Genomic DNA, 72,089 nt, shown 5'->3' on the forward strand with positions numbered 1-72,089 from the left:
ACAACAAAATTGGATAAGGATACTGGTACATCAGTAGATATTACTGATTACAGAGGTATGATTGGCTCATTACTCTATCTAACTGCAAGTAGACCTGATATCATGTATGCTACCTGTCTTTGTGCAAGATTTCAAGCAGATCCAAGAGAACCTCACTTAACAGCTGTGAAAAGAATTTTCAAGTACCTTAAGGGTACAGCTGATCTAGGATTGTGGTATCCTAGGGAATCAGACTTTAAGCTAATAGGTTACTCAGATGCAGATTTTGCAGGGTGCAAAATTGACAGGGAAAGCACAAGTGGAAGCTGCCAATTTCTTGAAGGCAGATTAGTTTCTTGGTTTAGCAAGAAACAAAAGTCAATTTCCACATCAATTGCAGAGGCAGAGTACATTGCTGCAGGAAGCTGTTGTGCACAGATTCTTTGGATGAAGAATCAGTTACTGGATTGTGGGTTAGAATTTTCTAAAATCCCTATTTACTGTGATAATCAAAGTGTTATTGATATGACCGGTAATCCAGTTCAGCACTTTATGACAAAGCACATCAGCATTAGGTACCACTTCATAAGGGAGCATGTGATGGAAGGTACAGTGGAATTGCATTTTGTTCCAACAGATCAACAACTAGCAGATATCTTCACAAAACCACTATGTGAAGCTACTTTTACAAGATTGGTAAATGAACTTGGAATGGTTTCAGGTTCTTTCTCTAAATCTGCTTAGTTTATGTTCTGATACATCAGACTTTATGATCAGTATTTACAGATATTACTATCTTTCTGTAATTTGTACTTAAATTGAAATTTACTTATGTGCTGATTGTTGTCTGATGTGAATTTCTAAACTCTGATAGTGATATGAATGTTTCTGTGACTATTCAATCCAATGAGGATAACTGTGCTAGATGCTGACCTAGTAGTCTCTAATATACTAAAGATCCCATATTTGAAGTAATTGTTTATGTGGAAATCTTTTAACACAAGCAAATTCTGATATTGAGCTTGGTTAGGTTTACTTTGTATATCTTATTAATAAGTCAAAAACTAGAATAGTGCTTCTTATCTGTTAAGTTCTGATGTTGGTAAATCTTATAGATGTACTAAGTGCTGATAAGCCTCACTTATTAAAAGAAAAAGAAAAGAAATAAATATCAGGTACTCCTTTGAGTCTAGAGAAAAATATATGTGGAAGGGAAGACCCAAGTGCATTGCTGGTATTAAGTAATATGCATTAGAAAAGCAAAATAAAATTTTCTTTGTGACTTTTCACATTCTCTGATTACTGGAGAAATACTCTGATAACAGCATAAATTCTGATAAGCAGTCGTGACTCACTTACACTGAGAAGCCACTGTAAAAAGGAATTTCAAAAGATGTATAAAATGAGCACAAGACAGTTGAGGTGGACTCATGCATGAACTCATTCTATAGTAGACTTCAGACTAATGACAGATTTTAATCAAAGTTCTTAGTTATGCCTTATTTCTAAGATGTACTGAAGTGAATCAGACTTTACTCTTTGTCTGATATTTAGCTTAAACCACACACTTACACTCCATATGAATGATGAAAATTACTGTGGTGATCAATGTTGTTTTAGATGAACAGTTTAAGTGTCAGTTGCATAAATTCTGAGGACAAGTTCTGATGAAAGTTCTGATGATTAAGTTCTGTTGAAACCATATCAGTATTTGTGTGAAGAATTACAGCAATAAACATTCACTTTTTGAGTTAAGGAGCCATATTCTGATGACTTTTAAATTCTGATAATAATCAAGTTCTGATGCTGACGTGGCAGTATTTATTTCCTTGATTTATTTTTAGGTCAATACTTGAACGGTTATATTTAATCAGAATATTGGTTTAAGTGAGATAAAGATAGTAATAATCATTTGTTTAGTGGGAACAGTTTTTTTTGAAAAACTGCATGTGCATAGTAATCATTACTTATTTCCCTTGCCCATTAACTTTTGTTTTAACTGCTGCATGGCTGACAGGTGTAACGTCTGTTCCACTTCTCAATAACTGTTGTCAAGTAGATTGTATAAGTAAAAGAGATAAAGATTTTAAAATCTTTTATTTACATTTCTTTCTATCATCTCTCTCTTTTCTCTTAATCTCTCTCTGACAGTTTTCTATACGGACATTTTTATCAAACACCTTTCAGGCACTCTTCTTTCTCACTTATTTTCGATGACACCCAAAGATTTAATCGTTAATGGAGCAAAGTTCGTACCAAACAACTATTCTGCAATCCTTAACAAGGATGAGGCTCCGTCAGATCTGCACTTTGTACAAGATTTCTTAGCTCGCAGTGAGATTGGGTACGCTCTGACTCAACCTCAATCTATTTTTGGCAAACAAGTGCTGACGTTCTGGAGAACTGGGTTATACGATGATGGTGGTGTTGCTGGTTCTCCAGGCATAATTTTCACATCAGGAGATGTCGAGTACGTGGTTACTAAATCGACTGTTCGTAAAGCTCTCCATTTACCTGAAGACTGTACATTCTCAACAGTGGAGGAGCCTATTTTACAGTAGCTTATGGCCAGTGTGGGCTATGAGCAAAGCTTGGGAAAGCTAGGTCAACTGAAAATACCATATATCAGAAAGGAGTGGAGTTATTTCTTTGACTGCATCACCAAGGCATTCGCAAATAAATGCTCCAACTTTGATGTTATTCCCATTCTGAGTCAGCAAATCGGGTATGCTCTTATCAATCAAACTCATTTTGATTATGCAAGTGTTGTGATAGGTTTTATAGGGGATAGGATGACAGAGGATAGGAATGTAGTATATTTTGCTAAATTCTTTCAGCTTATATATAGTTTTTGTTGTGTTGATGAACCCCAACTAGCCAGTGGTTCAATTTCACCCTTTAAGCTTGTAAAAAGGGCCTTTAATGACCTGTTAAATACTGATAACAAGAAAAATGTGTTGAGACCTTTACAAATCCCTCAATCAGTAAAACAAGTCTTGGTAAATGCTGTTCCAGAAACGTATACACCTTTATATCCTGATGTCCACTCCACCAACAACACCAATTTTTGATGTTGATTTCAATGCAGATATTCCAATAACACCTCTTCTGAATCTAGATGATGAAGATCAGATATTAGGTGAGCATCAGAATTTGGATGTTGATCAAAATTTACTAGAAGATCAACACTTAGAGGATGACTTTGAAACCTCTATAGCCTCACACACTATCATTTTATCAGAGGATGCTGATTCTGCAGACTCTGTAAGTTCTGATGCTGCAAATGTTGACACTATTGGTGAAGCTGCTACAAATCTAAATGCTGATGCAGCTGGTACTTCAGGACATGCACCTCAATAAGTTCTAGGCAAAGCTGATTTAATCAAGAACTTTGTTAGAGAGGATGCACAGGTACCTTGGAGTGAAACCTCCAGAGGAAGAGAATGGATCAAGGAGTGGAACAAAGTTGATTTTGTTCCTACTGCAAATATTCTTGCTGAGCACCTGGCTAAAGCTTATGAGATGCTGGTGAACGATGACTTCAAAGCACAGCTAAGAGTTACTACATTGAGTACCAGGAACCTTCAAGATCAACACTCAATAACTCAAGCCAAGGTGAACAAAATTCAAGAAATACTAATTCAGCAAGACATGAACTTTAAACTGGATAAGAACGGGTTTTTCAAGCCTGCCTTTAACAGAGTTGAGACTATTGAGAAAGCTCAGGAGAAACAGCAAGCTCAGATTGCTGAAGTACTAAAGAATCAAGCTTCTCAACAAGTTCAACTAAATGAAATCCAATCTTCAGTTGAACTACTTCTCTCTCTCCTACTACCGGATGATGCCAAAAAGGGGGCAAAGGTGGTTAAGTCCAAATGCTCTACTGATTTAGCACTGAAGAAAAAGGATGATAGAAATGATGACCAGGAAAACTCTGAAAAGGGTAGAGGTCATGCTCAAGGCAAAGGCTCTTCATCTAGGAAAGTAGGAACTTCTACACAGAGATCAAGCTCTGATGTTGATAAAAGAATAAGTTCTGATAAGCAAGTTCTGACTAAGCCTGATGTTCTGATACAGGGTGAAAGTCAAGAATCACAGAAGTTTATGCAGACACTGAAGGTCAAGGAGAAGGAAACAATAGTCAATTATCAAGACCCCAAGATATAGAAGCTGGATGAAGAAATTTCAAAAAGACTATTTCTCAAAGACAATTCAGGAATGGACTTTGAAAGTCTGAAGAAAGAAGAAGTCAGACTTAAAGCAGAAAATGTCAAATCCAAGTCTAAAGCTTCTATTACTGCAAAGAAACCTCCAAAGCCTAAGGGCATTGTGATTAAAGAGAAGACAAACTCTGAGGCAACCAAATTTGAATCCAAAGCCAAATCACAAGTTGAGGTAGATCCAAGGTTCAAGGGCAAAGCCAAAGTTGATGATTCTGTAAAAATCTATCTTTCAACCATGGATGAAGAAATAATTGATGAAGAAGATACTAGTCTTACTCTGAAGAAAAAGAAGATTTCTCAATCAACCTCTGACATGGCTCAAATTGTTCAGAGTCAAGACATAGTAAGTTCTGATATGACAATGAAGTAAGCAACCTCTGACAGAGCTCAAGTTGGCTTGATATCAGAAGATAAAGGAAAGGAAACCTCTGACATTGCTCATGTTAAACCTTCAAAAATTCTACTACCTGGGTTTACTAAAGCTCAACAATCTACTCAACTTTTGAAGACTACATCAAGTGGTTTTGAAGCAAGAGTTACTCGAGGGAAGGAAGCTAGAGAAAAATCAGGACTGGGTAGTTCTGAAGAAAAGAGAGTAAATAATACTACCTCTGATCCAACCTCTTTGAGTGAACCAAGAGTAGGAACAACTCCTGAAAGATTGAATTAACTGAAGTCTATACAAATGGTCTACCACTCGGTGTTAAAAGAAGATATCATGCTATACTTCATGACTGATGGGAGGGTATTCCAGATTAGAAAGAATGTTATTCGTTTGAAGTACTTTGAAGAATTGCAACATGTGTTATTTCTACTTCAAGTGAAGAACAGATCAACAGATGGTGCTGCCAGATACATATGGTCTGATGTTGAAAGATAGAAGAAATTATACTCTGTAAAGTCTGATAGGCCATACTATCCTAAGTACAGAGCTCACAATAGTGAACTAGTTGAGATGAAGCTTAATACTGCCAAAATCATTACATTTTTGGGTATTAAGGGACTGGAATTTAATCTAGAGTCTGATAAAGCCTATGTCATCAGACTGGATCAGGAGATAAGGAAAGAAAAAATAAATGATCTCAGGGCTGCTATCTTTCAGACAGGAGAAGATACAGTTGAACTTAAAGATGAAAGGAGGATGCAGAATGAACTTGAATATGCTGAGAGGAGTTTGTTAAAGAACTATCTCAGAACAACTCCTGACATTCGAGAGATCACACACTGAAGCCAAGTCAAGGACTACAACTGTTAAATTCTGAAGAATATACAGGCTAAAGCTGATATCAGACTTTAAGGATGGTAAAAGCTACAAGAACTGTGAGTTGTAGTTATCTAGTCAAATTCTTATATGCATTTGTACTAAATGTTTTTGACATCATCAAATATCTATTGAACTTGTATATTATGCTAATTTACAAGTTGGAGGAGATTGTTAGATATATTTGTGATGTCATGTCTAATAGTGATTTGTATTTAGTTTTCAGATCTTAACTAACAGGACAAATCAGGACTTAACTGGAAATCAGTACTTATAATGAAGTCAGAACTTAAGATATCAGAACTTAAGTTATCAGAACTTAATATATCAGGAGATAATATCAGGACTTAAGAAGACTTTCAGATAAGGAAGTCGGCTGATTGAAAGGAAAGAAGATCAAGACTAAAACAAGAAGAGATATGCATGAAGAAGAATTGTATAAAGAATAGAAGACTTGGAGGAAAAGATAACTAATTGATATATTTTAGGATGCAGACTTATATTCGATATCAATTAGAAGATTATCTTGTAACTGTGTGTCTATATAAACACATCATAGGGTTTACACTATAAGTGTTATCTTAATCGAGAATATTATTTATTATAACCCTAGCAGCTCTCGTGATATTTGTTCATCATTGAGAGAGGACGGTTCCATTTTAATACTGTTTTATTAATAAGATTATTCTATGTTTCATACTTGTGTTCTTAATTTGATTTGATTGTAGTATACACTGTATTCAACCCCCTTCTACAGTGTGTGTGACCTAACATAAACATCATCATCTTCTTTTTCCATAGTGTGTAATTTGCTTTGTCAAAGGATGGTATCTTGATGCTACTTAACTTTTATGCACTCATACTTCTAAGATCTTTATCTGTTTTCTTCAGATTTTGCTCTGATACCACTTGTTAGATATTGAGTACAATACAGGGTGAATGTGTTTCTTTATTTTCAGCCTTTATAAACTGGTTTTGACAGTTGGTGAACAAAGCAGTTTATATTTATAGAGTTAAAATGTTTTCAGAAATAAATTAACAAGCACAATATTTCAAAACTCACTTAATTTGTATTAATTAAGTTAGTCTTGCTACAAATTTTGTGTTCTTAAATATATAAGAACTCAGCTTCTTCCTTGAGAGAATACAAGAAAATATGAATCTGTTAGCAACACAGGTTTACAATACTTGCACTAAAATGTACTTAACTACTTTCTAAAGCAACCTTTTTCTATTTTCATTTCTAGCTTAGAAAATATGTGCAGAATCTTGCAGGTCTGTGACCATCCTTTGCCCAGTTAATCTTGGCCCTTGATCTTGTATTCTCTCAGCTACTTTGTAGACTTTTCAATCTAGTGAATAGATCATTTGTTGACAGATAATCTTGAATCTTGAACTTGTTTGCATCCTTTATTTGAGAGGCATATCGAGAACTCCGGTTTGTTCTATGGAGAAGTGACATATCGATAAGTATAATGACTTATCGAGATCTCTGAGTTCTCGGTAGGTATATTTGACTTGTCGAGGTCTCTTGATCTTTACATGTGAAATGACTTGTCAATATGTCTGAGATCTCTACATGTAAAATTGACTTGTCAATATCTTTGAGATCTCTATATACATTTTGACTTTTCGATATCTCTGAGATCTTTAATGAGAAATTGACTTGTCGAGATCTTTGAGATCTCTAACGAGAAATTAACTTGTCGATATCTCCAATTCTTCACATCTTCATTTTGACTTGTCGATATCTCTGAGTTCTCTACATGTAGAAATGACTTGTCGATATCTCCAGTTCTCTACATCTTCATTTGACTTGCCAATATCTCTGAGACTTCTCTATAAGCCATTTTGGACTTCTCGATAAGCTATTCTGGACTTCTCGAATGACTTCTCGATATAACTTGATGTGTGACTTGTCGATATCTTGACTTAGAACATTTTTCATAAAATAGTTTTATTCAACTCCAAGGTTCTACACTTTTCTCCGAGGTATGATCGTGGCTTGATCTTCTTCCAGAGTTTATTCCTTAGCTTGAATCTGTTCATAAAAAAATACTCTTGTCTAATCTTTTAACGTTTTTACAGACTCAAGAAATACAATACATAATACAAAATTGATTATCAAACAACTAAATCTCAAGGTTGTCAATGTGACTTAGTCTTGTTATGGTATAGGTATGTCTTGCACAACAACCTAGATTGTCACAACATAGGACTGGTGGTAAAAGTAAACCAATGTGAAGCTCATGCAACAATTATTGAAACCAAATATTTTCCGTAGTGGCACATGCAAGGCTTTGAAATTCAGATTCGGTGCTAGAACGAGATACTGTATTTTGCTTACGAGAACTCCAAGAGATCATATTTGGGCCCAAGAAAATATAAAATGCACCTTGAGATCTACGATCATCGGGAAAACCTGCCCAATCAACATCAGAGAACACTTGAAGAGTAAATGAAGGACATTTTTGAAATAACAAACTATGAGAGATAGTATCCTTTAGGTAGCGTAAAATACGCTTCATTGCCACCCAATGTAATTGTGTAGGAGATTGCATATACTAACAAGCTTTGTTAACACGAAAGAGATGTCAGGTCTCATAATAGTTAAGTACTGGATAGCACCAACTGTACTCTGATACAATGTTGGATCTGGAAATAATTCACCAATATGGGAACTTAAGTGGGTTGAAGTAGATATAGGAGTGGATATGGGCTTACACTCTTCCATTTTGGTTCTCAGTAATAAATCATTTATATATTTCTGTTGAGATAACATTATGTCAGTAGGAGTTTGTGAAGCTTCAATACCCAAAAAAAATTAAGAGTGACAAGATCTTTCAACGCAAATAATAATGATAATGCTTGAATAACCTTTTCTATATCTTAAGATGATGAGCCTGTATTTAATATGTCATCAACATAAACTAAGATATATGTAATAAAAGAAGAGCTACGCTTAATGAAAAGAGAGACATAAATTTGTGATTCCACAAACCCCATTTGAAGTAAACCATCATACAACTTGGTAAACCATTCATGAGGTGATTGTCGTAAGCCTTATATAGATTTGTATAAGAGACAAACACGTTGAAGAAAGCGTGGATCAACAAACCCAATTGGCTATTTCATATAAACCTTTTCTTGAAGAATTCCATGTAAAAAGGCATTAGAAAAATTCAGCTGCTTATGGACTAGTTATATGTAACAGCAAGACTGATAATTAAACGAATGGTTATCGGCTTAATGATTGGACTAAATGTCTTTTCAAAATCAACTCCATGTTGTTGATTATAGTCTTTGGCCACTAAACGGGCCTTAAATCTTTCCACGAAGCTATCAGATTTGCGTTTGATACGGAAAACCCATTTATTACCAATGTATTTATTTCTCGAGGAGGTGGAACCAATGTCCATTTGTTATTTTGAATGAGAGCTTTGTACTTATCTATCATTGCTAATTGTTATCTTGAATCTTTTGCTGCAGAAGTATAAGATGTGGGATTTGTTTCTACAGAACAAGATGGTAGTAAAGCATATTTTGGATTAGGTTTGCGTATACCTAATTGGGATCTGGTTTGCATAGGATGAACAAAAATATGATTTGGAACAAAAATAGTAATATTTGATATATCAGGAGAGGATGTTCGCCCATGTCCTAAAGAAGTGGTCTGATGACTTCCAAAAGTAGAGTCTGCGACAAAAGATTGATTAGTAGTGCCAATAGAGAGATCAAGGAGCGCAATAGGAATGGGACCAAGAATGGATGGTTCACTAGAATGGGGAACAGATTGTAAAGACCTATCTCCTATAAAAGGAAAATTGGATTGATCAAATACCACAATGCGAGCAATATAAATGCGACGAGACTCAAGATGTAAGCATTTGTAACCATGATGATGAGCACTATAACCCAAAACACACACTTAGAAGAACGATATTGTAATTTATTTTGGTCATATGGTCTCAGATGAGGATAAAAACCATAATCAAATACTTTCAAAAATATGCAATCTGGAGGAGAGTGAAATAATTTATGCCAAGAAGAGACAAAACCCATGACTTTGGATGGCAAATGATTAATTAAAAAAGTGGCACTCTCAAAAGCATCAAACCAGTAACTAAGTGGTACAGAAGCATTAGCAAGGAGTATTAATCTAGTCTCGACGATGTGTTTATGTTTTTGTTCAGCGGAGCCATTTTGCTCATGTGTACAGAGACATGATTGACGATGTGTAATTCCTGATCTTGAAAAGATAGAAGAAAGTGCTTTGAACTCAGTTCCCCCATCTGAGTGAAAAGATTTAATTTTACGTTCAAAAAATGTTTCAACTTTTTTTTTAAAATGTAAAAAAATAGTTAAAATTTCATATTTGAATTTTATTGGAAATATCCATGTATATCGAATAAAAGTATCAATAAAATGGATATAATAAGGGTGGTGATATATACACATCCTAAATTGATTGTTGAACACCCTATCTTTTAATATTACAAAACTAACCCTAAGCATTGAATAAATACTTATTTTGAAGTTTTTGCTGCTATATTCACATATGTCATTCCGGTATATCTTTCTGTCTTTTATTATACATTTTTTTATATTTATTTTTTTATTTTCTAATTTATATTTATATTAATTCTCTTAAATGTACCTTTTATTTCATTTTATATTATACGTAAAAAAGTTACTTTTTCCATTCTCCTCGTTTCTTTACGGAGAGGGTGTTAGACACGAATTTTAGTCCAATAAAAAATATAGTTGAATAACTTAATTTTTACGATTTTATGATTTTAAATAAAAATTGAATGTTTAAATTTTTATTTAAAAAAATAAAATTTTAAAAAAAAGTTATGCAGCTATACTTTATATGCGCCTTAAAATACATGTCGGACACTTTGTTCGGAATGTAAAGAAATGAGAGATACGGAGGAAGTAATATACTAATATAACCATATAAGTCAAGGTTGTCAAACAAATAATTCGTATACGGATGTATGCATATGTCCGTGTCCGAATTCATAATTGTCGGATTCAAATACAAATAATATCTACTTTATTTCAGATAAATATAATGTTCGTTTTTTCTCGGATACAAATGTAATTTTTTTGGATGGATATCAGATTTTTTAAATTTTTTTGATGGACCAACCTTATTAACGATGATTTCAGAATATTTTTTAAGGATTAAACTGGAATAATATTTTTATTTATGTACAAGTCATGAACACTGAAATCTCCTTATTCTCGAAAGATTTCATTTTATTAATACAATGACATTCATTTTAATTTGTATTTACTCTAAATATAATATTTATATAAAAAATCAGTAATTTTAATTTATTTAAATCAACATTTATTCTTGAATTATCTTTATAAAATATATTGATTTAGACACAAAATATTAATTTCTAAAAAATAATAGCTCTAGGTATTTATATTAATAATAAGTTTATAATAATAGTGATTAAAATGCTAATTAAAATGCAGACACCAGACTTGAGCAACATAATAAATGAATTGACAAAAGTTAGAATGAAAGGAGGATGATAAGGGTATTATGGTCAAGTAAATGATTTAGGGTGTGCAACCATCAATTGAGGTGTGCATATATCACTACCCTGTAATAATTAACACCACAAACAGAAGAAATAGGAGCAGGTCCCCAAATTTCTAAATAAATTAAGCCTGTTGAACATTGCTAGTACTGGGAAAGAATGTCAATATATGACTTTTTCCAAGTGGACAAGAATTACAAAAAACTTCATATATTTTTGATGTCGGTAAGGAAAAATTTGATAAAACACGTCGAGTTATAATAGGCTGGGGTGTTCATGACATTGATGCCAAATATTTATTGGAGATCGCTTAGCAACTAAATCATGATGATGACTTGGAGCTATGGGAGGAATTTGAAAGTTGATACAGACCATCTTTAAGTGGTCCCTGGAGGAGTACAGTTCACGTCCTATTATCTTGGACATTAAAACCAGAAGCATTGAATTTAAAAGTACTATCACGATCTTTGCAAAACTGAGAAACAAAAAGCAATTTTTTCTTTATGGATGGAACATGAAGAATATTATTTAAAACAAGAGGACCATGAGATGTTTGAAGAGAAGTGGAACCAATATATTGAATAGGCAAACCTGTACCATTATCGACGGCTATCTTTTCCGTGCCATTGTACGGTGAATGCAGCGAAAGATTGTTAAGATCAGTAGTAAGGTGATTTGTAGCCCTAGAATCACGATACCAATTGGAGTCATAAATTGGTGATTGTGCTGCAATAATGATATACGTTATGAGTTTCCTCCTTGATAAGAAATATCAAAATGACGACAACAAGGGATTACAGTATGGCCTGAAATTCCACAGAGTTGACATTGAATGGTTCAACCAGAATGTGCGCGTGCTCTATTACTTGAAGCATTAAAGTTACTAAGACCACGCCGATTAAAATTACCACTGCGATTAGAAGCACCACCATGATTGTTTCCAGAATAATGAAACTTGGTAGAAGTATTTCCACCACTATTTTAAGAAGATGTCACATTGGCCACAGCTGCAACATTTGCTAATAACGAAACCGAGTTCATTCTAGGATGTGCATGACGTTCGAGACGCTGATCATAACTTAATAGCAAACTGTGAACATCATCAACTGACAGATTATCAAAATTTTGTGTAAACAGAGATGAAAAAGGGGTCATATGTAGGTCCAAGACCATTTAAAGTATAGTCGATAAGATCCTCTCATGAGGAAATGTTTCTGGTTGCTGCAAGAGAATCAGAAAGATAATAGCAAATTTATTACTTAAAATTATGATAAACTGAGCGGTCGAACGAGTATTATCTAGGGGCGACCCCGAAAAAGATAAACCCTTCGGCCACCACGTTTGTTTTTTTAAGAAAAAAGGGTGAATGAATATTATCTAGGGGCAATCCTAAATAGATTGATATCCTTCGCCCTATGATTATTATATAAATATAAAGTGAATGTACATGGCGAGGACGAATGAGGAATGTCTAAGGGCAATCCTGAAAAAAGACTTTCCCCTTCGTCCTTCCCTTATAATTTCTCACTATTACCAAAGAGAACAACTAAAAAAATGATATTGCCGAAGAAATGAAGAAAGCCTTGTCTAGGGGCGACCCCGAAGAAAACAAGCCCTTCATCCTCAAATCCTACATCAACTTTTTTAAGCACACTTGGAGAGCGAAGAAGGTCTCGTCTAGGGAAAATCCCGAAGAAAACAAGCCCTTCCCCTCCTAAACTAAACTTAAATTTTGACAAGTACAACTTTTCATCGATAGAACGAAGGAGGACTCGCCTAGGGACAACCCAAAGAAGGTCATCCCCTTGTTCCTTCGCCCAAAGGACATATCCTCTTCAGTGTGAATGGCCTGAGGCTCCCTTCGGGCTAGAGCCTCGCCCCCTTACCACTTGGGGCTGAAGATGGATATTACATAAAACAGCAAACACTGCTAAGGCAAAAATAAAGCCGAAGATGCAATGAATGAAGTAAAAATAAATTATGATAGAATGCTGGCAAAAATAAAAGATACATTCGAAAATAAAATTTGTGTCTGAAGGCAAGTTAAATTACAAGAAGCTCGGAGGCAGAAGTATCAATTTGAAATATTACAAAAATCACAAGTCCAAAAAAGAAAGAAGCGTCTAAGACTGGGGACCTTCATCAGAAAGCTTTTCATCCTGGCCCGAGGAGACAGCAGGAGCTTCCACGGCCACCCGACCTATGGGGTCTTCCAAGCTGTCATCCAGCAGCTGCTTATGATCCCATCCAAGGCCATGGACATTTTCGAGGACATAGTCAACCATGAACTAGAAGCATCGCTCTTCGGTCTGATCTAGCTGCTTCTTGGTTTTACAAAATTCCTTGCGGGACTTCTTCAGCTGACCATTCTTTTGAACAATCCTCCAATTTACCCGGGTGAGATCTCCCTCCAGCCTTCGTTTATCATCTTGTAGCACTTCGGCCAGGCCCACCAGCACGCCGTTATGGGTTTGCACCCTTCCCAGCTGTTCCCCGACCGTCATGGCCCTCCTCTCCAGCTCCTTAACCTCGGGATAAAGGAATATGTCAAATGAATGAAGATAAAAACATAAAGAAGGACTAAGACAAATAAATGTAAATCAACTACATACCAGGGACAAGAAAGGCATCAGCTCAATGCAAGCTTCTATCGGAGAGGCCGCCGCAAAGGAAGCCTTGTCAGCTTGAAGCTGAAGACCATGGCACAGGTTCAAAGTCACCTCCTTCGTCGACTCTCTGGCAGGGTAAACAGTATGGTCTGACGTCAAGACGGCCCAGCTGGGGACGAAGGTCTGAATGACCCCATCCCTGTTCTAGAGCCGCTTGGAGGGGACCCCCTCTCCCATTAACTCCAGGTCATCCCCCTGGACACCCTCAGAGGCCGAAGGAGCCTGTTGAAGCGGGACCTCCCTCTCAGCCTCAACTCCCTCCTCTGTCTCCTCTTCCAAAGGATCCGGGAAGAACTTCTTGCCGACTGCCTTGTCCCTTGCTGCCTCTTCTACAACCCTTTTCTCGGCCGTCTTGGCCTTCTTTCTCTTGATGAGGGCCTCCCTGGTAGACACTGAATAATAAGGAAGGCAGAAGAAAGGTCAGTCCCAAGCAAATATCACAAAATTCTATGTATACTATGAAAAAAAAATAGAAGGGAAAAAGATCGAACGAGCATAAAGAAAAGCAGTTACATAAAGATAAAACTACAAGTATGAAAAATAGACGAAGGAAGAGATTATTACCCCCACCCCACAAGCTTAGAAGCCAGTCCTTATCCCGGAACTCCTCGGGACCAAGCTTGCTCACCTTCGCATCCACCAGGGCCGCGTATAGGTCCTTCTACTCCTCCATCAAGTTCGGCATTATGAGTTCCGAAGCATTGACGTCACGCCACACCGACATCTTGGCCAGCTTAGGCCCACTGATGAAGCACCCGTGGGTGTGGGTGTGGGTGGATTTATTGCTGGAGTTAGTGGTCGTCCAATCTGCTCAGCCAGCCCGATGGGAAATGTTATAGAAACTCGGGCTCTTCAGATTCTTCCAGAAATCGTAATAATACCATAACAGCCGAGTAAGCAGTTGAACCCCAGCCTGAAGGCACCTATTGTGGAAGCAATTGATGTGAATGAATCTATTCGGATCCAACTACCCCATAGCAATTCCCATCTGGCTGAAAATACTTCTCAGAATCTTCGGCAGCGGCACTCTGAAGCCACACTTGAACGCCGCCTCAGAGATTCCGACGGCACAGTCTCCATACCCCTTCGGCACACCAGGAGTGTCATAGATCCGCTCGTCCTCCTTGGCGACATACAGCCAAAAGTAACCTCGTGGGATATAATAGTCGAAATACATCTGACCCACGCGTTCCTTCGACAGCTCCGAGCGTTTGTTGGCCGCAGGATACGATACCACGGAGCTGAAGAGTGCACTTCCCATCCTCTTTTGGGATGAATGGAGGAAGTCCCAGCTAGAGTGTCCACCCTTGGAATAGAAGTCTCATCCGGAGAATTCGCTCAGTCCATGTCCCTGTATTCCAAAATAAAGAGACCAATTAGTCCATATACTAAGATTAGACGAAAAAAGGATAAATAAAAAGACACGGGACCGAGTACATGTCCTGGAACCAAGAAAAAAAAGATGCCCATAGTCGTCTCCTGAAAATATGTTCTACAGAAAAGTGTTCCCGAAGGAAGTTCTTTCTTCCAGAACCCTTCACATGCCATCTTTAAACTCAACAAGCAAGGAAGAAGGAAAAATTAAGCACCCTGGGTCGGCTCCCGAATGTTGTTCCAAAATCAACAACCCCCCGAAGAGAGTTCTTGACTGGGAACAACTCGCATGCCCTCTTTAAACCCAGTGGGCGCCCCTAAAAAGCAAACAACCCAGAATAGAACTTATTACCTATCCAGAAAAAACACCCCATACAAAAAACAACAAAAACCCCAGACATAAAGCCCAGAAAATACCCCAAACAACTCGCATGCAAAAACAATTAACTTGCAAATAAAAAGTAAAAAAATGCAAGAAACACTTACTAATTTGAAAATGCTGCTTGACAGAGATGGGGTGATTGGGAAAGGTAGAGTTGCTACTGCCCGTGATTGTAAGGACTTGGAGAGTTTTTGTTGTTGTGAGTATTTGGTTGCTAGAAAAAGATAAAAGAAATACAAGGATATATTGTGGCTCCATATATAGGTGCCTAAATGTGTTTGGGTGCCAAAAAGGTGACGTTTGGGGATCTTTTAAAATGGACGGCCCAGATGAAAATAAATTGAAATTCAACGGCAGCAAATTGAGCTATGGAACGACGTGACAGACAGTTGTCCCATTAATGCACCCACAACGTTTTCACGTGTACGAACGGGAATTGACTTAAGACCGAAGCAATCGTCCAAGGGTTTCTTCACCCCAACATGGGCCTAGATTGATGTCCATCGGCCCACCGGAAGGCCAGCCGAATGACAGGGATATGTTAGCTATGGGCCCAACAAGGCCCAACGAACGAAGACCCATTAGAAAATTATACTATTGGGCCGAAGTCGTAACCGGGCCATGGCCCGAAGGCCCAGTCAGCTCAGCAGATTGAGGCCCGCATCTACTCCAACCGTTGGGATTACACAATCATAGCGCCCCCTTTTCACTTCTTTTCATTACTAAGGTGTAACGGACGAAGTATTGATGACAAATTCAGGTATAAAAACCCTGGAAAAGCAAGACACAATGACAATGATTCTCTCACACTATCTAGTTTCTTGTATTCCTAAAACCCACACTACATCCAAATTCTTATTCTCACACCAAAGGTGAATTGGGGGGACAATCTCGCATTCTCTTCCCATTCAGGTAGAGGCCGGAGACAATTTCTGAGAGGCAGAAGACCGTTCAAACGGTCTGAAAAAGATCTAGATGTAAAAATTAGTTTTCACTTAAATCTAGTTAATACTCATCTTCATTGGTGATTTTTTCTGGTCAAAAACAAAATCATCAATAGTTTTAGAATATTATTATTACAATTTTAGTAAAGAAATTACGTAGCTATTGCCCCGGGAACACCCCGGATGACGGACCCATGTAGTTTATATTCTATATATATATATATATATGTGTATATATATATGTATATATATATATATTGTGCAATCTCGTAGAGATTGTTGGGAGAGATTGTTGGGAATATTTGATGACAAAGGTCCATTATTACTCCCGGATGGATTTGTTGTATATCTGGTTGTTACACACGTGATGTCACACTCCTTTTTGTCATTCGTTATATTCATCAGTGTTCTAAAAATCGGTTTAGACGGCCGCCTAGGCTAGGCGGTGGTAAAACGCCCCAACTTGGACCTAGGCGGTAATTTAGGCGGTTTTACAAAAAATCGGGTCAAAATCGGGATTAGGCAGGCTATGCGGTCAAAAATCAGTCATAGGCGGTCCAGGCCAAAAATAGTTTAAAAAATATTTTTTTACGTTTTTATAATTTTAATTCATTAATTTCATAATTTCACACAATATCATGTCAATTTATAATATAAAGTATTGGTAAGAAATAACATGTAATCTAATATATTTATTTTCTCGCTTAAAATATAAAAATAACATATTATAATTAATTTAAAAGTGTGAATTAAAATATAGTTAATATTGTAGACTCAATAATTAGTACATAACGCATGTCAAATGTGTAGATATTGTTTAATACCAATTCTAATTTATTTTTTCAAACAAATATTTGACATATTGATCATTATATAATTATAAAAATTAAAAATAATATTTATATTCTTCCGATTAATATTCCGATTAATCGGTCGATTAATCTCCGACTTGCCGATTAATCTCTCGAAGGTACCCTCACCCCCCGGCATGCTTATCGATTTCGGGAACACTAATATTCATTATTAAGTAAAAACAATGCCGCATAATCCAACCACACAAACCTAGACAAAATCTAGGGGCATGCCCGTATTATAATTACTAGCTTACGGCCCGTGCGATGCACAGGTTTTGATTAATATTTATATATTTTTATTTCTATTTTATATAATTTTATTAAAATTTTATAAAATAAAAATAAAATACTAAATAATGATTATATTATTATGTTTTTATTGTATATAATTCCAAGTTAAGTTTAAATAGTATATCATTGATAAGATCTTATTCATAAATTATACTCCCTCCGTCCCTCCCAAATGTTTACATTTGGGTGGGGCGCGGAGTTTAAGAAAAATGATAAAGTAGTGGAGAAAAGTTGAAAAAATGAGTAAAGTAGTGGGACCGATTAATATTATATGTATAAAGTGGTTATAGTGGAGGAAAATAGTGGATGTAGTTAATTTAAAAATTATAAAAACTTTACTATTTTTGGAAAGTTTTGAAATGTAAACAATTGGATGGGACATCCCAAAAAGAAAAGTGTAAACAAATGGGAGGGACAGAGGGAGTAATATAAATATTTGTTGTTGGTGAGATTCGAACATCAAAACTTATAGGTATTTTTATAAATAATAATATAAATATTTGTTGTTAACGGGACTAATATGTATCTTTATAATAATAATATAAATGTTTGTTTTGACGGGATTCGAACGTGAGAACTTGTGAAGTGTATTTTTTAGTATTTAAATATGATGGCTCTTATTATTTGATGAAGAAAATCTGACGGTCGTGATGGAAAGAGATAACCAAAATGAGGGGCTAACCAAACTACAAATTATACCCAATTTTGGTTATTATAGTATAGTATAGATCTGCACGCTTAACTGCGTCATTTCATTTTATATATTTTAAAAATTATTATAAATAATTAAAGTTTATAAAGTAAAAATAAATTTTAACTATATTCATTACTTTTTTACTCTACGTACTTTTCTTATATTTTTCTCATAAATTACATTATTCTTAAATTCCGTATCCAGTTTAGTTGTATAGAACTCAATGGACGGAGGAATTACCATTCTTAAACAACTTAATAAATTAATATTCATATCTTGTAAAGATAAGGACGATGGCCACATATAACACATTTTTCTAAAATTTGTGGCCAAATATCGAGGAATGCTGTTAAAAATATTGATCAATTACGCTTTCTTAGTTTAGATATTTGAAATACGTCATTTCAAACTTAGTATTTAATATTATTTTTTATTTTTTTAAAGTTAAATATGCTTTCTGAGACTGGATATATAAAATACACATTTTCAGATTGGGTATATGTCCGAATATCCATTCTCAGACCGGGTATTTTAACCAAATTTTTTTTGAATTTTTTTGAAAATTGCACTTTATATAAGAAAATAATTTTTTTTGAAATACCTAATATGAAAATGGGTATTTGATTGGTAAAAATGACAAAAATATTGAAAATGGGTATTTTTGTCATTTAGTCTAAAAAAAGTGTTATTTTTGTCATTTTTTCTAAAGTTAATGTGCATTTTTATTAGTTTTTTTGTCCCATTTTAACCGATATTTGACTGTTTGGCACATATTTTAAGGTGACAAAAAATATTACTAAAGCTTGGTAAATAAATATAAACTTTATATCAAATTAAAGTTTAAATTATAACTTTTAATTCAATATAAATATTACGAATAAAAAAATATGTGTGATTATAATTTTTATACCTCAATTTACGTGAGAAAAAGTCAAAAAAATTAAGACAGCAAGTGAACTAAAATTTTAGGTTCAAATATATTCATTTATCAATGTCTGCGAGGAGGGAGTAGGAAACTAGGGAGCCAATTCACTTGAGATATGTACCAAAAATGCTCAAATCATTATAGTTAAGGCACATTATAAAAACCGACGAAAAATATTGAATTAAAGCGGTTTCACTATAAAAACTGTTTCATTTTAAATAAATAAGTTTTAACTATATTATCTCCGTTTGGGAAATCTTAAAATATGTAACTTATGATTTAAAATTAATAAGAGACTTAAAAGTGATAAATGGATGAATAATTATAAGTTATTTAAGTGTTTGGTTAATTTACTTATGAGTCAGAATTTTTTTTTAATTTAAATGAATTAAAATAAATAATTTTTAAATATTATTATCTGAATTCATGACTTTTGAATTAACTTACCATTTAAAAATATATATTTAAAAACTAAAATTAATAAAAAAGTGAAAAATTAAAATAAGTTTAGAAATAATACGTCGTTACTAATATTCAACTTATCAGCTTATAAATAACTGTAAATTCAATTTATAAATTGGGACGACAAACTAAGTATTTACGATCTTATAAATTATAAGTAACTTATAAACCCACGCAAACAAGCCCATTATCTGATCAATTTTTAAAAAGAAAGTCCGGTATGGATGCTAATTATGAAAATTTACATAGAGATATACTGTACAGGTACGGTAGAGTAATACCTTTTGCGAGGAATCTTTTAATAACCTCTGTAAATGGGAGTGTTAAAGAGTTGGCATCAACACTTGTATCTTGGTGAATATAAGCGAAAATAGGTTTATGAATGGATAAATGATAAAAAAAAGGGCTTTTTTCATAATTATTCAAGTTTTATAAATTTTTTGTAAAATTACTGTCATTTTTTAAAACAAATTGCAAAAATGCTATATTTCAAAAAATATTTGCAAAAAATACGGAGGTTGCATTTGCAACTATAACTCAATTGCTAGTAACAATATATGTAACCACAAATGCAAATTTGAAAAAAAATTGTAGAAAATTACATTTAGTTGCAAAATAAGATGTTCATGTGGTTGCAAATGAGTGCCCCTGCGGGGCCGATAATAATATCACTAAAGCAACCATAAAATTAACAAAAGCCAAGGTTTCTCATTTCACATTTCCCCCAATTTGAACAAACAAACCCTAATTTGACAATTGACAGATCTAGATCTAAACGTTACTACTACGACAACAATCAGGATTACGACCCCGAACTTATACATCGGAACAACAAACAACAACGTTATAACAACTACAACCATTACGTCGCCCGCCGCGGCCCTGACGACGGCAATGGCAGAAGAAAGGACCCGAACTTGATGGAGGAGGTGGTGGATTGAGGGTGGAGGTGGTGGAGGAGGCGGATTCGAGGTCGAAGGTGGTAAATGCATCGAAGGTGGTGGATTGGGGGTGTAGGTGGTGGATTTTGGGGTGGAGGCGGCGGAGGTGGCGTTAGAGGCGGTGGATTTGGGGGTGGAAGTTGCGGAAGAGGGGGATTCGGGGGTGGAGGCGTCGGAGGTGGTGGTAGAGGCGGTGGAAGTGGCAGAGGAGGGGGTTTCGGGATGGAGGCAGCGGAGGAGGGGGATTCGGGGTCGGGGTCGGGGTGGTGGAAGATTGTGGTGGAGGAATATGAGGTGAGGAAGGATGAGGATGATAAAGAGGGTAGAGGGATGGTATTTTTTGCAATTTAATTGTTTGTATGAGTTGACGGAGGAATTTGGGAACAACAAAACTTGAGGTTAGTAGCCGGAAACAAGATCTGTGATGGCAGTTCTTCGTCGGAAATGTGAACAGTAAGCGATGAATCCGATGAACAGTATTCGTCGGAAAAGATGAACAGTGTTTGGTGGTGATGATTATTGGGGGCTGAAATTGCTTAGGGTTAGTGGTGGCTCATTTGCGCTCTCGCTTCTGACCCCTTACAATTTGCCTACGTATCCCTATTTATAGGGAATCAAGCCCACGTAGTTCTTAGGGAACAAGAAACTTAATGGGCTTAGATTTCTTATCACGAGACCCAGTAGGAAACCCACTGGAAACCGTCTTCTACTAGCTTTAGGAATGTCCGCCGATGAGGCCCAACCACAAAGGCCCAAGGCTCGTCTGCGGCTTCGAGACTTCACGGATAAGGCATCTCCCTGGCCAGGGATAACCCTCTGCTACCAGTTGTTTCTCTAGTCCGTGGACGCAGGTATAGCCGTGGTTCACCCCAAATGTTGGACGCATCCTTGTCCCCCGATAAGGAGCCCCTACTAGATTGCAGGACAAGTGATCCCAAGCTTTTGGGTGCAAAGTGCAGGATACTCCAAAGTCTCCCAACGAGGAAACCCGTTGACTACGGAGACAGAGCTCCCAAAGCACACACCAGATTTCACCCCACATCCCCAATGAGGACACCCATTGACTACAGGAGGAGGCCTTCAGTTCAGGCATACCCCTGGAGGTCTCTGACCACGGACACCGCCTTTCCTGTAGATATGCTACAGGAAGGAGTTCTTCAATAGAGTACCTTCATCAAATAGGTTAGTAATAACATTCTTCATCTTCCTTGAATCTTCCAAAGAGTCCATCCAAGTAGCATATCAAAGTTGCATTTATATGTCAAGTAGAAGTTAAGGGTGCGCCCTTACATTCCTGTATGTTGGCACCGCCCTGTGTCATCAGCCTTTGATCTCTTCCTATATCATTCTACATCATAGGGCGCGCCCTAAATTATTCATCGTTAAGCCTTGCTCTAACTCTGTCCAAGCCAAGGTGTGAGTCTGTCAAAGCAATCCGTCCAAGGAGCCTTTCTTACTTAGGGCGCGCCCTAAAGCTCTCCGTAGGACAGATTCCAATCAAGGAATTACTCTCCCCTTTTTCAATCATTGGACGCGCCTCCTTATTACGTTTGAGGGCGCGCCTTTGGGGATAATAACCACAATCGTTAATCAGTTACTCAATCAATGGGGCGCGTCCCTAGGGCACGCCTTCTTTTGTATGGAAAGTTAATCTTATCTTTTCCTAGATTTTAGGCGTTTCTCCTTCGATTTTTCCTATTTTATCAATCTCATTCTGAATATTGTTTATACCAATTTTTGGGCATAACAACTACCCCCCAAATTCCATATGTCATTGAAAATGGGATTGGAATTTTTCTCATCCTTATCAAAATCTGTATAAACAAATCTTCCAATACTTTTTACAGGGCGCGCCTTAAACAGGGTGTGCCTTCCAATTTTTCTTTACAGTTTCAAAGATGCCATAATAACCAAATAAGGCGCGCCTTCACGAGGGCGCGTCTTAGAAGTTCAAACGGTTTAAAAATAGTCCCCCTTAGGGATTCGTGATTGATGTGACTGATTTGACAGCTGTCTTCTTTATTACTATAAATACTAGTCACAATCAGTCATTTTTTTCTTTTACTTTTACCCTCTCTCTTACTTCACCCCCTTTTCCTTTTCAGAGCACCACCACTGGCGGCAATATCCTTCTGCTCGGAATCCTCTCTCTCGGCCACCATTTCTCCAATTTTTTCCGATCATTCTTTTCTCCATTCGAAAAGGTATGTAAAGCTTCTTTCTTTTTTGAATTTCATTGCATAATCACATTACATGTTACATTGTCTTTTCAACTTCCTTCACTGTTCTTGATGATATGCATAAAATGATGTATATATCTGCGTATATATATGTTTAATTCTGACTTCTTGCTGTTTTAAATCTAAATTTATTAGGTCTAATTTCTAATTTCATGTTTCTAGGAAACCTAATCATTTATCCCTAAATTCAAAAGCATATATTTTATGATAAGGCGCGCCTTTACATTTATACTGGGCGCGCCGTCGTCATCTACTTATCCGATAGCTTATCGCTCATAGCAGTCTCTATGGATCCTTTAAATGTTAGGACGCGCCTTCTTAGCGTACGATCCGTCTCCAAGTAAACTGTCATAGATAATAGGAAACATCATTTTCTTAAGCCTCCCCTTATTTTCTCTATTTCCTTCATACTTTCGTATTTCATTCTTTCGCACAGGGCGCGCCCTCAAAATTTCTTTTGGTTTTCTTGACAGCTGGAAGACGAGGGCGCGTCCTCTCCTTTTCACCCTTTCAAGAATTTCCTCTCAAATTTAGGGATCTATTCGCCTCCAAATACTTACTTCGATTCTCAACCCCCAAACGCCCACCATACTCCTGACTTTCTGAACTGGGTGACGCGCCTTCTTCAAGACTCCAAAAAGGGTACTTTAATGGCAGATTCCTCAGGTAGTTCTTCTACGGACAACATTCCTTTGTCTCGTAGACATGGGAAGCTGAAGCTGGTCCAAAAGGAGAGATCCCCAGCCCCAGATAGGACAGAACTGGACGATGATGACTGGTTTGAGAGTTTGAATGCTGATAGGTATAGGGTTGTTGAGAGGGGTGTCAACGTAGCTGCAGGACCTTCTAAAGTATCCTACAAGGCTGTATCCCCAAGCCCATCTCCTCAACAAACAGAAGGCGCGCCTACTTCTCCCGTCCCTAAGGGCGCGCCTGAAGTAAGTGTGTCACCTCTACGTGATGAAGAAAATTTCTTTGACGAGGACTCCTTCCAATTTTCTACCTCTCCTGAGCCTTCTCCAATTCCCTTCCAATACTGGGAAGTTTCTGATAGTGAATTAGACTTTGATTGGGACAAATTCGAGCCATGCAATGAAGCTGTGAAGAAACGTTTCAGGAAGGAGCACGGGAAGCTTTTCTGCATGGGCCTGTCCTCAGCTTGTTCAGATGAGCAACTGGGATGGCTCATGGAATTTTATGACATGGAGGGCATATGGGCGCGCCCTTTAAGCATGATGCGGCCCCATATCATCAATTATGGGAAAAACTTTAAAATTCCCAGAATGGTGACCAGCCCCAAGCTGGTATCTTTGGGTATAGGCGCGCCCTTACATCCCTATCTTAGGGAAGTGATAGAATTGTACGACGTGGCTCCACTCCAACTTTCTCCCAACAGCTACAAGTTTATCCTGGCTCTGTTCATCCTCTATATGGACTTGGGTTTCCCTCAACCGTCAATGGCAGAAGTTGCTTATTTTTTCAATCTAAGAAAATCTGACCATGGGTACTACTATTTGGTGGTGGACAAGCAGCACAACAAGAAGGTTTTTCCTCTGGAAAGCTTAGTCATGAAAAAGGTTGGAAGGAAAACTTCTTTTACCTGTACGACGTTCCCAGAACAAGGATAAGATTTAACAAGTCACCAAGTAAGGGCGCGCCCTTTCGTTTTTTTCCTTGCGTTATTTCTATGTTCTTTCTTTCTTTTCTCATCCTTATACTTTTTCAGACAGACCAGCGTCCAAACCTCTTAAAGGCGAGCCCAAAAAATGAGCTGAAGCCCTCCTTAGAGTGGCTGCTGACAGGTGGAACTTAAAAACCTTAGTCACCGGACCAACTTGATACGAGTAGGAATTCTTTCTGACCAAGTAGGAATGAAGTGTAAATATGTAAAATTTAGGAAGGGTGCTCCTGTTTCTCGTGTTATTGACTTAGACAATGAAAAAGAAGCTGAAGAAGAAAAAGAAGAAACAGAGGATGGCTCCTTACAAGGCCAAGATCCTTCAGGTTCATTAATTGTAGAATCTAAAGGCGCGCCCTTTTACTATTGGCGCGTCCTTCTTCTCCTCTGTTAACTTTTTGTTGTCATATTGGATAAAAACTTCTGTTTATTTAATCTTTCCACGTCTTTAGGGCGCGCCCTTTTACTCTAGGCGTAGCATTTTACACATGTTTATCGATACTGCCTTTATCAATTACTTTTATTTATTGCTCTGTTCAACATACTTAACTGTCACGCTTAACTTGCATGTTCTATATTTTGTGCAGAAATGACTCCTCCAAGAATTCCTAAGTCTTTTGGGGCGCGCCCTGGTGACAAGCCTAGGCCTAAGCCAAAGAAGGATGCTCCCGCAGCACAAACATCCGTTCCAACTTCTGCCCCCATTCCTCAAACAATACATGTTTCAAAAAGGCCCATAATTGACCTCACAGAGAAACAGGGCGCGCCTAAGAGGCATAGAGCAGAGGGTGCGCCTTCTGGACCTTCTGCTGCCTTGAACGCTCTTGGCCCCATGGGCTCCCTTCATGTTTCGGATGAAGAAGTGGAGCAGTGGCAAGCCATGGATTTGGGAGATGTCACTCGTGCTTCAATAAAGGCATCTTGCCAATTGTTCATCCACTCCACTCGAGTGGTGGACAGGCTACTTGAAGAGGGGGCGCGCCTAGAGAGGCTGCAGGGCGATAACAATATTTTGAGAAACACCCTCAAGGACAAGGACTTTTTGCACGCTAAGGATATTAAGGCCAAGGATTCTGAGATTTCATTCCTCAAGGATGAGGTAGCCAATCTCACTTCTCAGCTATAAATTTCCAACAAAAAGGCTACCTCTCTCCATACTGAGCTTGGTGCAGCCAACTTGAGGATTGAGTATTTAGAGGAGCAGCAGAAATTGGGATGGCCTGATGAGAAGAGGGAAATGACTGATGAGACATTTGACAATGGCTTCCACTTCTACAAGGTTGGTTTTGTGAGGGCGCGCCACAAGAGGAAATCCCCAAGGACGCGCCTGAAGCTGATCCCACTATCCCTCTTCAATCTATTCCTCCAGCAGACCAGCCCTCTTTTGATGTTGTGCAAAGTTATATGACTTACTTTTCTGCTACTTTTTGACTTTTGCATGTAAGGCTCAACGTTAGTTTTATCTTTCCTCGTACTCATAAAAATTTGTTAAAGCACTTTGATGTTTTCCTTGGCCATGACTTATATTTTCACGATGGTGCGCCCTCGCATCACCATAAATCTTGTCAGTTCATTATGTCTGATGTTGCTACAAGGCGCGCCTTTTGATATCAGAGCTTATTTATTTATCATGTTTTGTGGGTGATTTCTTTTTACGTGATCTCGAAGTTGTTATCGTCCTTTTTATTGTAGCGCTTAGATATGAGGGCGCGCCACATTGCAAATGATACGTACTTTTTCTTACCAGTAGTACCTTTGTAATATTTTACTTATTAGTCCAAAGGCGCGCCTTAATTTGGGGAGCTTTTGCCTTAGCTTATTTTGCTGGCCATGTGCATTTATTCCTTTCATCCTTGTCTACTATGTCTATCTTGATTATGAAGCAAAAGTTATCAGATAGGGCGTGCCTCAACATAGGGCGCGCCTCTGATGTTTTTCAAATGAGAATTTTCATGTCAAGCAAATAAAGTAATTTGAGGTAACTTTTCTTTTATTGATAAAGCGCTCTAATGTATATATTACACCAGTCCCATGGCTATTATGCTCTATGGGGAAATCATTAGAAAATTTTTTCTTCCTTCTGCTAGTTCCAAGGTTCGCAGCCACATGTACTACCCCCCTAGGCTGGGAGGAATTTATTTGCTACTAGCCTATTATATAAGAATCAAAATAAGAAAATAAGGGGGACACAGCCACACCCTACTGATAGTACTTCCGTAAATGTTCTGCATTCCATGCTCGAGGAATAAGTTTACCATCCAGATCTTTAAAGCGATAGGTTCCCTTCCAGAGTATAGCTTTAACTTTGTACGGTCCTTCCCAATTAGCTCCAAGCACCCCGTGCTGAGCTATCTTAGTGTTAGGCATAACCTTTCGCAACACAAGATCTCCAACCATGAACGGTATAGATTTTACCCTTTTATTGAAATACCTTGCGACCCTCTGCTGATATGCAGCAAGCTTCAATTGAGCGTTTGTTCGGGCTTCGTCTAACAGATCCAAGTGGAGCCTCTGGTTAACTTCTGCATCTTCCTCGACAAACACGTCTCTCCGTAGGGATCCTGCTCCTACCTCCATGGGAACCATGGCCTCATACCCATAAGTCAGCAGAAAGGGGGTTTCTCCTGTGGTCGATCTAGGGGTCGTATTGTAAGACCAAAGGACCATGGGCATCTCTTCTGGCCAATCTCCTTTTTTCTCTTCTAACTTTGCCTTCAAGGTGTGTTTTATGATTTTGTTTATGGCTTCTGTCTGACCATTACTCTGCGGATGATAAACCACGGCAAAGTATTTTTTAATCTTTAAGTCCTCACACAGTTTCCTTAACTCTTTACTATCAAATTGCTTTCCATTGTCTGAGATGAGTTTGTAGGGGATATTGAACCTGCATACTATGGAATTAAACACGAAATCCCTTATCTTCTTTGCCGTGATCGTGGCTAGTGGCATATCCTCTGCCCATTTGGTGAAGTAGTCCACAGCCACCACGGCATATTTCACACCCCCTTAACTTTGGGCAATTCTCCAATGAGCTCAATTCCCCACATGGCGAACGGCCAGGGGCTCGCCAATGAGGTAATGGTGGATGCCGGGACGTTGGAATAGTTGGCGAATCGCTGGCAACTATCACAAGCCCGGACAAAATTGAAGGCGTCTTCCCTCATAGTCGGCCAATAATATCCTTGTCTGAGCACTTTTAATGCCAAGGAACCACCCCCGAGTGATTGCCACAAATCCCTTCGTGCACCTCTCTGAGAATATAATTTCCTTCTTTCATATCCACACAACGTAACAGTGGCTGATTAAACCCCCTTTTGTATAATATCCCATCGTATTCCACATACTTTGCAGCCTAATACCGAAGACGTCGAGATTGTAATTTGTCTTCTGGTATAACTCCTGTCTGAATATAGTTATGGATTGGGGTCATCCAGTTTTCTTCTGAGATTTCTTGCATTTGAAGCACCTCTACCACCGGAATACTTGGAATTTCCTGGATTCCCAAATGGATTTGCCCAAGTTAAACGCTATCCATCTCTGAACCCATCTTGGCCAAAGCATCTGCATTACTAATTTCTTCTCGCGGAACACTTTCTAGCCTGGCGTTTGAAAAAAAATTCAGTAGGCGTTGCGCACATCTCATATATAGCTCCGTTCGCGATCCCCGGGCTTGGAATCCTCCGTTGACCTGGTTCACAACTAATTCGGAATTACTCTGAACTATCAGATTCACGGCCCCTACCTCCAGAGCTAATTTCAGACCGTTGATCGGGGCTTCATATTCAGCATCATTATTAGTAGCATAAAACTTGAAATGGATAGCACTCATCAAACGGTGCCCCTCCGGCATGATCAAGACAATCCCGGCACCTGACCCATTGTTGTTCACTTCCCCATCCACATGTAATATCCACCAAGGGTGGGGAAGTCCCTGCTTCTTTTCATCCTGGTGACTTTCTTGCGAGGTTGGTTCTGCCAACACTATGGCCTTATCATCAACTTCTTCATCGAACTCAAGTATGAAATCGGCCAGCGCTTGTCCTTTGATTGCCGTGCGAGGACAGTATTCCAAATCGAACTGCTCTAGCTCCACGACCCATTTTAACATTCTTCCTGACGATTCGGGTTTATGTAGAATATGCCGGAGCGGATAAGCGGTACGAACTTCTATTCGGTGAGCCTGAAAATACGGTCTTAGCTTTCGTGCCGCAAGAATAAGAGCGTACACTAGTTTTTCCATGTTGGTATACCTGGTTTCTGCATCCAACAACCTTTTGCTTATATAGTATATGGGCCACTGGTGGCTTGCTTCTTCCTTTACCAATACTGCACTGACGGAATATTCAGACACCGCCAAGTAAAGAATCAATGTTTCTCCGTCTTCTGGTTTGGCCAACATCGGAGGATTTCCCAATTGCTCTTTGATTTTCAGAAAAGCTTCTTCACACTCAGGAGTCCACAAAAAATCCTTTCCCCTTCCTTTGATTGCCTTGAAGAATTCTTTGCACCTATTCGACGACTTTGAGACAAATTGATTTAGGGCCGCAATCCTCCCTGTCAGACTCTGTACTTGTTTGACGCTGGTGGGGGGTTTCATGTCTAGCAGAGCTTTGATTTTTGCCGGGTTAGCCTCAATCCCCCGGTGATTGACCATGAATCCCAAGAACTTCCCCGACTCCACACCGAACACGCACTTCTGCGGGTTTAGTTTCATCCTATATTTTCTCAGAATATGAAACATTTCAGCTAAGTCGGCGATGTGGTCTTCCGCCCTTTTCGATTTGACGAGCATGTCATCCACGTACACTTCCATCGTCTTCCCAATCAGCTTCTTGAACATTTTACTTACCAATCTTTGATAAGTGGCACCGGCGTTGATCAGTCCAAATGGCATTCCGATATAGAAGTAAAGCCCTCTATCAGTGATGAAAGATGTGTGCTCCTGGTCAGGCTCATACATAAGGATTTGGTTATACCCGGAGTATGCATCCATGAAGCTGAGCAAAGCATGTCCTGCCGTGGCGTTGACCAACTGATCAATTCTTGGTAGGGGAAAACTATCTTTCGGGCACGCCTTATTCAGATCGGTGAAATCCACGCATGTTCTCCATTTGTCATTGGGCTTTTTTACCAACACCGGGTTTGCTAGCCATTCGGGGTAGAAGGATTCCCGAATTAGTCCAACGTCCAGGAGCCTTTCTACTTCCTCTTCCAGGGCTATAGCTCTCTCTCCGCTTACGGCCCTTCGTTTTTGTCGAACCCCTTTATGCTTGGGATCGATATTCAGTCAGTGGCACATTATCTCTGGATCAATTCCTACCATATCGGAATGGCTCCATGCAAATACATCAAGGTTCGCCAAAAGAAATATTGAAAGACCTTCCTTCAACCTTGGTGCTAACTGGGATCCTATTCTCAAGACTTTACTCGGATCTTTTTCGTCGACAGGGATTTCAATTGTATCTTCTGCTGGCCCCATCTTCTCCGTCGGCATTGGTATCCGGGGATCCAGGTCAGGTGAATCATGGATTTCATTGTCTTGCGGAGAGGGCGCATCCCCTTTAGGAAGAGTGTCGACTTCTTTAGAAGGCGCGCCTTGCATAGCAGGGGCATCAACTTCCTTGGTATATTTTGCGGATAAGGGTGCTCCTTCAGGGGGAAGGGCACTATCCTGTTCGAGGCTTTGCAAGGCATCGAATATCCCTTCTAACCGTTCCCCATGAAAATATTTTTGGACTATGGTATCCATCGCCTCCTCTTCTTCCAAAATCTCAATTCTGATTGCGTCTTATAAGTACAACATTGTTGGGGGCAACCCGGAGGGATGCTTATCTTCTTGCTCAACATAATAGTGGACTCGGATTTCCTCGGTTGGTTGCTCAATGCTTTTCTCTTGGTCTACGTCCGGAGTATCTTCGGCATGGGAGTCTTTTCTAAAGCCTTTCATAGCTTTCCTGTAGCACTCCCGAGAGTCATACTGAGAACCCTTTATACTCCCCACCCCATTTGGCGTTGGAAGTTTGATAGTTAGATAGTGGATTGAAGTGATAACTCTCATCTCCCGCAGAAAAGGTCGTCCCAGCAACACGTTGTGGGATGATTCCTGATTCAGGACCTTAAATTCAAGCATCTTTGTCACCGACAACGGGCTTTCCCCCAAAGTACACGGAAGCCGAATCGATCCCATGACTCTAACTCCTGCACCGGAAAAGCCATAGACCCACGAATCTTCTCCCGACATATCCCGATCAGGCATTCCCATCTTCTTAAAGGTGTTGTAGTACAGGATATTTGTCGAGCTTCCATTATCCACGAAGGCCCTGTGAATATTTTTGGTTCCGATCTGGATGGAAATAACTAGCGCATCATTGTGGGAATGGTGTACCCACCGGGCATCTGCTTCTCTGAAGGTAATATCCATGGACTCGCCCTTAAACACTTTGGGCGGTCGAGTTTCCAACCTATGAATATCCGTGAGAGGCCTGAATCGAGCTTCCCTGGCGTATCTTGCCAAGGCTCGATTACTGCATTCCATCCCGGGATCTCCCCCATAGATTGTTCGGATATTGCCATCCCTGACAAATTTACTTTCCTCTAGGGTGTCATTGTTCGATCCGCGCAGGGCTCGTCTTTCTTCTTCCCTCGTTCTGTCATCCTTGTGTTTCCTTACTTCCTTGACTACCCATTCTCCGAGGTACCCTTCCTTGATAAGCGCTTTAATTTCATCTTTTAAATGTCGGCACTCATGCGTGTTATGCCCAGATGATTCATGGTATTCGCAATATTTTTTCTTATCTTTGCTTTGCCATGATGATAAAGCTTCAGGTTTTCTAAATAGCCCTTTATTTTTGTTTACTTCGTAGATATGATCGATAGATGCGACCAAAGGTGTGTACCGGCTTGTCCTGTAGTCATAGTTTGAGGGAGGACTCCATCCCCTCCTTGTGCTTGCTGTATTCACCCGGTCCGGGCTTCGACTATCTCTTCGGTACCTTGGGCTTGGAGACCTATCCCTCTTCCTTCCTTTGTTTCTTTGACTCGATTGTGAAGTCGGTTGTACTTCTGCCAAAGATTGTTCTGTGGCTTTAAAAGATTTTGCCAAAGCGAAGACATCTGCTAGAGTGGCCGGATCTTTCCCTTGCAAGTGCTTCCAAAAATCCGAACCAACCCTTAATCCTGCGATCAAGAAGCTTTTCAGGGCTTCGTCTGATGCTCCCCTCACGCTAGTAGATTCAGCGTTGAACCTTTTGAAGTACGATGTCAAGCTTTCATTTTCCCTTTGCCTAATATTGGCAAGAGTTGTGACAGAGGACGCGTATCTCACCGCGGCTTGGAACTTGGTTAAGAACAGAGTCTTCATCTGATCCCATGAGGTGATCACTCCTGGCCCGAGCTTTTGAAACCACTGCTGGGCACTTTCTCTAAAGGTTGCCGCCAAGAGACGGCATCGAGCCAAGTCCGGGACTTGGTACACATCCATCTCTATATTAAAACGACCTAGGAATTCCACCGAATCCAAGTTTCCGTAATAAACGGAGATCGCTAGTAGTGTTGCGATATCCGGCCGACAACTGTGCCTCTCTTACTGCCACCGAAAATGGGGAAGGGATTTCGGCTGTGGCCGTCACCCTGCCTTCCAGGTGGTTAAGTAGCCTTTTTAAGACTCCCACATTGAAAGTTCCCACGCCTGGGATGGTCTGCATTTGAGGCTGCGGACCTTGGGGCTATAATGGAGGTACCTCCACTTGATTCCCTCCGAGAAGGGCTTGCTGCTGGTTCGTATTCTGGGCATCTTCGGGTATCACAATTACTTCAGGATTTCGTCCTTGATTTCTCCCTTGATTCTCTTCTCCACCTTGGCCGCGGCCCCGAGCCGTACCGCGATCATAGTGTCCTACATTTCTGTGATCATCATGTTCCGCATAATCATAGCCATCTGCTTGGTTATTCCATCGGGAATCAAGGTGACCGCGGTAATTGTCGCGACGGTATCCCTCTAAATATCTACCTCGGCCTCCACCTCTTCCTCTCTATTAAGGCCTTCTCCAACGATCGTTTCCATACCCACGCCCATATTGATCCAGCGATCTTCGGGGAGGAGCTCTCTCATGATCGCGGTGCCGCTCCCGATTTTCCTGGGAATTCAGGGGCACACGCGTTGGATCGCGGTGCCGCTCCTAATTTTCCTGGAAATTCAGGGGTACACGCGTTGGATCGCGGTGCCGCTCCCGATTTTCTTGGGAATTCAGGGACACACGCGTTGTATCATGGGGCGTCACATCTCCACGATCAGCTTCTTTCTGCCATTCAAGTAACATCATTCTCAAATCATCATCGCCCAAGCGAATCCCCAAGCGATCTTTCAAAGCTGCGAAGCCCCGTTGCTGATTCTCCGGCATCGACTCCGCCTGTCGGCGTTCCTCGAGACTACGTCCAGACCGGTGCGGATGGGTGGCTCCCCGGGTGTCTGTTCGCAAAATTTCCCGTCCATCAGCATCTTCTTCCACTAGCTCGATGATTGGGGACGTGTCATTAGAATAGTCCAGGCGTCGCAGGGTTATCGGCACACGCCCTCCTTCAGTGCGGCCATGGCCGGCTGAGACATCCCTATCAGTCATGGGTGCTTTTCCAGGTGCATGAGTCACTCGGTTATGGCGAAGACCCCTCATAGTCTTGCGTCGTTCCACAGTGCTCAACCTTGAATCGAAACCATTCAAAGCATCGCCCATGCGATACAGTTGTTCCAACAAGTCGGCGTTGCTGATGAGCACAGGTGGCTGTCCTTCAACGTCCGGCGTAGGACGATCAGTCATTGGCGGAACGTAGGGTTCATATTCATAGCCATGATCAGAATCTTCTTCGGAACTTCCATCGTAAAAACTTCCATCATGATATTGAGACATCCTTCCTCCCAGATGTAGATCTTGATTAGCCCCTCCTTCTAGCGCCAATTTGTTGACGGAGGAATTTGGGAACAACAAAACTTGAGGTTAGTAGCCGGAAACAAGATCTGTGATGGCAGTTCTTCGTCGGAAATGTGAACAGTAACCGATGAATCCGATGAACAGTATTCGTCGAAAAAGATGAACAGTGTTTGGTGGTGATGATTATTGGGGGCTGAGATTGCTTAGGGTTAGTGGTGGCTCCTTTACGCTCTCGCTTCTGACCCCTTATAATTTACCTACATATCCCTATTTATAGGGAATCAAGCCCACGTAGTTCTTGGGGAACAAGAAACCTAATAGGCTTAGATTTCTTATCCCGAGGCCCAGTAGGAAACCCACTGAAACCGTCTTCTACTAGCTTTAGGAATATCCGCCGATGAGGCCCAACCACAAAGGCCCAAGGCTCGTCTGCGGCTTCGAGACTTCACGGATAAGGCATCTCCCTGGCCAGGGATAACCCTCCGCTACCAGTTGTTTCTCTAGTCCGCGGACGCAGGTATAGCCGTGGTTCACCCCAAATGTTGGACGCATCCTTGTCCCCCGATAAGGAGCCCCTACCAGATTGCAGGACAAGTGATCCCAAGCTTTTGGGTGCAAAGTGCAGGATACTCCAAAGTCTCCCAACGAGGACACCCGTTGACTACAGAGACAGAGCTCCCAAAGCACACACCAGATTTCACCCCACATCTCCAATGAGGACACCCATTGACTACAGGAGGAGGCCTTCAGTCCAGGCATACCCCTGGAGGTCTCTGACCACGGACACCGCCTTTCCTGTAGATATGCTACAGGAAGGAGTTCTTCAATAGAGTACCTGCATCAAATAGGTTAGTAATAACATTCTCCATCTTCCTTGAATCTTGCAGAGAGTCCATCCAAGTAGCATATCAAAGTTGCATTTATATGTCAAGTAGAAGTTAAGGGCGCGCCCTTACATTCCTGTATGTTGGCGCCGCCCTATGTCATCAGCCTTTGATCTCTTCCTATATCATTCTACATCATAGGGCGCGCCCTAAATTATTCATCGTTAAGCCTTGCTCTAACTTTGTCCAAGCCAAGGTGTGAGTCTGTCAAAGCAATCCGTCCAAGGAGCCTTTCTTACTTAGGGCGCGCCCTAAAGCTCTCCGTAGGACAGATTCCAATCAAGGAATTACTCTCCCCTTTTTCAATCATTGGACGCGCCTCCTTATTACGTTTGAGGGCGCGCCTTTGGGGATAATAACCACAACCGTTAATCAGTTACTCAATCAATGGGGCGCGTCCCTAGGGCGCGCCTTCTTTTTTATGGAAAGTTAATCTTATCTTTTCCTAGATTTTAGGCGTTTCTCCTTTGATTTTGCCTATTTTATCAATCTCATTCTGAATATTTTTTATACCAATTTTTGGGCATAACAGTATGTTTAAAAAGATAGTAAATTTGCAAGATTTTAAGTAAGGTTGTCAAGTTGCAAATAAATTTTCAAAAATTGGTATATTTGTCAAATTCCCTAAAAAAGTGTCAAATTGCTTGTGGTGCTGATAAAAATGTACCGCGTTAAAGTCATACATATGATATATACAAGCCAAATTTATTAATATACATATATTAATGTTTGTGATTTTTATGAAAACAATATTGTTTTCTGCTCAAAATGGCTTACATGAAAGATAAAATAAATATTACAAAGTAAATTTTAATAATATACGTATATTAAGATTTATGATATTATGAAAACAATACTCTTAACTAAATCTTGTTTGTTATTTTTTCATGTTAATAAAAAATTAGTTTAAAAAACATAAATTGAATATCAATTCGCACATATTAAATATAGTGGAATATATGGGCAAATCAATTTGCACGGGGTCAATTAGCTTCACATATAGTCAGTCACCTCTCCTAGTAATTATTCCCTTCTATTTGACGTGTGACTTTTTATTTATTCACGAATCATTCACGAGTCTTTTATATGCTACAAATCTAATATTACCCCACACGCATTATATACAGTCTTCGCCTGTGAAATAAAAATAAAATAAAGAAAAAAGAAGCAGCAGTTTACTAGAAGAAGAAGAAGACAAACACGGCCTTACCCACTAACTTCCTTCACTTTTCCCCTACTTTTCTCCTTTCACCATCACGCGTTGTTATTATTTTCAGTTGTCAAACTCCATATAAACACACACACACAAATCCAAAGTCAAGTTATATCAGGTTATTAACTAATTATAACCTAATCATCATCGTAATCCAAAAGTCTTTAATTACCCGCACTCTTTACGTGTTTCTCAATATATACATATATATACTTGTCACACGTATTCTAAAACACACACAACACATCTCCTATATAACTCAACAATCTCTTCTACCTTTCTTTTCAAACTCATCATACTTATTATTCCATTCCCTCAATATTCTCTCTAAACCTAATTATTCTACGTAATGGGAAATTATGTATCTGCATGCACACTTATTTCTCCCTCCATGAAGAGCTCTAGGGCAGCTAGGGTTATTTTCCCCGGTGGCGAGATTCGACAGTTTCGAGAGCCCGTCAAGGCTGCCGAGCTCATGCTTGAGTGCCCGAGCTACTTCGTCGTAAATTCTGCGTCTTTGAACGTTAATAAAAGATTTTCACCGCTCTCAGCTGATGAAGACTTGGACTTTGGTAATGTTTATATTATGTTTTCAATGAGAAGAGTCAATTCTATGGTCACTGGTGCTGACATGGCTATGCTCTTCATGGCGGCTAGCTCGGCACCTAAGCGACTTGCCGGTGCTAACAATAATAAAGGGAGGGTGTTGCCGGAGGCGTCGGAGGGCGTTGACTTGTCGCCGGAGATTGAGGTTTGTAATGAAGGGTCAAGATTGAATTTGGATGATGTAGAAGGGTTTTCAACGGCGGAGTATAAATATAGATTAGCGGTTTGTAGGTCGAAAAAGCCCTTGTTGGAGACTATTACAGAAGAGCCTCTTTATGTAAGGTAGGGAAGATTTGTTATTGATTTTCAAGGGTAGAATAGGAAACTTGAATTAGTTGTTCTTTTAATATTGGAAGATATATTAAAGAAAAGGTGTTTCGTTTTGTTACGTAAGCTTTATCAGTTATAACCACCACGTGGTATTGCTCTGATTTGTTACAAACGCGGCACATTTTTACGTATTTAAATCATTCGTTCGTTCCATACCTCTGTTCACATTGTAAGTTAGTAGCGGTAATTAAGAGTCTAGTGCCCGTTTAAAAATTTATAAAATAAGTAATTTACGATAGTGAATAAGTTATTTATAAGTAATAAGTTAATAAATACTTATAAGTTATTCAACTGTTTAGATAATTTAACTTATAAGTCAGAATTTTTTTATTTAAATAAACTAAAATAAATAATTTTAAATATAATTATTTTAATTCTTATATTTTAAGTTAGATTAATATTTGAAAAATATATTTCAAAACTAAAATTGATAAAAAAATAAAAAAAAAATTATGAAAAAGTACGTCGTTACCAACATAATCGGATCGACAAATATTTATTAATAAACTGTTACAGATTTATAAATCAATAATCTGGCTTATCAGGTTTGCCAAACTCGCCCTTAACTATACTTCTAAAATTTAATTGATAAGTGACTCCTCAAAAGGATATTATAACTGGCTGTTCCTTAAAAAAAATCGAAATTATAATATCTGGTTGATATCTATGTAATCATCATATACGAATGTTATTCTTAATTTAAAATAAATTAAATAATATTTATATTCGAATTTGACAATTTCAAATATGAGTATGAATATATACACATCCGTATTTCACAATAATCAAATCTGAAATTAAACATATTTTTAATACATAGGTTATATCACATGATTTAGAATTTTTTGAACAATTTATTGTGTTCAAGGTATAATGTAAGCGGGGTATTGATTTAATGATAATTTTTTGTATAAAATCACAGTTCTGATAGATTTTCTTAAATGATACTCCCTCCGTCCCTTAATACGTTTCTCATTTTGACTTTTTACACTGTTCACGGTAAACGATTGACTACTAATTTACATCTAATCTATAAAAGCAAATATAGTCATGAGTGATCCTGTTGGATTAGTATTTATGAATACTTTAATACAGTAAAATTTTTATATTTAATACTACTATGAAATTAAAGATATTAATAATCAAAAGTGTGAATTGTCAAACGTGTCCAATACAAATGAGAAACGTTTTTAGGGACAGAGGGAGTAACTCTTTTCTCAAATGATAACTCTACCGTCGCATGATTAAGAGGATACCCGTAACTTAACGAAAATGCATGAAATGGGTACTTGTATTGGTATATACGTTATCTTCAAAATTATGTGATTATAATTTATTATTTGTTCGATTCGATCATTAATGTAGATGACATATTACTTTTTATTATTAAATTAACATCTTTATTTTTCAAAAAAATATAAATATTGAATATGTATAGATATAAATATACTGCAAGTGTCAGAGACTTTATATGAGGCATAAAATACAAACGTTTCTTATCTATCTATTAGCTTACAAACTTTTCTTCTGGGGTGCAACATCATTTGTTAACTATTTATAATGTTAGTAAGTTAACAAAAATGTATGTAATTTTGTAAATAAACAAGAAACAAATTATGCTTCCATTAAAATAAATTTTGAAAATAATTAATATGTACCTAAAGAAATTTATAATTTTTATTTAGTTTTAAAAGATAAAAAGTTTTACTATATATTCATATATTTACAAAATTTGAACTTAAATTTGATACTAGTTGGAGTATTCTGGTTCACAAATAATTATCCTTCAAATTTGGACATTTTTCTTAGATATTTTATTATCCATATACAAATTAGATTTAATGAAAGATTATTGAAAAATATTTGTTGCACAAAATTGGATATAAAATTTTGTACATATATTAAATTTTAATTGAAATATCTATGTATTTACATTAACAATCCTAATTAAAACATTTTACCTCAATTATCATTTCATTTTATACAATATTTTTTACACAATTATGTGCACTTAACACTACTCAAAATTATTAAAGTATATTAACATATTCGCATGGACTCCGGAGTATTCCATCGAAAGCGCCGATCATTAAGCTAGATAGACGAAACTTTGCTTAAGAACCGGGTCTAAAAGAATGTCGGAGGAAGACCGGTAAATGCAAGAAGACTAGACTAATTTCACCAAATATAACGAAACATAAACAAACAAGTTCAATAAAAGTAAAAACGGTCAATCGGTCATCAAGTGTAGTAATTGCAAATGAATAAGTTTCAGTTTTCAGAAAATTGAAAGTTTGGATTTTTAGTATGATAGACTTCTTACGATTATTTTCAAAAAATTTGTATATGGAACAAATAAATTTTTTTAATATAATATGTAAAAAAATAAGTATAAATATATTTTTACATGTGAAGTATAAGTGTTTTTTTTTGAAGTATATGTGTTATGTATTGTCTAAGTAGGATCGAGTGCCGGAGATTATGCCTAAAGACCTTCACACAAATATAAGTGATTTAAAAGTGATTCAAAGATAGTTAAGGCCTTGACACGATCAATTGTGATCTAAAGACTCCATGATTAAGGAGGCTTGACCTGAATAAACATATACACATATTTATATTAATATATAAATAAGAGTAAGGATAATTATTGTGTAAATAAAGATAATAATAAGTTTTAAAAGATATATTTATATATTATAATATATATACTTTTGGATTGTAAAAAAAAGGAGAAACGAAAGGACAAGAATCCTAGTTGGCCTCTCTTTTTCTTCTTTCCAAATATACATACATATACACGAATTTTCGGACGAATTGTGCGGTCATTGTTAAGCTTTTCTAATATGTGACAGATTGCTCTGTTGACGTTTAATCCTGAAAGTAAATTTGCGGCATTTCAACACAACATAGGTGGCCGAATATTTTTTAAAAAACAATTGTGTTTTTTACAAGATTCGGCGAGTCAACTGATATAAAATATTAAGTTATAATATAGATATTCATGGCCCTCATTATAACCATCCAGTCCGTAGAGTATTTTTGATGAAAACCATTTTTGGTTAAAACATCACGATTCAGAGTTCGCAAATAACTTGGAATAATAGGTATTTGCTCAAGAGATCACAATTCATAATAAGGAACAAGAACAAAAAGGTACTTGCATAATTAAGAGTAATTGCAGCGAAATGTAAAATATTTAAGTATTCTGAATTTAGAATAGAGAAGAAATACTTTCAATATATCACAAGGAAGTTCGGGAAAACTTGCCTCAATTGATCCGCTTTCTAGCCTTCAATTACCATTCAATGTTCACATCTATTATGTATCCACTCGTCTCCTTTACCACATGTATTCAGGTTTACTTTTACTATCACTGTCTGGCTTTGAATGCCTCGATCTATGTGTATCTATCATAAAAGATAATATTTCAATTAACTTACAATATATAATGGTTTAGTCTGTACGCTTATCATTATCGTCTACCTATCCGATAATAACAGTTAAGGGTCATATTTTAATCAGATAACGTTTAAAAGACATGTGGGCTCATTATTCACTTAACACGTAAATACATAAGGCATGTATCACATAATTCATATAACATATGATTCAGTTCGTCAAAACATTCGATTCGATACATTCAAAATTGAAATCGGGTCAAAAATAGTATTTATCGATCAATAATCGACTCAGAATGACTCGTAAAACAAACGACCTTTCGATACAAAAGAATTTAGGTCTCGAAAGTATTTTTAATGGAAGCAAAATATTTTTTTTTAAGTCTAAAGGCTTTGGTTTCGTATTAAACGGACGTACGGTCTGTTTACTACGAATTTTTGAACATTTTTCTGAATTAAAACGGGTCAATGAATCATTTTATAATTAAATAGCAAGGTTCAAACACCTGAATCTGACTTTAAAATCATTTAATAATAATTATCGAGTCTTGAAATTAATTTAAAATAATATTTTAAAGCTCGAAACTATTTTTCGAAATTTTTAAATCAAGTGAAATAATTAAATCTAATTTAATAATTAATTAAAATTAATTAATAACTAATGAATCAATTAATCAATTAATATTTAAATTAATTAAATAATTAAATAATTAATTATCAACTAAAATTAATTAATTAGGATTTATTTTCAAATTAAAAATAATTTTCAGAACTAAAAATAATGAATTTTGGAATTTTATATAATGAAAATCGATTTTCTAAAAATAAAATAAATAGAAATATGATTTTTAGAATTTTTGAAAACAAAATTACTATTTTTATAAATTCTGAAAGTTCCAGGGACTAAATTATAAGTTTTGCAAAATAGGGGGGTGAAAGGGTAATTTCACCGTCCCCCTTCTTCTCCACCACGCCGGCCGGAACTCCATGATCGCCGCCTTGGAGCTTTTCCGGCGGCTCCCAGGTTACCCAGAACTTCACTAAAATCACACTATTTGTTCTATTCTTCTCCAGGAAGCTAATGGTTATCTTATTTCTGTCAAAAACCCGGTCAAATGGCCTCAACGTCGTTTCAAAGAAACGACCGCCACCACAACCCCTTTTCTGGCATGCTCGATTCATCTATCCTCCGTTCATCACGTTTATACCAATAGATTCGTCTTTCAACGATCTATCTATTGGTGTAATCAATTTAAGCTAATAACCCTTGAATCAAAAACACCTAAAAATCAATTAAGAACATTCATACTATATAAACACTAATTTTATTATTCCGAAAATCAAGCTCAATTTTCTATATGTTATTGAACTCCAAATTCGACATATAATATACCAAAATGATCATGACAAAATTATCTACAAGATACAATCATCAAATCACACAAACAACATCAAAATCAAAAATTTATATTTTAATCATAATTAAATTCGAATTAAAATAAATAAATATATATAAATACCTTTGATTTCTACAGTAAAACAAATTGTAGATTCAGAAAGTACTTTTCATGAGCTTCGATTCGGTTATTCACACACTTGATTTCGATTTCAAGAACGCCTTCATTTTTAGGTTTGATTTTGAAGAACGTGACGAATATTCGAGTTTTCTCTGTAAATTATATGATTTAACTGTTTGTTTATGATTATGTGTATAAAATAAAATAAAAAAGGCTATTTATATTTACGAGATATTAGTACCCGTTGGATCATATCGGATACGAAAATAGATTACTTAGCCGCTAAGTAACTATAAAAACGATCCAATTTGATATCAGTTTTGGATAATTATAAAAACCGGGCTTTTTATAATACACCCTACGAGAGAATAATGTAATAATTTAATCAAAATATCCTGTCTCTCGAGAATACGGGTTTTATTGATCTATCAAAATGACTATCGTATCGAAAATTTTGTGCCGGGACTCGTACGGGTCACCGTACTCCGGATCGAAAAAGTCAAAATACTGAAAATATTCAGAATAATCACATTAGGTTAGGAAGGAGTTTTCCGAAGACCTTCGGGTTGTAAAAACGCAAAAATGGTTGAAGTTGGACGATTGCCGGTTTTATAAAATAGTTTATAATTTCTCAAAAAATAATTTTTGAATCCATAAATTCTTTATTAAATCATATAACAACCTAAAAATTACCAGAAAAATACCAAAATTATCTATACTTTATTTTATACATATAAAACTTAAAATACTCAAATTTTATCACATATAAACATCCAAACATCAATTTTAATTACCAGATAACTCACCAAAATTCACACAATAATCACATAATAATTATTTATTGCTAAAAATAATTACACAATATATCCCGGATATTACATTGATAGTGATTCTGAAGATGAAGTTGAAGTCAACACAAATCACAGAATGGGTGAAGAGTCAATTGAATAAATGAATCATGAGAATGGAAGCTAATCTCAAACACCTAAATTTGATAGCACAAACTCAGAGAGAGAAAGAGGAGAAAGTTCTACAAGTCATGCCAATGGTGAAGAATATGCAGAAAACTCAAGTTAACAAACCCACACCAGAAAATGGGATAGGAGTCATACAAGAGAAGCAATTATTGGTGATCCAACTGTGGGAGTGAGGACTAGAAGTGCAACTGCAAATGAATATCTTCATGCATGTTTTCTTTCACAAGTTGAGCCTAAGAAAACCGAGGAAGCTCTACTAGATCTTTATTGAATATCGGCTATGCAAGAAGAGCTAAATCAGTTTAAAAGTAACAAAGTTTGGGAATTGGTTCCTGGACCAAAGAATAGAAGTGTAATTGGAACAAAGTGGGTGTACATGAACAAGATGGATGAAAATGGAATTGTCACCAGAAACAAAGTAAGGTTTGTTACAAAAAGCTACTCATAATATGAAGGAATTGACTATGATGAAAATTGTGCTCCAGTTGCAAGACTTGAAGCAATAAGGATCTTTCTTGCATTTGCTGCACACTCAAATTTTAAAGTGTATCAAATAGATGTGAAGAGTACATTCCTTAATGGTGAGTTGGAAGAAGAAGTTTATGTGTAATAGCCACCAAGCTTTGAAGATCCAGAATTTCCAGATTTTGTATACAAGTTGCTCAAGGCTCTATATGTGACGCCCTCCAAACCCGGGTTAGAAGTTTGGGGTTCACAACACACACACACATAATATATAAACTTGTTTATGAAGTAATATATGCAATGACCCTACTTACCATAACCACGGATCACAATAGGTGAAAGTATGCACACAAGCCACAACCTTATTTATATTACAAATGTACCAAATCCCAACTAGTTTAACTTATGTCTAGAATTAAAACATTCTTACAACATTCAAACCAAAATTAAAACATTCAAACCAAAATTAAAACAACAGTCTTCTACTAGCTTATTCCGTCTCAACCTAGAAACCTAGCTCTCGCGCACTTGCCTGGGGATCCTCGCTCCCAACAGTTTCTTTTTTAACTAGAAAAGAACATAAACAGAGTCGCAAGAGTGAGCTAACTAGCTTAGTAAGTCATAATGACAACACTGATATTAAACAATGATCAATCAAAATGATATAAGGAATCAAGTTTCTTGATAAGCAATGATTAGAATTAGATATTCACTTTTATTTAAAAAATCAAGATTAGGCTGCTGATCAGTCACGCACTAACCCCGAGCAAGGCATACAGCTCTGCTCTATATACTGGATCCAAGGCACACATTGGCCTAATATGACCACGAATCTGGTCCGACCATGAATCTGGTCCATATTTTAAAACAATCCAATTCTATAATAACAATATGATAAATAGTGTAAATCTATAAGCTGAATCATAAACAACATTCATCTTAAAGCATAGGGTGAATTATAAACATCACAAAGGTATAACAGGATATGTACGTTGATTGGCTTCCAGCCTGTAAATGAATCAGATGATAAAAGAACAAAGGTTAATTGGTTACAAGGATTATTCTTCTGATGTGCAAGGTATGAAAGTTTGTATGTTAAGCAATTTTGTTCCAGTGATCTGTGTATCGTAAACATGTATTTGTGGAGTAGTATCGTTTATATGTGATTCGTATATGAGGATTCAACAATCAATGGTTTACAAAGAATAAGGCTTACGACTCAAAGATTAATAAGAAGAATCAGGTTTAGGGTTAAGTATTTTAAAGCACTTGCAATATAAAACAAGAACTGTTTAGGAATACTTAACAACAGATATGAAGAAAGTTCGAAAATACTTGCCTTATCTCAACCTGCTTTCACTTTACTTGTACTTGTCTATTGATCTGTACTCACTGACCACTTGTTTTCCCTTTCTACGTCTCGCTTCCTCTACTAGAAATTATAAGTATTTATCAATACTTATTCTCATCTTATTCTATTCGTTACAAGCTTTAATCTACCTTTCATTTCACCCAAATCCGACGTACGGATTGAAAGTTACGCTAAAAACCGTCAAATAGTATACACACATCAATCAGATGACATATAGCACATAGTACGTAAGTTATTTGATTAAAAAAATTCAAAAAAGATTCGGGGTTAAAATCATTTTTCGGGTATTTAATAAGAATTTTTGAATATTTTTTAGAATTAAAACGGGTCAACGAATCATTTTATATATAATTACAAGGTTCGATTACCTGAATCTGACTTTAAAATCATTTAATAATAATTATCGAGCCTTAAAAATAATTTAAAATAATATTTTAAAACTCGAAACTATTTTTCGAAATTTTTAAATCAAAAGAAATAATTAAATCTAATTAAATAATCAATTAGAATTAATTAATAACTAATTAAATCAATTAATATTTAAATTAATTGACTAATTAAATAATTAATTATCATCTAAAATTAATTAATTAAATAATTTAGATTTGTATTTTAATTAAAATAATTTTCAGAATTAAAAAATAATGAATTTTGGAATTTTAAATAATTAAAATCAAATTTTTGAAAATAAAATAAACAGAAATATAATTTTTACAAATTTTAAAAATAGAAATCCTATTTTTATAATTTCTGAAAGTTCCAGGGACTAAAATGTAAGTCTATTGCAAGATAGGGGTCAAACAGCAGTTTTGCCGTCTTCCCCGATGTCATCTATGGCAACGGTGGCGGCGACACCTCCGGCCGGCTCGTCCCTGCCTACCGTCGCCTCCGGCCGGCTCGTCCCTGCCCGCCGTCGCCTCCGACCGGCTCGTCCCTGCCCAGAATACCACCAAAATGTGCAGATTTACAGTACTCGTTCCCAGGAATCTGATCCTGCCCTTAAATCTTGCAAATCATACTCCAATCGGCCGGAAAACCGGCTGGAAACTTAACGTTTTCGGCGAGTTTCGCCATTCCGGCAAGCTCGATCCTGGAATCGTTTGACCACCAAATTGGTACCAAAGGATTCCTTATTTCACGATCTATAAGCTGGTGTAATCAATTTAAATCAATAACCCACACAACAAAAACGCCCAAATCCAATTAAGAACATTCATATCATATTCAAACCCTAATTTTAATAATTCGAGAATTAAACTCAATTTTATATATGTTAATGAACTCCAAATTCGACATATAATATACCAAAATGATCAGGATAAAATTATCTACAAGATACAATCATCAAATTAGACAAATAACATGAAAATCAAAAATTCATATTTTAATCATAATTAAATCTGAATTAAAATAAATATATATGAAAATACATTTGTTTTCTGCAGTGAAACAAGTTGTAGATTATGAAAGTACTTTTCACGATCTTCGATTCGATTACTTACACGCTTGATTTCGATTTCGATAACGTCTTCGTTTTTAGGTTTGATTTTGACGAACGCGACGAATATTCGAGTTTTTCTCTGTAAATTATATATTTTAATTGTTTTTTTATGATTATATGTATAAAATAAAATAAGATAAATTCTATTTATACTTACGGAATATTAGTACCCCGTTGGATCATATCGGATACGAAAATAGATTACTTAGCCGCTAAGTAACAATAAAAACGATCCAATTCAATACTAGCTTTGGATAATTATCAAAACCGGGCTTCTTATTATACACCCTATAATAATATAATGTAATAGTTTAATCAATATATCTCGTCTCTCGAGAATACGGGTTTTATCGATTTACTGAAACGAATATCGTATCGAAAATTTTTACCCGAGATCCGTCGGGTCAAACCATACTCCGGATCGAAAAAGTCAAAACACGGAAAATGTTCAGAATAATCAAATTAGGTTAAGAAGGAGTTTTTACGAGACTTCCGGGTTGTAAAAACGTAAAAACGGTTGAATTTGGACGATTCCCAGTTATACAAAATACTTTATAATTACTCAGAAAATAATTTATTAAATCTATAAATCTTTTATAAAATCATATAACAATATATAAATTACCAGAAAAATATAAAAATTATCTATACTTTATTTTGGACATATGAAAGTTAAAATACTCAAATTTTATCACATATAAGCATCCAAACATTAATATCAATTATCAAATAATTCACCAAATATTCACATAATAATTATTTATTGATAAAAATAATTACAAGATATTTTCTGGATATTACATCCTTCCCCCCTTAAAAGGATTCTGTCCTCAAAATCTTCTAAGTAAACACCTGAGGGTATTTTTTTCGCATATCACTTTCTAACTCCCAGGTTGACTCTTCAACCTTCGGGTTTCTCCATAATACTCTTACAAAACTTACAACTTTATTTCTTAACACTTTCTCTCTCTTTTCTAGAATCTATATTGGGTTCTCTACATATGACAAATCTGCCTGGAGTTCTATCGGCTCATACTCGATTACATGCCTAGAATTTGGATTGTACTTCTTAAGCATTGATACGTGAAAGACATTATGAATAGTAATATATCTGAAGACCAAAACCAACCAACAATACCTGAATAGTATCAAAAACTGATATAAGTTTTGATAATAAACCACATTTGCATTTATATATATTTTGTTTTGGGATTGAAATTCTCGAACGACGGTGTGTTGCCTCCGGTGATCAGCTGCGGAGCAACACCGGTATGCCGAAGCATATCCAAGTAAACAAAAGGGTACCCAAGGCACATATCGGCCTAGCAAGGTGTTATATCCTGTATAACACATAGCTCATACTGGACCGCCGCCACGGCCTCTTACGCAACCATCCAATCCATAAAAACAGTTTTCAATCAAAGGAGTCGAATCAAATGACATCATTAACCACATAACTCCCCATTTCTCATGGTCCAGAGTTATCTCAACAACCAATGGCGAAATAACTAGAGCAATTAGTTATTCGCTAATTTCAATTCAAAGTTTCACTGTATAGAGTAATTTGTAGCGAAATGTATAAACATTTAACTATTCTGAACTTAGAATAGTATAGAAATTGGAATAATAGAGTCGGAATAATTATTACTTGAACAAAAAGTGAAGATAGATATACTTGCCTGGTATGCTCAATAACTTCTTACTATTACTCTAGTTTATAGCTACTGGCTACTATCTCTGTCTAACACTTGATCGCACTCCTTGCTACTCGATTATATAAATAAAAGGACTATCTTAATTGACAAAACCAAACTTAATCGACGTAACTATATGTCTTGACATTTACCCGATCGTTTATAACTAGTCATGGCATTCTGAAATTGTAAACAGATAGCATGCATATCACGTAACACGTAACCATGTCGTTCATGTATCATGTAATCACATATTTCATGTAACACATAAGTCAGATCGTCATAAGATATGTCTCAGTACGTTCAGAATTGAAATCAGGTCAATAATAGTGTTTACCGATCAGATACCGACTTAGAAGGACTAACAAATCAAATGACATTGCAATACAAAAGAAATTAGGTCTTAAAAGTATTTTTATTAAAAACTTAATATTTTTCTGAGTCTATATGCGTTCGTTTCGTATTAAACGGATGAACGGTTTATTTATTACGAATAAAATAAGAATAAAATAGAATTAAATCAATTAATAATAATATTAATTGATTTTTAAATACCAAAGTATAATTTTTAAAAGCTTTTTAGGAATTATTTAAATTAATTATAAATAATTTACATTTATTTAACCATTTATAAATAAAATTAATTGATTAAATGATTTAATCAATTAATTAAATTCATAAATAATTAACTAAAATAAATTATAAATAATTAAATCAAATTGAATTTTGAAAACAATAAAAGTAAATAATTTTAGGAATTCAAAATAATTAAGAAAATAATTTTTGAGATTTAAAATAATAAGTAAATGATTTTTAAAAATAAAATAAATGATTTTTGGAAATAAGAAAATATTTTTTGAAATAAATTTTAAAAAGAAAAGACAGAAACAGATTTAGAGATTGAATTTTGGGAAATGAATATCGAAACCGGGTTTCTAATAAGGAAAACGGGTCGGGTTTTTGGGTCATCAAGAACTCTAACTGGGTCGGGTCATAATCCGCCGGAAACTGGGGTTGAACCCAGAATCCCGTAGGTCCTGCCGGACTCCGGCCAGCCCCGACGCACACCAAAATCACACGAACCCGAAAGGTTTTCGATCCCCATCCATCCCAAAACGATCCATCAGCTCCGTTAACCCCAACTACCTCCTGATACACCACCGAAGTCTAAAATTCGGCCACCGTCACCATTAAAACCGGTGACGAGCTCGGACTCTCCGGCCAACAATCCAAAATACGCAAAACTCAACCAAAAACTACGATTCTTATATCAAAATAACGTTCAAGATTAGTACAATCTCATACAATCATTGTAATCAACAACCAATTGCCAGGAATCTCAGAATTTGAATATGAAACTATCGATTTATAAATCGAATTCAATCTACAATTTAAGAAACTAAACAATTCAACCAATTATACAAAACGACTCCCCAGAATCTCAGGAACCTAATTCAAGCATCAGAAACCATTGACAATCAACAGAAAATAAACACCCAATTCGAAACAAAAACGACGAACGTCGTTAATTCAAAATACTCAACCTTAGTTCGAGTTCTTGGTGTTAAAAGATCGGCCTCTTCACGAGGATTGATTTGGCATCAAGATCGTCATCAACGGATTAAAAACCAGGGCTCAATCGATCCAATTAGCCAAGAACAAACCCTAACCCCCAACTGAATTTCTGGATTTTATAAATTTTATACTATTTTTCTGTAAAATCCGAAAATAAAATAAATAAAACCTGGTATTTATATTAACAGAAAATAAATACCCCCAAAGTCAAATAAGGGTGTTTTTATCCCCTAAATTAAAATAAATAGGCCCCAAAATAATAATTACGGGGAATAATTTCAAAAATAATAAAATACAAAATTTGTATCAAAATTTCCCAAAAATTGCAAATAATTCAAAAATACGAAAATACGAGGTATTTGAAATACGAATAATTCTCTAAAAATAAAAACGTGAATTTTCAGGGCTTTGACGTTCCGGTGGGGTCCCGATCCGTTGATTTTTGAAAAACAGAAACGATCCCTAAATTAACAGAAAACCCTGAAAACACATAAAATGCATTCAAAACACATAAAACAAGATAAAATGAGTACCTCGATAAAGACGTAATTAAATGTGAGTCCAAATTGTAGATCGATTCGTATAATTGCAGTTTAAACACATAATAATCAATCGAAAAAATTTCTGGTCCGTACGGGAACACAAATAACAGCTATAACATTTAATATCATGGCAATAATCACTTTAAACTTTTAAAACACATAATATTTATTCATTTAACACAAAAATATTCACATAATTTTCCCGGACATTACATCCTTTCCCCTTAATAGGATTCTGTCCTTAGATCAGCCTAGGAAAACAAGTGAGGATACTTGGATCGCATTTTGCTTTCCAACTCCCAGGTCGATTCTTCAACTTTGGGATTCCTCCACAAGACTCGTACTAAAGACACAGACTTATTCATAAGCACTCTTTCTTTCTTATCTAAAATCTGCACTGGTCACTCTATAAAAGACAAGTCCGGCTGAATCTCGATTGGCTCGTATTTTATCACTTGATTGGAATCAGGAAAATAATGCTTTAATATCGACACATGGAACACATTGTGAATATGCTGCATGTGAGGTGGTAAGGCTAACTCGTAAGCAACCTTTCCCACACGCCTCAAAATCTCAAAAGGGCCAACATAACGCGGACTCAGCTTTCCTTTCTTTCCAAATCTTGATAAACCTTTCCAAGGTGAAACCTTCAATAGCACTGCTTCACCAACTTCAAATTTTATATCCTTTCTGGCAGGATCAGCATATTTGCGTTGACGATCTTGAGCTGCCACTAATCATTTCCGAATGAGTTCTATTTTCTCTTTTGTCTGCTGGATCAATTCTGGACCCAAAATCTTTCTCTCACCAACTTCTTCCAAACATATTGGAGATCTGCATCTTCTCTCGTACAAAGCTTCGTAAGGCGGCATTCCAATACTAGCATGATAACTGTTGTTGTGGGAGAATTCAACCAATGGTAAATGTTCGTCCCAACTTCCTTCAAAATCTAGAGCACATACTCTCAACATGTCTTCAATAGTCTGAATTGTCCTTTCACTTTGACCATCTGTCTACGGATGATATGCGGTACTCATATTCAGCTTCGTTTCGAGGCAATCTTGAAAACTTCTCTAAAATCTTGAATTAAATCGAGGATCTCTATCTGAAACTATAGATACTGGAACTCCATGTCGAACTACAATTTCCTTCAAATATAACTGAACCAATTTATCCAATGAGTATCTCTCGTTGATTGGAAGAAAATGCGTTGACTTAGTCAATTTGGTCAATAATAACCCAAATAACATCATGATTTGTCTTAGTCCTTGGTAATCCAACTACAAAATCCATCGCAATATGTTCCCACTTAAATTCTGGAATGTCCAATGGTTGTAACAGTCAACTGGGCCTTTGATCATCTGCTTTGACTCGCTGGCAAGAGTAACACTTACCCACCCATTCCGCAATTTCCTTCTTCATACTTGGCCACCAAAAGTTTTCTCTTAAGTCTCGGTATATATTCGTACTTCCGGGATGAATTGAATATTTGGAATTGTGAGCGTCTCAAAGAATTTCTTCTTTCAGCTCGGCCATGTTGGGTATCCATATCCTGGAAGAAAATCTTAAGATGTCTTTATCATCCTTTTGACTCCTTATCTCTTCTCCTGTCAAACTGTCTCGTTCATGACTCATTACTTCTTCCTGACATCTTTATATATTCTCTAATAGTTCTGGTTAAAAATACATTGCACACAACACATCTGTAGACATACTTGGGGCGCTGACCTTTATTTCGAGCTTCTCCAATTCCTTGATCAATTCCTCAGATGAAGTAATCATATTTAACCTTTCTTTTCTGCTCAGAGCGTCTTCCACCACATTTGCTTTACCTAGATGATAATTGATGGTAAAGTCTTAGTACTTGATCAATTCTAGCCATCTTCTCTGCCTCATGTTCAATTCCTTTTGAGTGAAAATATACTTCAAACTCTTGTGGTCCGTGTAGATCTAACACTTTTCTCCATAAAGATAATGCCTCCAAATCTTCAATACAAACACTATAGCTGCCAATTTCAGATCATGAGTTGGATACTTCTCTTCATGTGGTTCCAGTTGTCTTGAAGCTGTTAGTCCCTTATAATACAACAAGAATTACAGAAGGGGGTTGAATGGAATTCTTGAAACTTTTTATGAATTATAAAATGTTCTAACTTAAGATATATATGACAGTGTTTTGATTTGCAAAGTGCGGAATAACAAGTTAAATATGAATCAAAACACAAAGTAATAAAAATACAAGTCTTTAAAACTTTCTGGTGGATTAGAATGTATCCAAAAGATATATATATATATATATATATATATATATATATATATATATATATATATATCAAGAGAACTCTGTGAAGCTCGATAGCTCACAGCTGCTTACAAATAAGAAAAACTAAACTTACAGAGAAATGCTAAGGATACAGCTTACAAATGTTTCTCTGAGAAAATATTTGCTTAGTCTTCTTGTTGTTTTAATTGCTACTCTTGGTTTATATATCACCAAGATTATACAGTAATAAGACAAGATAATAAAACAAAACCTATCAAGTCTAATACTATGCTACTTCATTACTCTATTCTAGCATCTTTGAATATCTTCATAATAACATGGAAATGGCAATGCTTCTTTGTTCTCAAAAACCAGTTGAATTGGCTTCCACATTCCTTTTGCATACACTCGATGCATGTGATTGTGTTGTCACTGTCAACAGATGTTTGAATTGATTACCCGTCAGGTACATGATCATCCGTCGGGTTGCCTTGTTGATCATCCGTCGGGTATCTTTGTTGATCATCCGTCAGGTAGCTATTTGGCACTTGACTTTTTTTCATTCATGCAGAATTATAAGACATCATCTATGTACAATTAATCAACCTATTCTGTATATCTAATTAAAGTCAACATGACTTATATGCCACTACAGAATCTATACAAAGGTGTTTGCAGAAATGTGCTACATGACTTATTGTTACATAAGCTACTCACTCGATGGATGTCAAAACATCATCCTTCGGGACTGTATTGAGTCATCCGTTGGGACTATATTCGCTTATCCGTCGAGTGCTACAAAATATACTAAGTTGAATCTACTAAGGTGTTTTGTTAATGAAATCATCAAGTTCAAAACATATTCACAACAATCTCCCCCAATTTATGTCTACTAGAATTGTAGCCATAAATTAAGAGAAGATTGATGATAACAAAACACCCTAAATATACAAATTTAAATGGAAGTAGATAAAACTGTAAAGTGCTGCAATTATCAAAATGTACAAAGATTTGTTCACAGTCATTTTCAAGGTGCTCCTATAGCCTGAGCAGATTAATCTATTTCCTTGAAGATCTGGATCTCTTTCCAAGCTTCCTGTTGTTTTCTTTTATCTGATTTTGAAGCTGTCTATAGAATTCCAGTTCATCAGATTCTGAGAGATTTAGCATTTCTTGCATTTCCAAAAGAGTCTCATTGCTAGAGATGCTCAATTGGTCTGCTAATCTGAAGAATCTTCTAACTCCTTTATCATCCATGAATTCCATCAGCCAGTAGGACCTTAGATGCACTATATTCCCTGTGTAAGGAATAGTTAGAGTCTTTGGGAGTGCATCTTTGGCTCTAATACTCCTTAGTTCTTCAATCTTCTTTAGAACAAGTCTTCTAGCTGTCACATTGAATCCAAAGTTCTTCTTGAAGGATGAATAAACCTTTATCAGCACAGATTGGCTTTCTTGAAGGATCCTGTGAAGTGGCCACTGAATCTCTTTTCCTCCCTTGTACTTGAATACTAACCTTTCAGGTAGATTCCTGTAAGCATCATTCCCTCTAACTTCTTCCAGTTCATCTAGATAGAGGTTTAAATCTGAGAATTCCTTGATGTCACAGATGTACATGATGTCTCCCTTGTTGACTTTGGTTTGAGCTTTGGTTAGGGACTTGGATCTGAGAGTTGAGGGCTTCACTTTTTTGACTGCTCTGGTCTTTGTCTTCTTTGACTTCATGAAGTGAGGTAGATTGAATTCAGGTATTGGTAGACTATCCCAGTCTATTGGTTCATCCTTTGGAATGATAGGTTCACCATGTAAATTCTTGGATGGATCTATCTTGAATCCTTCATGTGCCACAGAGGGCATGGATGTTTGAGTTGTTGTAGAGATAGACTCTTTGAGGAAGTACCCTTCCATCTCCTCATCACTGAAATCCAATTTTCTCTTGATTCTTTGCTTGTACCTTGGCTTCTTTGTCTGTGGAGGTTCATTTTGCATTACTTGATCTTGAGATTCAACAATTTCAGATGGTTGTGCAGAAATTTGTTGTGTGGGTATCACAGCTTGTAACTTGGCCAAGATAGCAGCTTGCTCCTTCTTTTGTTTGACATTTTTAGCATCTAGAGCAGCTTGCTTCTTTTCTTGCTTCAATCTTTCCTTTTCTTCTCTCTTTGCTTCAGCAAATTGAGGGTGTCCAGCCACCACACAAATTTCCTTACCATTCCTGAAAACTTTAGCAATTCTTTTTTCAATGCTGAATCAGCTGGATCCTTGTAGAATGCTATAGACCTGGCCAACAGCTTCTTTTCATCAGGCTTTGGTGTCTCATACACTGTGTCCAAAGGGTTCTTTAGTGAATATTTTGGATAGTTCACCTTTGGCTTCAATATTAGCTTAGCCTTTGGAGATTTGATGCAGGATGGCTGCCCTCTTTCCAGATTATTCATGCTCATTTATTCACAGAGATTTGTCTGACTTGAGAGTGATGAATGGTTGATTTCTCTGGCTTCTTTACTAACCCAAACCTCTTTTGTATATCCTCATCAATTTTCTCCCAGTTGATTGGGCTCAGCTGTTTCTTTTCAGCTGCTCTCAATGTGACCGCTGCTTCATTAATCAGATCAATGTTGTCCTTAGTTGGTGGCTTGGTGAAAGCAATTATAGGCACAATTACTTTGCTAACTTGAATATTAAGTTGTTGCTCCCCCTCACTTGATCCTTTCTCCCCCTTTTTGTTATCATCAAATTGTGTGAAAGGGAGTTGAGCAGCCACCAACTGTTGGAGTAGTGCAGTCTGAGCTTCTTGATTGTTAAGCATCTTGGCCATTGACTTCTCTACATCAGATAGTATTGAGTCCATGGCCTCAACTTTCCTATTGAGATCAGCCTCCTTCCTTAGCTTTTGAGCAATTTCAGTCATGGTGTTTGCAGGGAGTCTAGCATCCATCCTTTCTATAACATCTTGCTTGACTTCAGAAATTTCCTGCTTGATTACATCCACACTCTGACTGTGTTGGAGGGCTTGAATTTTATGTAGCTGGAGTGCTTCAAGATGTGTTGTGAGTAGCTTCTTTGTGCTAGCATTGGAAGATGCCTGAATGGCTGCTTGGGTGTCATGAATTATCTTGAACAAAGTTGATTGGAGATGTGAGTAGGAACATTCTTTTGTAAGCATCCAGGCAGGAATAGTTGCATCTCCCCTTATGTCCATGCTGTCTTCCTCATCATCCCCATCAGCATCCCCAAAAGAAGCTTCATCCAGTTCAGAATCACTGCCAATGTTGGAAGGCATAGCAGTGATTGCATCCTTTGCTCTTTGTAAAGATTGTGTAGTATGCACCAAGTTCAGCAATCTTTCAGCCTCCTCATTGCCCTGTACAGCTAGAGTTTGGTAAGCTGTCACAGGGTGAGTAAATGTCTCAGCATCCTGGGAAATAGAATATATAACAACTTGATATTCTTGCTAAAATAGCCTTTTCCTTTCTGCATCATTGACATTCATTGACTCACTTGCAATGGTTTCCATTCTTATCACTCCTGTACCTGTATTTCTCTCTTGATCTCTCTTTTGTTGCATCAAGGTCTCACCTTGGCTCCCCACCCTCACATTCACCATCTAAGGTGGGACTCCTCACACTCACTCTTTCCAATCCTGAAGAAATGGATTGCAGTTGTTCACTTTTTTACTCTCCTTTTTCCTGGGAGCAACCCAGACTCTCACTCATTTAACTCCATTCCCTCAATCCTAGGAGTGATTGCGCTACCAATAAGTCTTATGCACTTGTAATAATTGATGAAATTTGAAGTTGTGCAGAGATACTCGACAGATAAGGGATATCTGTCGGGTTAGCAGTTTGACTATCCGACGGATCACTGCTGTTAAGCTTATCCGTCGGGATACAATCACTACTCGACGGATGAACAATATCCATCGAGTGAGTAGAAATGAATGAGTTTGGAGTGGAAACTATTGTGGACTCTGTGCAGATTGATGAGAATTTTGGCACAGATGTCTCAACAGTTTCAGAAAGAAATGGCAAGTGAGCCAACAAATCATCTAGAAGATGATGCTCACTTGCTTGGATTTTTGGCTTCTCCAAGAGAGTTAAAGATGGAGAATTTAGAAGTGATGTGTTTATCATGTCAACATCCAAAGAGTGTATGGGAGAGTTTGGTGTTTCAGGGGCTTCAATTTTTAGAGATTTTGGTTGTGACTCCACATTTATTGGAGCCATATCAACCTGACTTTGAGAAGGTGCAGTGACTGTGTCTTTAGCACCAGTTTGCACAGTGTGTGAACCCTGTGCATCCCCAAGGGTCTTTGATTTCTTCTTTCTAGTGTAAGTTTGGGGTGAGCTTGTGTCCCTTACCCTTTTGGCCTGTGCTCTTGGCTGAGAGATTTGTTCAATAGTCACATCCTTTTAGGAGGATGCAACTAGTAATGAGCTTATATCCTTATTAAGCACTGTAGTTTGTTGGGAAACTGCAGTGTGACTAGGCTGGGAAACACTCACCTCTCCAACCTTATCCTTAGGGTTTATTTGATGTTCACCTTGTCCCTCACCTTTCTTACCCACCTTCCCACTCCCCTCTTTAGGTTTGGTGGATTTTACAACTGGCATCTTTTGAGAGACACCAGATGGGGCTTTCTTTGTTTTTGTTTTTGAAATTTTGGATTTGGTAGCTTGGGTAGGAAACTGTTGGGTCAATGACACAGTTGCCATAGCTACACTGGAATGCAAAGAAGTTTGTGAGGCTAGAAGAGTAGAGACAGTTGAACTTACCTCACTTACCTGAGGTGCCTCCATAACTGGCACCTCTTTGTGATGATTTTCCCTGTTCAAATCTGTAATGATTCTTATTTCTTGAACCCAACAATCTAATTTGTTGGTTGGGTTCTCAAGCACAATATCCTCAGAGAGGTGGTTAGAAAGCATCATTAAAAATCTAGCATAGTAAATATTTTTACCCCTCTTATTTAGCTCCCCTAACTTAAACCCCAACTCAAATATGACAAGATCACTAAAGTTGAAGAATTTATCAGTTACTAGCATGTAAAGCATGTTAAGCATAGAGATATTAACTGAATCAAAATTGCTAGTACTTAAGTGACTACATCACACAGATAACTCCACTCCTTCCTAAGACCCAACCTCCTAATTTCACTTAATTTAGAAGTAGAGAGTGCATAGCCCATGGAATTAAGCATATTAACAATATCAGTGTCTGTGTGTGGAGAAGTTACAGTGTTATCAGGAATTTTGAAACATGCTTTAACAATATCACTATTAACACATAATTCCTTACCTTTAATAGTAAAAGTGACAGTCTTATCAATTGAGTTGTATGTTACAGTCGTCCACATTTCTTCAACAACCTCACAGTAAATGGTGGGTGATTCCAGCATGGCATAGTTGAGTTTGCAGTTCTTCACAAAATCCATCATTTTGTGGTAGTCCCCAAACTGCTGAATCCCCTTGTTCACTAAAGCTGTGAAGTTGTTCTTCTCGTAGATAAATCCAGTTTGAGACATGATCTTTACGACAGGTACCATTGTTAGAGAGTAAAAACTTGCAGAGAGAGCGTAAGTGCTTTTGAGAAAGAGAGAAATTAGAGCAGATGATTTGAGAGTGATAAAAGAAAAGCAGTGAAATTGAATTGTGCTTTTATACTCTCTCAAAAATAACTGTCAAAAATAATAAAGTAAAATAAAGTAACCAATAAGAATTTCCCAAAATAGCCGTTTAAAAAAAATTAACTGTAAAATTTCCATCAATTATCCGTCGTGTTATGCTTACAAACTATAAGTATACTCGATGGATAATGTTCAGAGAATCAACGGCTAAGAATAAGACAATTCAACGGATGAGGATAAATTAGTTATCCGTCGAGACATAAAATATTCCAGAAAAATAATTGATTTCATTAACAAAATGTATACCAACGGATGATCAAACTCGATGGATAATGATCATCTGTCGAGATGTAAATTTTGACTTAGCCAAAATTTCATCCAAGACTGAAAAATCAATTAAATTTCTGGCTACATTACAACTTGCAAATTATCTCTAAAGATTCAAGAGTAATTTAGCATACCTAACTCACTTACCAACCTTGAAAAGGTGGATTCATCCAGTGGCTTGGTAAATATATCTGCAAGCTGCTTTTCACTTGGAAAAAAATGTTGTTCCACAGTACCATTCATTACATGTTCCCTTATGAAGTGGTACTTGATGTCTATGTGCTTTGTTCTTGAATGCTGTACTGGATTTTCAGTGATAGCAATTGCACTTATGTTATCACAGAAAATAGGAATTCTTTCCACTTGCAGACTATAGTCTAACAATTGGTTTTTCATCCACAAAACTCGTGCACAGCAACTGCCAGCAGCAATATATTCAGCTTCAGCTGTAGAAGTAGAAACTGAATTTTACTTTAGACTGAACCAGGACACAAGCTTGTTTCCCAGAAATTGACAGGTTCATGTTGTACATTTTCTATCAATTCTACAACCTGCATAATCTGCATCCGAATACCCAGTTAGATCAAAACCAGAATATCGAGTGTACCAAATGCCAAGTTTTGGTGTTCCCTTGAGATATCTGAAAATTCTCTTAATAGCTACTAAGTGAGATTCTATAGGATCAGCCTAAAATCTAGCACACAGACATGTAGCAAATATTATATCTGGCCTACTAGCTGTTAAGTACAGAAGTGAGCCAACCATTCCCCTATAACTTTAAATATCCACAGACTTTTCAGTAGTGTTTAATTCAAGCTTAGTTGCAGTGGCCATGGGAGTTTTTGCAGATGTGCAATCCATTAGATCAAACTTCTTTAAAAGATCATAAATGTATTTAGTTTGACTAATAAATATTCCATCACTAACTTGCTTAACTTGCAAACCAAGAAAGCAAGTTAGTTCTCCCATCATGCTCATTTCATACTTACTTTGCATCAATTTGGAAAATGTTTTGCAAAGTTTCTCATCTGTAGAGCCAAAAATAATGTCGTCTACATAAATTTGAACAAGTATACTAGAGCCATTAACATTTCTAAAGAATAAAGTTTTGTCTACATTACCTCTAGTGAAGTGATTCTCTAAAAGAAACTTTGACAAAGTGTCATACTAGGCTCTAGGTGCTTGCTTCAGTCCATAAAGTGCTTTCAAAAGATAGTAGACATATTCTGGAAAATTTGGATCTTCAAAACCAGGAGGCTGACTGACATAGACTTCCTCCTCCAAATCTCCATTTAGAAAGGCACTTTTGACATCCATTTGATAGACCTTGAAATTGGCATGGGCTGCATAGGCTAAGAAAATTCTGATGGCTTCAAGTCTTGCAACAGGAGCAAAAGTTTCATCAAAATATATTCCTTCTTTTTGACAGTAGCCCTTAGCAACCAATCTAGCTTTGTTCCTGACTACTATGCCATTTTTATCCATCTTGTTTCTGAATACCCATTTGGTGTCTATTGGATTCTTTCCTTTAGGCTTGGGTACCAGCTTCCATACCTTATTCCTTTCAAATTGGTTTAGCTCCTCCTGCATGGCTAAAATCCAATCAGGATCCGACAAAGCTTCTTCTACCTTCTTTGGTTCTTTCTTAGAGAGGAAGCTGCTATATAGACATTCTTCTTGAGTTGCTCTCCTTGTTTGAACTCTAGAAGATACATCACCAATGATGAGCTCAAAGGGGTGATCCTTTGTCCATTTCCTTTGTTGAGGTAGATTAGCTCTAGATGAAGAGGCCTCATTGTTGTCTTGATGTGTGATTGAGTTTTGATTATCAGAAACTCCCCCTGAGTTAATGGATCTTTGATTTGAGAAAGGGGAACTTTCTGTAAGTGATCTATTCTGACTTTTAGCTTCTTTTGATGACCCGACGGATGGTGAATTTTGAGTACCGACGGATGAAGCTGGTTATCTCCTGACGGATAAAGCAGATTGTCTCTCGACGGATGAAGCATTTTGCAACTCGACAGATGTTGAATTTTGTGCTTCATTGGTAGTGGATTTTTCTGCATTATCCTTTGATACTGTTTATTGATCACTTTCATCATCACTAACCATCTCTACATTGTCAAATTTGAGGCTCTCATGGTAATCTCCATCTTCCAGTCTTTCAATCTTTTTATCATCAAACACAACATGTATTGATTCCACAACAATGTTGGTTCTCAGATTGTAGACTCTGTATGCTTTACCAACAGCATATCCAACAAAAATTATTTCATCTGCTTCAACATCAAACTTCCCATTCTGGTCAGTTTGATTTCTCAAGATATAACATTTGCAGCCAAAGACATGAAGAAAATTTAGAGTTGGCTTCTTGTTCTTGAACAATTGATAGGGAGTCATGCATTTTGCTTGATTAACCAGAGAAATATTCTGAGTGTAGCATGCAGTATTTACAGCTTCAGCCTAGAAATATGTTGGTAACTTAGATTCTTCAAGCATTGTCCTTGCAGCTTCAATAAGTGATATGTTCTTTCTTTCCACTACTCCATTTTGTTGTGGAGTTCTTGCTGCTGAAAACTCATGCAAAATCCCATTTTCTTCACAAAATACTCTCATGACAGAATTCTTGAACTCAGTTTCATTGTCACTCCTGATTCTTCTAACTTTGAAATCAGGATGATTGTTGACTTGCCTTATGTGATTGATGATGATTTCACTAGCCTCATCTTCGGACTTAAGGAAATATGTCCAAGAGAACTTTGAGAAATCATCTACAATTACTAGGCAGATCTTTTCCTTGAGATGGACAACACATTGACTGGTCCAAACAAATCCATGTGTTACAGTTGCAAAGGTTCTTCAATTATTGAATCAAGCTTCTTTCTCAATGATGCGTTAATTTGCTTTCCTTTTTGACAAACATCACACAGTCCATCCTTAGAAAACTCCACTTGAGGAATGCCTCTAACCATTTCTTTCTTTACAAGTTCATTCATGGTCTTGAAGTTTAGATGGGATAGCTTCTTGTGCCAAAGCCAACTTTCATCTTGACTTGCTTTACTGAGAAGACAAGTAACAGATTCTGTATTTGATGAGTTAAAGTCAGCTAGGTACACATTCCCTTTTCTCACTCCAGTAAGAACCACTTTGTTGCTCCTCTTGTTTGTCACAACACAGGCTTCTGAATTGAAGGTTACTGAATTGCCTTTATCACACAGCTGGATGATACTCAACAAATTATGCTTGAGACCATCCATTAAGGCAACCTCCTCAATGATGACATTGTCTTTTGAAATCAAGCCATATCCCACAGTATAACCCTTGCTGTCATCTCCAAAAGTAATATTTGGGCTAGCTCTCTCCTTGAACTCTGTGAGCAGGGTAGAATCACCGGTCATGTGTCTTGAACAGCCACTATCCAAGTACCACAGATTCTTTCTGTTTCCCTGCACATATTAAAATCAAATCAAGTTGATTTTGGTACCCAAGTTTCCTTGGGTCCTGCCTTGTTAGCTTTCTTTTTATGTTTCTTAGGTTTGATCTCATTTGACTTGGGTATATCAGATTCATCCTTAGTCATTTGAGTTGGACCTTTGAAACCATTCATTACAATAGAATTATCATGCACATTTTGATTAACAGGAAATGGCATGCTATTAGTAAACATGTTATTCCAGTAGGGCATGCTAAATGGCATTTGAGGCATACTAAATGCAGTATAATAAGGATTAGGTGCAAATGGCATATTAGCAAATTGTGCATTCATATTCTGTGTAGACATAGTATTTATAGGCATAGAAGGCATGCCATTCATGTTGGGAAAAGGAGGTGGCATTGATATGGAAGTTGGAATGGTAGTTTTTCAATTAACAGACAGATGATTTACACTACCACACTTAACACATATTTTTCTTGGAGCATACTTATCAGGTGTGTAGTTGTTATGTTTGTTAATCCCCACTTTACCATTTCTATTTTTTTCTTTTTAGCCTCTGTTTTAACCTCAATCTTTTCTAGTCTGTCATTCAATTGCTTGATAGACAGATGTCCAACATTCACTTTCTTCTCATTCCTCACTTGACTAGATTCTCTTGAAATGAAGTTTTTGGAAACTGATCCATATTTTTCATTTAACTTGGCAAGTTTGGCTTTACTCACAGGTTTGCTTACAGCCAACAGATGAGGATTTATGTCACTCGGCGGATAATCCTTTTGGTTATCCGATGGATAACTCTCATCATCTGTGGAGTCCACATCTGTTAGCAATTCTTCAACCACATTGGATTCCAGCTTCTCCTTATTCTTCTTCCAGGCTGCATCACAAAAGGACTCAATACCTTGAACTTTGGTGATTTGAGCATGAACATCTCTAGATGTTTTCCATGCCTTAATCACCTCCTGTTCTCGTTCAAGCTGCTTCTTCAAGATCTCTTCTTTCTTCAAGGATTCAGTTAATTCATCCTTAGTAATTTTACACTCAATTCTCAATTTTTCAAATATAATAAACTGAGATTCTAGCACATTATTCCTCTCACTTAAAAACAAATTGTTTTCTTTAATTTTAGCATTTTCCTTAGTAAGAGACTTAAGTGTAACATGCAAATGGTATAATTCTGTAGACATGTCATTTATTGCATCATTACACTCAGCTTTAAATAAATGTACAAGGTTAGTGGTGATTACCTGATTACTTGAAGAACTTGTCTATGTTTCATCAGACTTGGCCATTAGGGCTAGATTGACATAGCTGACATCCTCATCCTCATCCAGACCATCTGCTGCCCAGTCATTTTCTTGTGTAATGAAAGCCCTTTCCTTTTGTTTGAGCAACTCAAAATATTTCTGTTTATAATCCACAGGCTCAAACTTCTTCTTGCTGGAATCTGACTTTCTACACTCACTGGAAAAGTGCCCTGCCAAGCCACATTTGAAATATTTGAATTTTGATTTATCCACCATGTTTTTATTTGGCTTAGCTGCTCCAAAGTTCTTTTTGAACTTGAGCTTTGCAAATCTTCTGGAAAGAAATGCTAGATGTTCATCAATGTCATCCATATCATCTTGGCTCAAAGAATCTTCATATCCTGCTACCAGCCCCTTGCCCTTGTTTTCACAGACCTTCAAAATAGACTTAACAACTTCTATCTTCATCTCCTTCTCTTTTTTTAATCATCAACAATGGATCCTCCTTTCTTTCTCCCTTTCTCCATTCTTTCATCTTACTCTATTTCAAGCTCATAAGTCTTTAGAATGCCATACAGTCTCTCTAGTGTAAACTCCTTGTATTCTTGTGAGTTACTCAAGGAGACTGTCATTGGTTTCCATTCTTTTGGTAGGGATCTCAGAAATTTGAGGTTAGAATCTTTGGTTTGGTAGACTCTTCCATGCAGCTTTAGAGCATTTAGTAGCTTTTGAAATCTACTAAAGATATCAGTGAGAGTTTCACCTTCTTCAAAGTGGAAATGCTCATATTGCTAAATTAGTAGCTGCATCTTATTTTCTCTAACTTGTTCGGTGCCATCATAGATAATCTGAATTGTATCCCAAACTTCCTTAGTAGTTTTGCAATTGATGATGTTGTCAAACATGTCACCATCAACTCCATTAAACAGAATATTCATGGCCTTCTTGTCCTTCCTGACTTGTTCAATATCAGGATCTGACCATTCATGCCTTGGCTTGGGAACTGATGGCTCATTTCCAGTTGCAGTTCTCATTGGTATATGAGGGCCTCTCTCTATGCAATCTACATAGGCCTCATCTTGAGAAAGTAAATAAAGATGCATCTTTACCTTCCAGTGATGGTAATTGTCTTTGTCCAGAAAAGGAATCTTGACTCCAACATCCTTCTTGTTCATCTTGCTGTTTGTTATGATCTTTAACTCTTTGTTCTTTAAGAGCTTGCTCTGATACCAATTGTTAGTCCCTAACAATGCTACAAGAATTACAAAAGGGGGGTTGAATGGAATTCTTGAAACTTTTTCTGAATTATAAAATTTTCTAACTTAAGATATATATATATGACAGTGTTTTGATTTGCAAAGTGCGGAATAACAAGTTAAATATGAATCAAAACACAAAGTAATAAATATACAAGTCTTTAAAATTTTTTGGTAGATTAGAATATATCTACCAGATATATATATATATATATATATATATCAAGAGAACTCTGTGAAGCTTGATAGCTCATATCTGCTTACAAATAAGAACAACTAAACTTATAGAGAAATGCTAAGGATACAGCTTACAAATGTTTCTCTGAGAGAATATTTGCTTAGTCTTCTTTTTGTTCTAATTGCCACTCTTGGTTTATATATCACCAAGATTACACAGTAATAAGACAAGATAATAAAACAAAACCTATCAAGTCTAATACTATGCTACTTCATTACTCTATTCCAGCATCTTTGAATATCTTCATAATAGCATGGAAATGGCAATGCTTCTTTGTTCTTAAAAACCCAGTTGAATAGGCTTCCACATTCCTTTTGCATACACTCGACGCATGTGACTGTGTTGTCACTGTCAACAGATGTTTGAATTAATTATCCGTCGGGTACATGATCATCCGTCGGGTTGCCTTGTTGATCATCCGTCGGGTAGCTTTGTTGATCATCCGTCGGGTAGCTATTTGGCACTTGACTTCATTTCATTTATGTAGAATTACAAGACATCATCTATGTACAATTAATCAACCTATTCTGCATATCTAATTAAAGTCAACATGACTTATATGCCACTATAGAATCTATACAAAGGTGTTTGCAGAAATGTGCTACATGACTTATTGTTACATAAGCTACTCACTCGATGATTGTCAAAACATTATCCATCCTTACTGTATTGAGTCATCCGTCGGGACTATATTTGCTTACCCATCGAGTGCTACAAAATATATTAAGTTGAATCTACTAAGGTGTTTTGTTAATGAAATCATCAAGTTCACAACATATTCACAACAGATTCGTAGGCTATCACTTTGTCATGCTGCATCAAAGCACATCCAAATCCTTTATACGACACGTCACTGTAGATCACAAAATTTCCTTGATCATCTGGTAAGACTAGCACTAGAGAAGATACTAATCTGTTCTTTATTTCCTAGAAACTCTCTTCACATTTCTCATCCCATTTAAATTTCTGGTTCTTTCTGGTGAGCTTTGTCAATGGCGTAGCAATCTTTGCAAAATCTTGAACGAATCTACTGTAGTAACCTGCCAATCCCATGAAACTTCTTACTTCTGTTGGTGTTTTCGGCCTCTTCCAATTGATTATAGCTTCAATCTTTGACAAATCCACTTCCACTCCTTTATTGATAATCATGTGCCCAAGAAATCGTATTTCTTTTAACCAAAATTCACACTTGGAAAACTTTGCGTACAATTTCTCCTATCGCAGTATCTTCAGAACTATTCTCAAATGCTCTGCATGCTCTTCTTCTATCTTGGAATAGATCAGAATGTCGTCTATGAACACAATCATGAATTTATCCAAATACTTCTTGAATACTCGATTCATTAGATCCATGAAAACTGCTGGTGAGTTGGTTAATCCAAATTCCAATACCAAAAACTCATAATGCCCATATCTGGTTCTGAATGCGGTCTTTGGAATGTCTTCTAGCTTAATCTTCAGTTGATGATATCCGAATCTTAAATCAATCTTAGAAAACCATACAGTACCTTTCAGTTGATCAAACAAATCATCAATCATTGGCAACGGATACTTGTTCTTAATAGTCAGCTTATTCAATTCTCGATAATCAATACACAGTCGCATGTTTCCATCTTTCTTCTTGACGAACAATACTGGTGCGCCCCACGGGGATACACTGGGTCTTATAACTCCTTTCTCCAAAAGATCTTGTAACTGAATTTCCAATTCCTTCATCTCCACTAGTGCCATCCGATACGGAGCTTTAGAAACTGGTTCTGTTCCAGGTGCTAGATCAATTGTAAACTCAATTTCTTTGTCGAGAGGTAATCCTGGTTGATCGTCTGGAAACTCATTGACAATTGGAATTGCTTCTGGTGCTAGAACTTCCTTGCCGGTGTCTATCACATGAGCCAAATACGCCTCACAATTCTGATGCAATAACTTCTTCACTTGAGCTATTGTTAAAAACTTCTTCTCCTACTTATTTCCTTGAAATATTACCTTCTTCTTACTATCCAAGGTCTCAAGTCTCACTTTCCTATTTTTACAATCAATCTGAGAATTATTCTCTGACAACCAATCCATTCCTAAGATAACATCAAATTCTCCCAACTTAAAAGGTATGGAGTTGGCATAAAAATGATGTCCTCCTATCTCAATATCACACCTCGGGCACACTCGATCGACAGGAACTTGGTTCTTATTAGCTAATTCTATCATTAACGCTTGCTCTAACAACTTAACTTCGCAATGCAGCTTATCGACAAAACTTTAAGAAATAAATGACCTTGTAGCTCCAGAATCAAATAAAACTTTAGCATCTACGTAGTTGAATGGAAGCGTACCTGCAACCACGTCTGAACTCTGGACAACATCCTTCATTGTCATGTTGGATGTCCTGGCCTTTGGCTGGTTCTTTGCTGGTGGTCCTTCAATCCTTGCCACATTAGCTGCTGGTTCTGTTATCTGGCAGTCCCTGGCAATATGCCCCATCTTTCCACATTTAAAGCACACTGTCCCTGATTTCTGAGCTGTAGTCTGATTCCGACACTCATTTGCATAGTGTTCCTTCTGATTGCACTTGTAACACAACACATTAGCCTTACAAATCCCAAAGTGCCTTCTACCACAAAACTTGCAATCTGACGCTGGTGGACGATTGGGCCTCTGCTGATTTGAATTATGGAAACGGTTCCCATTTACTGGTTATGGTTTCTTGAATCCCACACTCTTATTATCCTGAAACTCTGGCCTTTTATTGAAACGGCCCTGGAAGTTACCTTGCTACTGGCCTCCTTCTGAGGTTTCTATTTTTCTTTTCTTCCCGTCCTTTCCTTTCGGAGACATGTCGCTTCTACTTTCAATCACCATTGCTTTCTGAACCACTGCCACATATGAAGTCAATTCAAACATGGCCACTATATTCTGAATCCAAAACTTTAATCCATGTTCAAACCTTCTTGCTTTCTTTTCATCTGTATCAACCTGGTCTGGTACGAACCTCGTCAATTCAGTAAACTTAGCTTCATATTCAGCGACAGTAAGATCACCCTGTGTTTAGTTCAAGAATTTGATCTCCATTTGATTCTTCATGTACCTGGGGAAATACTTCTCCAGGAACAGCTCTGTAAACCTTTCCCAAGTTACAACCTCACCTCCTTCCAATGCTCGCGTGGATTCCCACCAATAATTTGCCTCGCCCTTTAAAAAGTAGCTTGCAAACTTGGTCTTCTGTTCAGCTCCTACTCCAACTAGGTCAAAAACCTTCTCAATCTCTTTGAGCCATGCATTGGCTTCCACGGGGTCAGCACTTCACTTGAACTCTGGTGGCTTCACAGCTTGAAACTGCTTAAAAGTCACTGCAGATGGTGTTGTTGCTTGATGTTGCTGCTGCTGCTGTTGTTGCTGCTGCATAAGATGCAACACTTGCTGTTGTATCAATCCCAACATCTGGAAAATCGCTGGATTTGTACGACTCTCGGGACGATCCTCTCCTAAATTATTCCTCCTCTTTGGTGCCATTATTCTGGTAAGAAACAAGCAACATATATAATAATCTGTCAAGCATTGTATCAAATATGTAGCAATTCTTTAGCCTACTAAAATTCTCAAGCATTATCTCTTTCCCAAAATATCATAAACTTGCTACCATATTAACACATGCGAAATGATTATCACGTAATTCTGCTTATTATCTCGAGAATAATAACACAAAGAAAAAAAATAACGAAGAATTATCCAAACCTTTTAAACTCTCGCTCAAAATCTTAAATAAACCAACAAATGGTGGATAGGGTTGCAACATAACCTTCCAACCTCTTTCATCACTTTTTATCATCCTCAAAACCAACAAAATAGCAAGGCAATGGCACAAAGGCCTATAGCCAAACACAAAATAGGAAACTTGCACAACTTAGCTATAAACCAACCCAATAAACTGAATTTAACCCTATAAGAGCTAAACTACACGCGCTTATCTTATGTGATCTTCCTATGACTCACTTAAGACAATCCTAAGTCTGTTTCAGTGACCATAACCTGTAGCTCTGATACCAACCTGTGACGCCCTCCAAACCCGGGGTCTAGATTTGGGGGTCACTATACGATAAAGCAAAATAAAATGATCACAATGGAATAAAATAATAAATATGACCCCTTGCATGCAACTTGATCGATCACAGGTTATATTATGGAACAGGCACTAATACAAACCAAATATTATTACAAGCCATAAGTCTAATTAGTTTTGTAACTTATTCAAATTTTATTACAAACCTCTAGACTAGACAAGCGCCCTAAACAGTTTACCTGATAACACACCAAACTATCTACAAGCACACAACTTATGGTCAGACCCGGAACTCAAGCTTGCTCTGGCCTAGCTAAAAGAGTTAAAAATATGAAACAAGTATGAGCGAAAGAAATGTTTAGCAAGCAGTATAAAGCTTATGATTCAAGATAACAGCAATATATCTGAAGACCAAAACCAACCAACAATACCTGAACAGTATCAAAAACTGATAAAATCTTTGATAATAAACCACATTTGCATATATATATATATATTTGGGATTGGAATCCTCGAACGACGGTGTGTTGCCGCCGGTGATCAGCCGCGGAGCAACACCGGTATGCTGAAGCATATCCAACTAAACAAAAGGGTACCCAAGGCACATATCGGCCTAGCATGGTGTTATATCCTGTATAACACATAGCTCATACTGGACCGTCGCCACGACCTCTTACGTAACCATCCAATCCATAAAAAAAGTTTTCAATTAAAGGAGTCGAATCAAATAACATCCTTAACCACATAACTCCCCATTTCTCATGGTCCAGAGTTATCTCAACAACCAATGGCGAAATAACTAGAACAATTAGTTATTCGCTAATCTCAATTCAAAGTTTCACTGTATAGAGTAATTTGTAGCGAAATGTAAAAACATTCAACTATTCTGAACTTAGAATAGTATAAAAATTGGAATAATAGAGTCGGAATAATTATTACTTGAACAAAAAGTGAAGATAGGTATACTTGCCTCGTATGCTCGATAACTTCTTACTATTACTCTAGTTTATAGCTGATGGCTACTATCTCCTTCTAACACTTGACCGCACTCCTTGCTACTCGATTCTATAAATAAAAGGACTATCTTAATTGACAGAACCAAATTCAATCGACGTAATTATACGTCTTGACATCTACCCGATCGTTTATAACAATCATGGAATTCTGAAACTGTAAATAGATAGCATGCATATCACGTAACACGTAACCATGTTGTTCATGTATCACGTAATCACATATTTCATGTAACACATAAGTCAGATCGTCATAAGATATGTCTCAGTACGTTCAGATTGAAATCAGGTCAATAATAGTGTTTCCCGATCAGATACCGACTCAGAAGGACTAAAAAATCAAATGACATTGCAATACAAAATAAATTAGGTCTTAAAAGTATTTTTATTAAAAACGTAATATTTTTCTGAGTCTGTATGCGTTCGTTTCGTATTAAACGGATGAACGATTTATTTATTACGAATAAAATAAGAATAAAAAATAGAATTAAATCAATTAATAATAATATTAATTGATTTTTAAATACCAAAGTATAATTTTTAAAAGCTTTTTTAGGAATTATTTGAATTAATTATAAATAATTTATATATATTTAACTATTTATAAATAAAATTAATTAATTTAATGATTTAATCAATTAATTAAATTCATAAATAATTAACTAAAATAAATTATAAATAATTAAATCAACTTAAATTTTGAAAATAATAAAAGAAAATAATTTTTGGAATTCAAAATAATTAAGAAAATAATTTTTAGAATTTAAAATAATAAGTAAATGATTTTTAAAAATAAAATAAATGATTTTTGGAAATAAGAAAAGAAATTTTGAAAGAAATTTTAAAAAGAAAAGATAGAAACAGATTTAGAGATTGAATTTTGGGAAATGAAGATCGAAACCGGGTTATTAATAAGGAAAACGGGTCGGGTTTTTGGGTCATCAAGAACTCTAACCGGGTCGGGTCATAATCCGCCGGAAACTAGGGTTGAACCCAAATTCCGATAGGTCCTGCCGGACTCCGGCCAGCCCCGGCGCACACCAAAATCACACGAACCCGAATGGTTTTCGATCCCCATCCATCCCACAACGACCCATCAGCTCCGTTAACCCCAACCACCGCCTGATACATCACCGGAGTCTAAAATCCGGCCACCGTCACCATTAAAACCGGTAACGAGCTCGGACTCTCCGGCCAACAATCCAAAATACACAAAACTCAACCAAAAACTACGATTCTTATATCAAAATAAAGTTCAAGATTAGTACAATCTCATATAATCATTGTAATCAACAACCAATTGCCAGGAATCTCAGAATTTGAATATGAAACTATCGATTTATATATCGAACTCAATCTACAATTTAAGCAATGAAACAATTCAACCAATTATATAAAACGACTCCCCAGAATCTCAGGAACCTAATTCAAGCATCAGAAACCATTGACAATCAACAAAAAATAAACACCCAATTCGAAACAAAAATGACGAACGTCGTTAATTCAAAATACCGAACCTTAGTTCGAGTTCTTGGTGTTAAAAGATCGGCCGCTTCACGAGGATTGATTTGGCATCAAGATCGTCATCAACGATTAAAAACCAGGGCTCATTCGATCCAATTAGCCAAGAACAAACCCTAACCCCCAATTTCTTGATTTTTATAAATTTTATACTATTTTTCTGTAAAATCTGAAAATAAAATAAATAAAAACCTGGTATTTATATTAACATAAAATAAATAACCCAAAAGTCAAAGAAGGGTTTTTTTTATCCCCTAAATTAAAATAAATAGGTCCCAAAATAATAATTACGGGAAATAATTTCAAAAATAATAAAATACAAAATTTATATCAAAATTTCCCAAAAATTGCGAATAATTCAAAAATACGAGGTATTAATACGAATAATTCTCTAAAAATAAAAACGTGAATTTTGTGGGCTTTGACGTCCCGGTGGGGTCCCGATCCGTTAATTTTTAAAAAACAGAAACGATCCCTAAATTAACAGAAAACCCCGAAAACACATAAAATGCATTCAAACACACATAAAACAAGATAAAACGAGTACCTCGATAAAGACGCAATTAAATGTGATTCCAAATTGCAGATCGATTCGTATAATTGCAGTTTAAACACATAATAATCAATCGAAACATTTTCTGGTCCACACGGGAACACAAATAACAGCTATAACATTTAATATCATGGCAATAATCACTTTAAACTTCTAAAACATATAATATTAATTCATTTACCACAAAAATATTCACATAATATTCCCGGATATTATATGGGTGATAGTTAATCGTACAATCATAGTCCTTGATCAATTCCAACCATCTTCGTTATCTCATATTAAGTTTCTTTTGCGTGGATATGTACTTCAAACTCTTATGGTCCGTATAAATCTTGCATCTTCTCCATATAGATAATGTCTCCAAATCTTCAAGGCGAATACTATTGCTGTTAGTTCCAAGTCATGAGTAGGATACTTCTGCTCATGAGGTTTCAGTTGTCTAGATGCATATGCAATAACATTGTTGTGCTGCATCAAAACACAACCTAATCCCTTATGAGAAGCATCACTATAGATTATGAAATTCCCTTAATCGTCTGGAGGTGTCAAAATAGATGTTGTGATCAATCTTTTCTTTAATTCCTGGAAACTTTCTTCACACTTCTCGTTCCATATGAACTTCTCATTTTCCCAGTAAGCTTTGTTAAAGGTGACGCAATCTTTAAAAAATCTTGAACAAATCTTCGATAATATCCTACTAATCCCAATAAATTTCTCACTGTTGTTGGTGTTTTTGGCCTTTCCCAATTCATAATAGCTTCAATCTTCACTGGGTCCACTTTGATCCCTTCATTACTTATTATATGCCCTAAAAAATTGAACTTCCTATAACCAAAACTCACACTTTGAAAACTTGGCATACAGCTTCTCCTTTCTCAAAATTTCCAAAGTTATCCTTAGATGCTTCGCGTGATTTTCCGTTGACTTCGAGTAGATCAAGATATCATCTATAAACATGATGACAAACTTGTCCAAATATTCCTTAAAGTTTATGTTCATAAAGTCCATAAATGATGCTGGGGCATTGGTCAATCCAAAAGACATCACTAAGAATTCATAATGACCGTACATTGTTC

At 36.7% G+C, this 72,089-nt stretch overlaps 2 protein-coding genes across 2 annotated transcripts; one reads left to right on the top strand and one right to left on the bottom strand.

Moving 5' to 3' along the window:
• Window positions 1-30,266: 30,266 nt before the first annotated feature.
• Window positions 30,267-31,958, bottom strand: LOC141660762 (uncharacterized). Its single transcript, XM_074467750.1, has one exon. It carries the CDS (start codon window positions 31,956-31,958, stop codon window positions 30,267-30,269), a length of 1,692 nt encoding a protein of 563 aa, XP_074323851.1.
• Window positions 31,959-35,848: 3,890 nt separating this feature from the next.
• On the top strand, window positions 35,849-36,391 carry LOC141660763 (uncharacterized). The gene has a single exon (XM_074467751.1). It carries the CDS (start codon window positions 35,849-35,851, stop codon window positions 36,389-36,391), a length of 543 nt encoding a protein of 180 aa, XP_074323852.1.
• The last annotated feature ends 35,698 nt before the right edge of the window (window positions 36,392-72,089 follow it).

This window comes from Apium graveolens, chromosome 5, assembly GCF_009905375.1.
Source record: "Apium graveolens cultivar Ventura chromosome 5, ASM990537v1, whole genome shotgun sequence".
Lineage (NCBI taxonomy): Eukaryota > Viridiplantae > Streptophyta > Magnoliopsida > Apiales > Apiaceae > Apium > Apium graveolens.

What these genes read in the sequence shown, in the direction of transcription:
- LOC141660762 (XM_074467750.1), bottom strand. Translation starts at nt 31,958, where the DNA reads ATGGATGTGTACCAAGTCCCGGACTTGGCTCGATGCCGTCTCTTGGCG.
- LOC141660763 (XM_074467751.1), top strand. Translation starts at nt 35,849, where the DNA reads ATGGGAAATTATGTATCTGCATGCACACTTATTTCTCCCTCCATGAAG.